At 43.5% G+C, this 72,089-nt stretch overlaps 2 protein-coding genes across 2 annotated transcripts in view; both read left to right on the plus strand.

The window, feature by feature from the left end:
• Positions 1 to 5,494: 5,494 nt before the first annotated feature.
• Positions 5,495 to 59,934, plus strand: LOC142200194 (b(0,+)-type amino acid transporter 1-like). Its single transcript, XM_075270363.1, has 4 exons — positions 5,495 to 6,188; positions 44,493 to 44,624; positions 56,518 to 56,882; positions 59,689 to 59,934. Exons 1-4 carry the CDS (start codon positions 5,495 to 5,497, stop codon positions 59,932 to 59,934), a joined length of 1,437 nt encoding a protein of 478 aa, XP_075126464.1.
• Positions 59,935 to 70,392: 10,458 nt separating this feature from the next.
• LOC142201281 (b(0,+)-type amino acid transporter 1-like) overlaps positions 70,393 to 72,089 on the plus strand; it is a 12,837-nt gene continuing 11,140 nt past the window's right edge. The window contains exon 1 of the mRNA XM_075272114.1: positions 70,393 to 71,107. Within this exon, the coding sequence (XP_075128215.1) occupies positions 70,393 to 71,107 (715 nt within the window). The remainder of the gene's footprint in view (positions 71,108 to 72,089) is intronic.

A 72,089-nucleotide genomic window follows, 5' to 3' on the forward strand; every position in this document is an offset into this window, starting at 1 on the left:
ACCCCCATATATTCTTTGAATTCCCAGTCAGACAATGGCACTATATACCAGTAGCAAAAATTGTGGGTGCACGTAACCCCAATATATTCTTTGAATTCCCAGTCAGACAATGGCACTATATACCAGTAGCAAAAATTGTGGGTGCACGTAACCCCAATATATTCTTTGAATTCCCAGTCAGACAATGGCACTATATACCAGTAGCAAAAATTGTGGGTGTATATAGCCCCAATTCTATTGCTAGGGGACTTGCAGGGTATTTCTGAGGTGAAGGTGGGGGTCACACCGTTGGAACGGGGATTTGGGGTGTATATATGGGGTATACGGGAATACACTGTCAGTGTATTCCATTCAGGATCCGCGGAAAGCTGGGTTGCGGCGATTGAGCCCGTCAGTGCCACGTTACACTGACAAGCTTCTCCCTGGAATTTAGCTCTTATAAGAGCTGTTGGTTGTCTTCTCCTTCCTATCCTAGCCTGTCCCTGCCTACCCAGAATCTAAGCCCTAGCTAACTGGACGGAAACCTCCGTCCCCGGTGAATTGCAAGCTCAGAATGACGCGAAGCTGGGCGTCGCTGTTCTTTTAAATTAGAGGTCACATGTTTTCGGCAGCCAATGGGTTTTGCCTACTTTTTTCAACGTCACCGGTGTCATAGTTCCTGTCCCACCTACCCTGCGCTGTTATTGGAGCAAAAAAGGCGCCAGGGAAGGTGGGAGGGGAATCGAGTAATGGCGCACTTTACCACGCGGTGTTCGATTCGATTCGAACATGCCGAACAGCCTAATATCCGATCGAACATGAGTTCGATAGAACACTGTTCGCTCATCTCTACCAAAAGCGTGATCCATTTCATTCTGATCATAGAGCCAATACATGATGCATAAAAGTCAACTTTTGTCAACGAGTTTGTGACTTTTTATGGTGCTTTTTATTACTGGATGAATTTATTATGTAGCAAAAATCTGCATTATGTTGGTCCACATCTATCTCTAAATTGAACCCCACAAGGCTCCATGGTTCTTGGCCTGGCTCTTACCTGACCACAGTTAGAGATGAGCGAACCTCCCAAAATTTGTTTCATTTTGAGTTCTTCAGGCTCAGGTTCCAGATTTTTTTCGGTCAAACTAAATCGGATAGAACTGGAGGTTTTGGTCTCCTTGGTGATGACATGGGCACGCTGAGCCTCATGACATCATGATGCTCTACGTGCCCATGTGACCTCAGTGGTGACCCCAGGGGCATGATGTCACCAGGAGAGCACCAGGCGCTGCGAGGAGGCCTAAAAGAGATACGGTAAGGTGATTAGAAATGTTTTTTCTTTTTTTTTTTTTCACCTCCCCTAGGCCTCCATTTATTACACTCCATTTATTATACTGGTGGTGTATAATAATTTACCACAATGCATGCCCTGGAAGTTATTTTAGTTCACCTGAGTTGAATTCCCAATTGTTCAATTTCATTGAAAACCAAACGATTTGGGATATTCAGGTTGAACACAGCTCATGACAAAGCAGTTTACTCAATCACAGGCCTCAATAGTGACCCAAGAAGCGTTACGCTACAGGAGAGTTCTGTATGCCATGAGCATAGTTCCCAACCATCCCTCATCTGGTGGGACAGTTCCGATTTTACACTGCTTTCCCGCCGTACCGGACGGCTTACTGTTATGACCTTGAAGTGATTTTCTTGTTAACAAACTTTTCCCTGATCACCACCGGCTCTTATCCCAGTTAAAGCTAAATACTATACTGAGAAGGACCTTTCTGACATCAGATGGTCACATAGTATTCTCTAGTCACGAGACAGGGTAGGTGTGGCTTTGCTCGTAAGAAGAAAAGATGTATCCCATACAGTGGAGGAAGATGGAGAGATGTGAGGCGTAAGGTACTGTGTTTGTGGGGAAGATGTTGAATGCAGGGTGAACTGTGAGTGTGTGGAAGATATGGGGTACAGGGTGGACTCTATGTGTGTGTGTCTGTGTGTGTGGGGGGAGATGTGGGGTACATTGTGGACTCTCTGTGTGTGGAGAGATGTGGGGTGCAGGGTGGACTGTGTCTGGGGTGAAGAGACGTGGGGTGCAGGGTGTACTGTGGGGGAAGGTGTGGGTGCAGGGTGGACTGTGTGTATGTGGGGCGCAGGGTGGACTGTGTGTGTGAGGGAGATGTGGGGTGCAGGGTGGACTCTGTGTATGTGGGAGGGAGATGTGGGGTGCAGGGTGGACTGTGTTTTCGGGGGGAAGAGACGTGGGGTGCAGGGTGTATTGTGGGGGGAGATGTGGGGGTACAGGGTGGACTGTGTGTGTGAGGGAGATGTACAGTGCATGGGGGACTGTGTGGGGGGGAAAGAAATGTTTGGTGCAGGATGTACTCAAGGGGTTGGAGAGATGTGGGGAAGAGGGTGTACCCAAAGAGAAATGGCAGGAATAGAATCAATTTAGAAGTGGCCAAAATACTAAGAAAAATACACACAAAATTAGTATAAAACTAATACATTTTATTAATGCCACGATTAAAAAATGTGATACAAATAACATAAGACACATAAATACGGGGGACATAATAACCAAATACCAAAAATTACCTAACCATAGGTGGCTAAGACTATAACACTGAGGGGTAAATATAATGCATTATAATACAACACACTATAGTCATAGGTGCCTGGATGTAATATATATATCTGCACGGCCAAGAGTATCTCAAGTCATAATGCCAATGGGCAAGTAATAGCACGGCCCATAACAGAATGCCATACAACCAGACACAAATACCAGATATAAGTAGTAGGAAAAAAATCCCCCCTCAGTGATATAACATACCGCCTATGGAGTAGAACCGCCTGACGTGCGTTTCGTCCACAGAGATGGACTTTGTCATGGGACCTTGGTGGCATTAATAAAATGTATGTGTATTTTTCTTAGTATTTTGGTTGGTTTATTGCACACAATAGCATGCTATTTTGGTTTTTTGGCTTGTCAATTTAGAAGTGGGTGGAACTAAGTTTGTAGCGGCCCGCATGGCACGTTCACGTTTTCTCCCTCTTTCTGTCTTTTAAAAGTTGGGAGGTATGGCCATGAGGAGGCATGAACCCGAGCACCAGAAGCCGCGAGGAGGCTAAAAAGAGGTAACAGAAGGTGATTGTAAATGTTTTTTTATTTTTGTCACCTCCCCTGGGCATCCACCTATTATACTCTGGGGTTTGAAGAGACCCCCAGCATATAATAATTTACCGCAAATTAGTTAGTCTGAGATGAATCCCATATTGTTCAGTTTTGTTAACAACCAAACTGGAATATTCGGGTTGAGTCGGGTTCGTTACAAACCAAATCACCCATCTCTAATTATGAACATGCTCCAGATGGTCCAGACAGGCCACCAGTCGAGAAGATTGTCTATTACATGGTCACTCATTTACTAGAAAGGGCACATGTTCTACACTAGCGGTTCCAGCAGCTTGAAAGCCCAAACATCTGCCCTGTACGTCTGTTACCTGAATTCTTCCCTGACTGGGTACATGTAGACAAATGAAAGAGTCCAGCAGTCAGGGTATATGACATACACAACCCCTGTAAATCTGTCTCTTGTAATCCTATAGTCTTGTAGATCGGGTCACGTACAGTGCGGCTACAGTAACATTCTATTAACCTGTTATCACTGGAACTTGACCTGGATTATCAATTGGTAAATACACGAAAAGTTAATTTTTTGTAAATCGTGTCATCATTCTGAGAAAATATTGGCGCAATGGGAGATTTAACAGACGAGTATTGTATGTTTTTTTTATCATGTGGCTACATTCATTTGTAAAACTCATATAACCCCTTTAGAAGGAACTAGCAGTAGACATAGCCATGGCCAGAATACTGACAACCTTCCATATTACAAATAACCATATATTATGAAGACTGGTATAGCATGAAGGGGTGAAATCTTAGAGGCAGGAGTTGTGGGGCATGTAAATATGGCTACTGGTAATGCTAACATGCTGGTAGCCATACTAGTCACCTACTGTATAAGGTGCACTTTTATAAGACCTAAACCCACCTATATCAAAACCTTAGCAGTCACTACATTATCATGGAACAGCTGATCTGCAGGAGTCCTGGCTTTTGAACCCTTGCAGATGTAATATTGTTGGACTATCCTTAGGACAGGCCATCAATATTAGAGAAATGGATAAACCCTTAAATATATCACCCAATGTCCCACACAGTTTAGCGCCCCATCACTGTCCCCATACATTATGTTGTCCTCCATCAATGCCTCCATACAGTATAAAGGCAATATCACCATCCACATACAGTATAATACCCCCAACATTGCCCCCAATACAAAATTATGGACTCCATACAGTGATCCCAAAACAATATAGTGGCCCCTACACAATATAATGCCCCCATTGAATGGCGTCATCATTGTACGTCATAAAATACAATGGCTCACAAATAATATAGTGGCCCCCATACAGTGAATCCATCACTGTCCATCATACAATATAACAACCTCCATTCAGTGGCCACTAAACAAATTAATGGCCCCCATACAGTGGCCCCCATCACCATACCCCATGCAGAGCCCCCACACCGTGGTAGTAGCTGAGAAAAATAAGTAGCCTGTAGTCTAGGTTATGTCTCAAACTGGTGCCACAGTCTCCGCTTTGTGGGTTTCCGTCTTCTGCCAACATGAGACGGTAACCCGGCAGTCAGTGTCCGCCCGTGAGCACCAGTGAGCGTCTTCTGGTCTCCGTGGCGAACCCGTTTTATTTTTTTTTAACCAGACACAAAGTCCGACTTTGTGTCCAGTTAAAAAAAAACGGTCTCACCGCGGAGAGGCAGAAGACGCTCACGGGCGGACAATTTGCAAACCCATTCAAATGAATGGTTTTGTAAACTGACTGCCGGAATTCCGTCTCCTGTCCAGTTTCTCGGGCAGAAGACGGAAACCTGCAAAGCAGAGACTGGTGCGTAGGTGTGAACCCGCCCTAACTGGGACCCCTGCTGTGTGATATTAGTTGGCCAGTGTCTGCAGCTAGATGTCAGTCTCATGTCAGGGTGAGCTGGGCGCTCACCTGTCGCCCGTGGACCAATCCGAGCCTGTGTTCTGTATAGTGCAAGAACGGATGGGCTGATGCAGGTAAGTATAAATGCATATTAATTTTATCGCCCTCCCCTTCTGACTACATGGACAACTCCTTTAACTATTTCATGCTTCCTGTGGTCAGGGCAGCGTCCCTGGGTATATCTTTTATTGTGAATTTTTGAAATTTTTTTGAAATGTAAAAGAATAAAGAACATTTCAGTGAAATATTCTTAAACCTAAAGTAACATTGTGGATGTGAGATATTCACACCTTTCTAGGATGGGAAGAACAAAGTACAAAGTGTATGTTAGTGTTTCTGTCATTCACCGTGCATCATGCCAAAATCAACAAGATAGATAGAGTTATATAAAGGAGAAGACATCGGAGTCAGTTGGAGTCGGGTATTGTGGTCTACGATGGATACACAGCAACGTTCAGAAGGGGACAGGGTTGTTCTAAAAAGGACTATTGGATATTTCAGCGGTGTCAGCTTCATTATTACAGTCATCTTGGGCACGGGCATTTTTATCTCTCCTGGAGCTGTTCTTCTATGTTCACAACTGAATGTCGGAGCGGCACTAGTGATATGGACAGCTTGTGGTATAATATCAATGGCTGGATCTCTCTGTTACGCGGAACTAGGAACTACTTTCCCATCATCTGGAGGGGAATATTTCTACATCAAGAGAGGACTAGGTCCCATCCCTGCATTTGTATTTCTATGGACCTGCGTAGTTTTTATCAGACCGGCCGCGACAACCGTCCAAGCTCTAATGTTTGCCGAATACGTTATCCAACCATTTTTCCCGGGATGCGCTGCCCCCGAGACAATAAAAAAGGCCTCTGCTATTGCCCTCATCGTGACTGTAGGGATTATCAATTGCTTAAGTGTAAAGTGGATTATTTTAGCTCAGAACATGTTTATGGTCCTCAAACTGGCTTTGCTCACCGCTATTATCATAAGTGGCATTGTCCATTTAGCTATGGGGAACACATCCAATTTTGACAAAGCATTTGAGGGCAAAGTTCCGAATGTGTCCCAGATTGCCGAAGCTTTCTACCAAGGCATGTTTGCGTTTGGTGGATGGAATGTTCTCAATTACTTCATCGGTATGTATTGATGTATAATGTAAATGTTTGCAGACAGGCTGGGGAGCGATGAAGGGCCATTTCAGCTACAACATAATTTTAGGATACAGTGAAAGCAAATACATGACAGATGCAATTCATGGCCAGAGAATGCCTGCATTAAAGGAATATTACTGTAATATCCTGACACGTGATAATTGCCAATTGGTTGGTGCCCAGGTTCAAGACCTATGGGCCTAAATACCATGGCAGCAGGCACAGAGCCTCCTATAGGAGCCCAATGGTACATCTCCTCTTAGACATGACATGCATAAATAGTAATGAATAGGGTTGATGGAATAGACCATTATTTTTAACATTATTCCTATGCTGTGATATAACTTTTTTTTCCTGTACTGACATTATGTATTTATTATACCCAAAAAGTGACACCATGATTCTGTTTTTCTTGTGCTATTACATCACATTGCAGATGATTCATAACCTTTTTTTGTGTTTGTTAGACTTTTGCTATGATATCATGATTATAACAGTTCTGTGACATCACTGTGCACAGTGGTGTAACTACCACGGTAGCAGTGGTAGCAGCTGCCACAGGGCCCGACACCTTAGGGGGCCCAGGCCCCCTTACTAGTTAATATGCCAAAAAAGAAATAAACAATGAATTTCACTTTTTGAGGCCTGAGGCCACCTAAGGTGTTGGTTCCGGGTGGTGGAGAGCTTAAGCAGCGTGTGCCCTGACAGTGGGGGAGACAGTGCCGGAGACATCATGCAGGAAGAAGATAGCCATGCCAGGGGATGGAGTGAACAGAGCTGAGTGCGTGCAGCAGACTGGGGAGTTTAACCCTTGTGTGCAGGGCAGGCTGTCAGCACACAGTACTGTGCTGGCAGCTGCCTGCTGCCTGGGGATGAAGGGCAGTGAAATTATTACAGTATTATGTATTACAGTACATAATACTGTGCTACAGGGGCCACTATAGGACATAATATGGTGTACAGAAGCCACTATGGTGCATAATAGTGCCTGCAGGAATGCGGGGGAAAAGGGTCGGTCGGGGTCTTTGGAGGGGGGGCCCCATGTCAAAGGTTCGCCACGGGGCCCCACCATTCCTAGTTACGCCACTGACTGTGCATTATCTGTGTTCTGTGACATCACAGTGTGAACCATCTCACTATTATGACATCACTGTGTGCATTATCCCTATACTGTGATTTCACTGTGTGCATTATCCCTGTGTTGTGACATCACTGTGTGTATTATCCCTGTACTGTGACATCCCTATATTTATTATCCCTGTACTGTGACATCACTGTATGTATTATCTCAGTACTGTGACATCACTGTGTGTATTATCCCTGTACTGTGACATCCCTATATTTATTATCCCTGTACTATGACATCACTGTGTGTATTACCCCTGTACTATGACATCACTGTGTGTATTATCCCTATACTGTGACATCACTGTGTATATTATCCCTGTACTGTGACATCACAGCGTGAGCTATCCCATTGTTGTGATATTGATATTTGCATTATACCTGTGCATTTCGGAAACCAAAATGATAATAACCTTTTCATGGTATGAGCTTGCTGTTGGAAGTGATCATAGTAGACTGGGCTCCGTTCTAAGTTTTTCTAGCCAGCTAATGGTTTCAAGTCACCTATTAAATGATGGAAAGAGCTGGACATGTTGAAGGTGGTAAAAGGTCATCTTTAAAGTTATGTAAGGTAAAAATAGTATCCAAAAATGTAATACAATGTATTAAATAAAAGTGATACATATAGAGAGACTTATATACATTGGCAACCTACTAACTGTAACAATTTGCACAATGATGTTAACATGTTACTTGTAGTACATAATGTTAACAATGATGTAATTGTTGCTAAATCTATCTATCTATCTATCTATCTATCTATCTATCTATCTATCTATCTATAAAGAGAGAGTGAGAGATTCCTATATGGTTTGTATCATCGTAAAATAAACCTAGTAAATTAGACAATTCATTGTGACCTTTTGTTAGACTGGAGGAATACGATATTCGCAGTATATAGTATATATTATCGCTTACACTTGCAGAACTAAGAGAACGATAGTCACTTTGCTATGATTAATGGTTTATACAGAGTAGATTTAGTAGCAGATTTCTTCGATGCTCGCCGTGGAAGAATGGTCATGCTTACTGAAATAATCGTCTGTCAAAATGATTTTTCCACTGTGTTGGTATGGCAATGGTGCGGAAAGTTCTTTTTTCACTCATGAAATGCAACATTTATTGTTTGTCAGTACTTATTGAATATTTCTGTGGTTTTATAAAAAAAAATAACACAGGCGGTTGCCCAGCTTAGTCCCAATGTCGTATTGAGGTTTCATGTTGGTCCAGATTAGTTTATAATGTGCAATGTGCATTGTCTTCTCATTATGTCTTTCCTGTAGCGCCCCTGCTGAGAAAACAAAGTATGACAGAAATGAAATCCCATGAATTGTTTTTAGTGGTTGACCCTGCAGAACTGCTTTGTCAGTTCTTGACTTTACTAGTTTACTATTAACTTCTAACAATGTCCTTGACCTTATGTAAATCATGCTGACAAAATACCGGTATAATAGAAACAGCTCATCTAGTGTAGTAGGTCAGACTGGATAAAAGAGCAGACTAAAGGATGAGTGGATGTGTGCTCACCTTATGGTGGTGTGATCAGATCGCAACACCTCAATATGCAGAGATATAAATCACATGTCCCCTTCAGGGCAGCCGCAGGAACAGCATTACACAAGTGAAGGACAACAAATCTTCTCCATTAGGACCAAAGGAATAAATAGTCCGCGCTCGCACGTCTTTAAGTTCAATTACTTTATTATAAAACCATTTACATAACGCATTTCGGAGCTCATATGCTCCTTTTTCAAATGTATTGTTTGGTGTGAAGAGAGCAAACCTCATACTGACATAAATAAAGGATACAGACCATAGAGTGCACAGCCACAAGGGGTGAGCCCCAATGAACACATATGTCAAACATTAACAACAAATCCCTGGATTTGCAAACCTCATTCCCAAAGAGATCTGAGGTTTGTAAACACTCACACTTGATAATACACAAAAGACGGGCTAAAAATATATACAACATGGTGACTCAGTGGTCAGCACCGGAGTCCCGGGTTTGAACCCTGCAAAGGACAACATCTGCAAGGAGCCTGCACACTCATTTTGGGAAAAAAAAGGCTTTTATATGGCTACTAGCAGGAGGACCCGGCTTCGCATGAGTATATTTAATTTTTTGTTTGTGTAGTGGCCCCATAAGAATTGTCCAATTTTGCACTGGTGTATTTTGTATATCGTTTGTGTGTGCCCATAAGCATCATGTGATCATGTGTATCTCATTTCGAATATCAGTGAAAAACCTGCGATCGGTTGTTATGGAGACCTGGATTAAAGCTGTGTGTATGTGACCTTGTGTAACAGTGTCATTCACAGCACCCTGCCCCTTTAAGGCTGACATAAAATAGTGAAAGTAGTGAAGAAAAATGGCTGAGTTGCTATGGAAACCTGGAGTAAAACTCTAATATGTGGTACTCTATGCAGAGCCGTGTATCTGATCCTCCAGCGTATGGTACTGTGTGCTGACGCATGTATCTATTCCACTGGCATGTGGTACTGTGTGGAGTGGTGCATATCTAATCCTCTAGCATGTGGTACTGTGTGCAGTAACACGTATCTAATCCTCTGGCGTGTGGTACTGTGTGAAGTGGCGTGTATCTAATCCTCCGTTGTGTGGTATTTTGTGCATTGGTGCATATCTAATCCTCTGGTGAGTGGTATTGTGTGCAGTGGTGCGTATCCAATCCTCCAGTGTGTGGTATCGAGTGCAGTGGTGCATATCTAATCCTCTGACGTGTGGATTTTTGTGAAGACGCGTGTATCTAATCCTCTGGTGCTTGGTACTGTGTGCATACACACGTATCTAATACTCCGGCTTGTGGTACTGTGTGCAGACATGCGTATTTAATCCTCTAGTGTGTGGTACTGTGTGCTGACTTGTGTATCTAATCCTCCAGCGTGTGGTACTGTGTGCAGACGCGCATATCTAATCCGCCGGTATTGTGTAAAGATGTGCGTATCTAATCCTCCGTCATGTGTAACTATGCGCAGACATACGTATCTAATGCTGCAGCATGTGTAACTGTGTATAGACGCACGTATCTAATCCTCTGGCGTGTGGAACCGTGTGCTAAGTGTGTATCTAATCCTCTGGCATGTGGTACTGTGTGCTGACTTGTGTATCTAATCCTCCAGCGTGTTGTACTGTGTGCAGATGCGTGTATCTAATCCTCCGGTGTGTGGTACTGTGTGCTGACATGCGTATCTAATCCTCTGGCATATGGAACTGTGTGCAGTCGCGTGTATCTAGTCCTCTGGCTTGTGGAACTGTGTGCAGATGTGCATATTTAATCCTCCGGCGTGTGGAACTGTGTGCAGACAGAGGTGAACCTGCCCCTTTCGCCACCCGAGGCGAAGTGCAGAAAGTCGCCCCCCCTCCCCCGCCGGGGAAGGGGGCAGAGTGGGGGCGGGGCTTAGCGGAGGGGGCGGGGCTTAGCACAATTCGCCAACAGAGAGCAGGCCCGGAGACTGCCTGCGCTCTGCCTGAGCGTGCGGGGAGGCTGCTGGAGCAGCGCTGCTCCAGTGGCCTCCCCAAACCACCGCTCCGTGCTAATCCAGTCCAGGACAGCTTGTCCTGGACTGGCTTACTTTAGCAAAAATGCCGCCCTCCCTGAGGCCCTGGCATAGCGCTCGCTTCAGGTCGCCTCATGGGAGGTGCGGCGCTATGTGCAGACGCGTGTATCTAATCCTCTGACATCTGATACTGTGTGTTGATCTGTGTATCTAATCCTATGATGTGTGTATCTCAGTTTGTATATCAGTGTTGGATCGTACATGTAGAGTAACCGTGTGTATTGCAGGTTTGTTTTGGCTAACGGGGGGTCAGGGTGTTGGGAAAGCTGTATCTCCGTAATGGTACGTACGAGTGAGTTGGATTCTCATCTTAAACCTTCCCGGACACCTGATGTATCTCTGTACCAAATTTGGTGAAGATCAGTCCAGTCGTTTAGTCGCGCATAGAGAACAGACAGACAGACAGACAAGAATTCATTTTTATAATACAGAGAGATAATCATACATATACGGAAAAAAAACAAAACATATACATATAAATAGTTCCGGATAAAACCATACCAAAAAGTTTACATAAACAATCCTCAGAAAAAATATGCATAGCAATCCAATCCCTTCATTAATGTATATGTATGATTATAGACATATCATTTTTTCCACTCTTTGTGGATGTTGTCCTTGGCTTGGTTCAAACCCGGGACTTTGGCGCTGACCACTGAGCCACCATGTTGCCCCTATATGAATATGTTTTTAGCCCGTCTTTTGTGTATGATAAAGTATGAGTGTTTAGTTATGTCAGTATTAGGTTTTCTCTGTTCACACCAAACAATACATTTGAAAAAGGAGCATATGAGCTTCGAAACGCGTTATGCAAATGGTTTTATAATAGAGCAATTGAACTTGAAGACGTCCTGGTGAGCGCGGACTATTTATTCCTTTGGTCTTCTGGAGAAGACTTGACCTTATGCAATTTATCTTAATGGGCTTCTCCATGGAGTCTGTGTACGGTTACTTCTCTTCAGAGGATATACTGTATGTGCTGCACATAGAGGTTCCAAGCTGGTTCCAACCCTAGCTCAAAAGTTTAGAATAAGCGCCCAGTCTTCAAGTCACCCTGCATTTCGCTTTTACCTGGGACTGGCTTTTCCTATAGTCTGACAGCCCCCATAGCACAGGTAATAGCTACCTGTGAATGCTGAGAAGGAGCAAAGAGACCCAGAGGCCAAAAACTCAAGCAGAGAGCTACTCCAGTGCTCTAGTGACAGATGTGAACGAACCCTTACCTGTATAGCGCCAACACATTCCGCACACTTTGTGTTCCATATAGGTCTCACAATCTACATTCCCTATCGGCATGTCTTTGGAGTGTGGGAGGAAACCCACAGAACTTACAATATTCTTAAGCTAGCCTTTTTATACAGAATCTAGTGAATGACTTGATGACATAGAAAATTGCCCCATGAAAGTTTGGCTGACAATTGCCCCAGAAACTGAAGGCAGGAGAAGTTCTGTAGCAGCATCTATCCACGTCATGCGTATTCTAATTTCAATATCCGTCAGTATATTTGATGTATGTTTTGTCAGGATGATTGTAACGCCAGCCGGGTATGTTAGAGCCCTTTAATTATCCCGCATTGTTGTTATTGTGCAGTGATAGGCGCGCACAATTCATTACTCTTTCATAGGTCTGAGTTGTAATTGAGATTATGTTGAGATACATCCTCATGAAGCCAGTCTAATGTTTGCCTCTTGCTTCTAATTGCCTCTAATCACATAAATTGCAGTTAATGTTCCATTATTTGCCTATATTTTATAGAACGCAGGACACTTATCATTCTGAGTGTCATTATGAGTATGATATTAAGGTAGACATTGAATGTTGATGGCACTAGAGAAGTAATTTAGATAGGACAAGCCCTCGAAATGGAGAACTCAATAAGGAAATATGTTGCAGCTGACATCGACTAATAGATATCACGCTGTTCAGACAAAACACTTGATTATAAACATTGTATCCTGCAATTCAGTTGTAACAATGAAACCCTGATATCGAAGGCTGAGAAAAAGCATCCCAAAGAACAATTAAATCCCAAGGTGATGTTTAACTTCTTCTTGACTGGGCTACTATGCGACTTATTAGAATAATACAAATGTGTGATTTTTGGGGGGCTGTATATGTATATTATTATTATCATCATATATGAAAGGCGTATTATGACCCTGTTGTACACTATATCCAGGTAGATAAGAAGAGACCAGTACGATACATGAGGGATGAGGTTATAGATTTTGCATTGAGACTCCTATGTTTTATTCTATGGTTCGGCTACCCCTTTAATTTACAATGCAAACCATACAGCGATAGGAATCCTTAACGTGATGTCTAATGACTCACAGTCTGTTGTTTTTGGTGACTTTTCAGGATAAGCTATTATGTGTGGGCACTTGAGGAGTAACACTATCTCTCATCATTACGCGACTTATATTCGGCACTGTTTAGCAGTTTCCCCCGCTGTATCTGGAATTTGTAGTTCTGTCTGAGCTGGAGATTGGAGACTACACTTCATACTATGTGGCTGGTGAGCAAGGTAGAAACCTGTCCTGGCTCATGTCCACTTGTAATTGTGCATTGTGTTCAAATTACACTTTCTCCTGACCTTGGTTGTGTTCCTGACCTCATCCTTGCCTAGTCATCTTGTCTAGTCTTCCCCGTGTTTGTGGCACTTCCTTGATTCTGCTAGACTATAACAGAAAACTAAAAGAATAAATGCCCCAATAAATAGTATCACAGTAACAGCAACTCCTATCACTAAAACTTACCTTGTAATAATGAAGCATAAAATCAGTGCGTTATATCACCGTAATAAATAGTGTCACTTGGGGGGTAATCACCTTACAAGTAGAGATGAGCGAACAGTGTTCTATCGAACACGTGTTCGATCGGATATCAGGCTGTTCGATGTGTTCGATTCGAATCGAACATCACGTGGCAAACTCCAAAAAAATTTGATTCCCCTCCCACCTTCCCTGGCGCTTTTTTTGCACCAATAACAGCGCAGGGAAGGTGGGACAGGAACTACGACAACGGGGGCATTGAAAAAAATCGGAAAAAGTCATTGGCTGCCGAAATCAGGTGACCTCCATTTTAGACGAATAGTGGATTTCAAATCCGGGTCATATGAGAATGTGAACTTTGTGACTATGAGACAGGGATAGCTGTACAGGCAGGGATAGCTAGGGATAACCTTTATTTAGGTAGGAATGTTATTAAAAATAACTTTTTAGGGCTCTATCGGGTGTGTAATTGTGATTTTTGTGAGATAAACTTTTTCCCATAGGAATGCATTGGACAGCGCTGATTGGCCAGAGTACGGAATTCTACCAATCAGCGCTGGCTCTGCTGGAGGAGGCGGAGTCTAAGATCGCTCCACACCAGTCTCCATTCAGGTCCGACCTTAGACTCCGCCTCCTCTGGCAGAGCCAGCGCTGATTGGCCGAAGGCTGGCCAATGCATTCCTATGGGTATGCAGAGACTCAGCAGTGTTGAGCCAGTTCTGCTCAACTACACCGTGTGCCGGTCAGCCCATCAGATGTAGCAGAGCCGAGGGTGCACTAGAACCCTTATACACACTCGGCTCTGCTACATCAATCTCGACTCCCGATTAATATTTATGGCTGTGGAGAAAAAGTTCAGCAGACAAAGTAAATACTCCCATCCATTGGTGAGATGGATGAATGATAGAAGATACGGGCATCCTACATGACAATGTACTCGTCGTACCACTTGGCGTCCCATATAGAGAGGAAGCGTGCAATGCATCTTATGTATCTTCTATCATTTCATCCACCTCACCAATGGATGAGCCAGTGGCGTAACTAGGAATGGCGGGGCCCCGTGGCGAACCTTTGACATGGGCCCCCCCGGCTGACATCGAAAACCCCGACCAACGCCGAAAACCCCGCACGACCCCACCCCCCGCATTCCTACGCACACTATTACACTCCATAGTGGCCCCTGCACACATTATTATACCCCATAGTGGCCCCTGCACACATTATTATACCCCATAGTGGCCCCTGCACACATTATTATACCCCATAGTGGCCCCTGCACACATTATTATACCCCATAGTGGCCCCTGCACACATTATTATACCCCATAGTGGCCCCTGCACACAGTATTATACCCCATAGTGGCCCCTGCACACAGTATTATACCCCATAGTGGCCCCTGCACACAGTATTATACACCATAGTGGCCCCTGCACACAGTATTATACCCCATAGTGGCCCCTGCACACATTATTATACCCCATAGTGGCCCCTGCACACATTATTATACCCCATAGTGGCCCCTGCACACATTATTATACCCCATAGTGGCCCCTGCACACATTATTATACCCCATAGTGGCCCCTGCACACAGTATTATACCCCATAGTGGCTCCTGCACACAGTATTATGCACCATATTGGCCCTGCACACAGTATTATCCCCCATTGTGGCCTCTTCACCCACTATTATGCCCCGTTGTGGACACCCATTAACAATGATTATACTCTGGGGTCTTTTCAGACCCCAGAGTATAATAATCGGAGACCCGGAGGAAGAACAACATAAAAAAAAAAAACACTGTAACTTACCTGTCTCCCGACTCCCCGCTGGCGGCCATCTTCAATGACGTCAGGGACGTCATGTGACCGGGAGCCTGCGTCGCGACGCATAAGGATGCAGGCCCCGATCATGTGACGTCTGAGACGTCACACAAGTAGGCCGAAGCCTGCGCGGAGCCTGGAGAGGTAAGTAACACAGTTTTTTATGTTCAGTTACCTCTCCTGCACTTCCGATCATTATACTTGGGGGTCTGAAAAGACCCCCGAGTATAATAGTGCTTGTGGGGCCCACAGTGTCACTTACCGATCCCGGCCCCTGCCAGGATCGGTAAGTATATAGGGCCCGTTAGCGGCTGGAGTAACTCCAGCCGGTAACGGCCTATTAAAAAAAAAAAATGCAGCGGTAGCGGCTGCCACCGGGCCCCTAATGTCCCGGGCCCTGTGGCAGCTGCTACTGCTGCTACCACGGTAGTTACACCACTGGGATGAGCACATTTACATTTTCTGCTCAACTTTTTGTCCTCCTCAGCCAAAAATATTAATTGGGACTCGTGAATTGTAATGGTTATTTTACATCACAGCCTATTTTACAGCTTGACTGTAGTAATTGATCAGGGACAATTTTACCCCCAAAAAAGCATATATGAAGTAAGGTGGCACTACTCGAGTAAGCAATAGCCAAAGGTAGGGGCGATGTGGTACGCAATATATGGGTGGTGCTCACAGTGAGAAAAATCAACCAGGCAATATAAAAAAAGTAGAAAAACTAGGCACTCACCCTTAAACTTTGTGTTAAAAAGTCCAAACTTTATTGCAAATCTCCAGGTAAAAACATACACGGGAGGAGGCACGCTCGGTGAGAAAGAGTGACAGCTGTTTCGTGCTGTTAGCACTTTATCAAGCTCTATGTAGCTACATAGAGCTTGATAAAGTGCTAACAGCACAAAACATCCTCATCGAGCGTGCCTCCTCCCATGTATGTTTTTACCTGGACATTTGCAATAAAGTTTGGGCTTTTTAACGCAAAGTTTAAGGGTGAGTGCCTAGTTTTTCTACTTTTTTTTTTAATATTACCCCTGAAAAAGTCCTGCATGCTCAACTTTTTCTTCCATCAAAAAAATTTAAAAGATATGATGGAAGACAAGGTCCATGTTGTTCACTTTCGTGTTAATGGAAATGAACACAGACTCAATCTGTGTCCATTACTCTGCCACAGTTAATGTCCGTTGCAGTCATCCTAGAGTCTTCTTGTTTACAAAGAACATTTGTCTTAGAGTTCTGTTCTATAACCTTGCTCCATGGTTCCTTGGACCATTTCATTTATTAATTCACATTAACCAAGTCCCCAGCTTTCTCAAGTTGCCACCTCTCATATATGTATTGCCCCAAGTGAGAAAAACATTACATAGTCAGCTAATGATCTTTCTACGGATTAGTTCAGGGAGCTGCAAAATCAAAGGACGACTTGTTTGGACAACCCAAAAATGTAGAGGTTCAGACATTGTCATCTCACTCAGACCATGGAGTGACTTGGGTGATACGATGGAAGGCTCTTTGCAATGATTTAATATGGATTCTAGAAATGTATTATAAAATATGAAGCTGACTTTTATAGCTATTTGAGTTACATTTTGACAAACTGGGATGTATTTCTTTACACATTTACTGGCAATTGGTTGGCTTTGGTCACCAGCATGAGGAACCTCGGTAACTTGTGGACACCTAACAAAAATGTTCCTGAATTGATTCCTATATGTTTAATAGGTAATGTACTTTATGACTGCTGTTTAAAGTACAAGCAACATCACTTAGAAATAGATTGCTATGTCCATACTATAAGCATTAGCAAAGAAGGTTAAAATGGAGATTGTATCCCGACCAAAGGAGGAAAAAGAAAATAATGGAAAAGTTCATCTGAAGAGGCGTTTGGGCTTTTTTGACAGTGTGTGCTTTCTTGTTGGTACCATCATAGGTGCTGGAATATTTGTTTCTCCTAAAGGGGTCTTGGAATATTCTCAGCTCAACATTGGGGTGGCATTATGCATATGGGCTGCCTGTGGCATTGTGTGTATAATGTGCTGCCTCTGTTACGCAGAGTTAGGATCGGCACTACCTTTTGCTGGAGGTGAATACTATCATGTTAGGCGAGGACTTGGATCTCTGCCGGCTTTCATTACCATCTGGACGATGACATTATTTATAAGACCTGCATCCAATGCAGCACGAGCCCTGACCTTTGCGGAATACGTCTGCCGACCATTTTACTCAGGTTGCCCATCACCTGATTTAGTCAAAAAAATGTTAGCTATTGGTATTCTATGGGTTCTATGTATCATAAACTCAAAAAGTGTTAAGATGGCCACCTGGGTGCAGAATATATTCACAGTGCTTAAAATGATGTCCTTGACTCTTATCGTTGTCTATGGAATGATTGAGTTTGGAAGTAACACTAAGGCCTTGGAACCATTTCAGGACGCTTTTAATTCCGAAGTCCCTAATGCAGCTCAGACTGCGGAGGCTTTCTATCAAGGCTTGTATGCGTATGGAGGATGGAACTTCCTCAACTACTTGGCTGGTATGTATCTAATGAGTTATGGCAAAAACATTACGTCATACTCTAATTTTTTGGGTATCATAGATATAATTTTTTTTTTTTTTAAATCCCCTAATATCAACTATTCAGTATATTATTTACCAATAATGTACAAGAATCCAGAAAAGCCACATGGAGAGATAACAGTGCCGAAGATTTCATCCCTGATGTGTAAACTTGGTAGATATATAGACTATTGGACACGCAACATAAATATTTAATATTTGAGGGATACAGTGGACACCATTAGCTCTTTACCACATTTCACTGATTCTTCTACTGTTATGGTCTTCGGCACGTGTTATGGCATTGATTTAAAGGGGTTATGCCATGAAAATTATTGGCTAGGGGATATATTGGTGATTGGAGTGAGATGGGAGTCTGACCCCTGGGACCCTCACCAATCCTGAGAACTTCTGTGTTTTAGCCCTGTTCAGAAAGTAATGGTGGACAAATATAAATGCCTCGCCTTTATCCATTTCATTGGTAGCACTCAGCAATCTCTGGCACTGTCACTGAAATGAATGACAGTGGGCCCCTTATGACAGTACTCTTCCATAGACCTCCACCAATTATACAATAATTTCACTTCTGGTTAATACTGAACTTGTTCGACCCATAACGAATCAGGGATCCAAACCACCCAAAGCAAAAAAATCTTTGGAGGTTCGCCTAGCTCTAGCTCCATCAGCTAACGACTAATGTATATATCTTATTGAGCTGGCGCCGTTTGTCTGACCTACACCAATCTAACATTGATGATCTTTTCTAAAGATGTTATCAATATCAAAAGACTGGACACAACCTGTAATTGTGTCCAGTCTTTTGATCGATCGGGATTGGAAAAGATCGGATCCCGATCGGCAATTGAGCAAATTTCACAATTGCGATCGGGATCGGCTGGAAAATGATCGGAAATCGGATTTTGAAATCTCAAGATCAGCTCAACCCTAAAAGTGACTTTTCCCATAGAGAAGCATTGTCTAGGGTTTAGCAATCGGGATCGGGAAAGATCGGATCCCGACTGGCGATCGAGCAAATTTCACGATTGCGATTGGGATCGGCTAGAACATGATCAGAAATCGGATTTTGTAATCTCAAGATCAGCTCAACCCTAAAAGTGACTTTTCCCATAGAGAAGCATTGACTATGGTTGATCGATTGGGATTGGGAAAGATCCGATCCCGATCGTCGATCGATCAAGTTTCACGATCGGGATCAGCTGGAAAATGGTCGGAAATCGGATTTTAAAATCGATCCTGAAATCTCAAGATCGGCTCAAGCCTACCTATAATATATATATTTTTTGGCTTTAATGTTTTGCTGGTGAGGGTAAGACCCTTTTTGCACCTCACTGGACATGGGGGCTAGCTTAGCAGAAAATGGGCATGACTTAGTGGGTAAAAGTCATGCCATGTTAAAAATTGTGCCACGTTTTGGTGCAAAGTAAACCAACTAAATCGCGAGACAAAAATGTTTCAAAATTCACCAAATCTATAATTCAAAAGGATTTATTTAGATACATTTGATGCACTTTTGCAGTATCTTGTCTAAGTTTACTTAAACAGGATCTTATCAGCTCAGCCCAATTCTCTTTAATGCATCCCACCATCTGTAGCTATTTTGATGAAGTCCCATTGGGATTTCCAGTGTTCTCTTCGCTTCAATGAAATGCATCCTTGTATGATCTGTGTCCGAATATCTTTGTGAAAACATAAACTTGCTCCCCAGCATAATGTACTAACATTGTTTTCTCTCTTGTTTCATATGTAATATTTATTACTTGCAGAAAGATCTTAAAGCATTATAGCCATCTAGTTCAGTAACGCCCAAAATTTTTTGGGACTAGTACAAATGAAAAGACGAAAGTAAATGTGAGCAGGTTATGGTCAGTACTAGAATCTGCTGTATTACTGAAATTCCTTTACCTAATAATTAATATTCCTCGCCACCAGAGGGATCTGAGTTTCCATTTAAGAGGGAGACGGGGCCGAGAAAGTTTCCACTACTGAGATAGAAATAGGGACATGATCAGACCATGTTATAGAGTCAATGCCCGTGGAACTTGAATGGAGCAACACTATATTATTGACCAGTGATAGGGCTATTCTAGAGTAATATTAATGAGGGGGCGAGAAGAAAGTATAATCCCACTTAACCTCATGTTGGCAACACCAATCATCACACATGCCGTATTCCAATAGGGTGCCAGAGAGGTCAGGACTATTTCATGACAGAGATATAGGGGGTCTATAGTTGGGTCAAGGACCATATTACAATCTCCTCTGATAACCAGGAGCCCCTTCACCCTCTCAGGGGTGGTGCGTAGATAGCAGGGCTGCTTACTATTTGGAGCATACATATCGAATATGGGATAAAGTACATTATTTATTTCACAAATAATGCCTACATTATTACGCAGTTTAAAGACAACCAAGTCCTTGATCACAACCAAGACCCCGCTCTTTTTGCGTAACAAGAGGAAGAATGAATTTAAAAGAAGTGTGTTAGCGCATGTAGGGAATTTCTCGCTATGAACATGGTTTTCTGCACTTAAAGGACAAGAAAAACTAACCCCCCCTCCCTAAAAAACAAAAAATCCCACTGGAAATGAAGATGTAAAGATGCGATATGGATTAAAGTCACGTAATACATTTAAAGGCGTAGTAAAAACATCACAGCTCATTCAGTAGCCCACATAAATTCACAGAAGTGTACAAAATATGACAATGACTTTTAGTAGGAGAGCCCTTCTTACCCACAGGAGATAGAGATGACCACGCCCTAGGAGAGGGAGATGAGCTAGAATTCACCAGGTTCCAGCCGTGCAGTAGACCAAGACTCTAGTCCACTGTGGAGATCATAGACGTACTATTGTGGCTTCTGATGAGTATAGTAGAACATCCCAAGCGATATTTGATACCATTATCTCTCAGGGGTTTGGTAATGGGGCAAGCTCATGTCTTGTCTGCAACGTTGCAGCTGATAAATCCAGGTAAATCTCAACAGCATTGTGGGGTGCTGGAAGAGAGCCCTGAGCATGTGCCATAGACAATAGACACTAAATGGATGTGAACAAGAGTGTCAATGGAGCCTTTTCAGGATCTGCTCTGGAGTTTGATGAGCTCTGTCGATGTCCAATTCAGACAAGGAGGGGATTATAGCTAGGAATAGTTTACAATATCCGCAGGTGGCACAGATTCTGGTATGCTGCGTATTTTAAGATTATTTCTACAACATCTATTTTTGACATCAGTGGCTTGGAATTAAGCCATTATACTTCCTCCCCAGAGAAGTATGAGCATGCAATAACTCATTGTGAGCGGTAGAAAATTCTGCCATTTTGTTCTTGATTAGAGATGAGCGAACAGTGTTCTATCGAACTCATGTTCGATCGGATATTAGGTTGTTCGGCATGTTCGAATCGAATCGAACACCGCGTGGTAAAGTGCGCCATTACTCGATTCCCCTCCCACCTTCCCTGGCGCCTTTTTTGCTCCAATAACAGCGCAGGGTAGGTGGGACAGGAACTACGACACCGGTGACGTTGAGAAAAGTAGGCAAAACCCATTGGCTGCCGAAAACATGTGACCTCTAATTTAAAAGAACAGCGACGCCCAGCTTCGCGTCATTCTGAGCTTGCAATTCACCGGGGACGGAGGTTTCCGTCCAGTTAGCTAGGGCTTAGATTCTGGGTAGGCAGGGACAGGCTAGGATAGGAAGGAGAAGACAACCAACAGCTCTTGTAAGAGCTAAATTCCAGGGAGAAGCTTGTCAGTGTAACGTGGCACTGACGGGCTCAATCGCCGCAACCCAGCTTTCCCAGGATCCTGAATGGAATACACTGTCAGTGTATTCCCGTATACCCGATATATACCCCCGATACCCGTTCCAACGGTGTGCCCCCCCACCTTCACCCCAGAAATACCCTGCAAGTCCCCTAGCAATAGAATTGGGGCTATATACACCCACTATTTTTGCTACTGCCATATAGTGCCATTGTCTCACTGGGAATTCAAAGAATATATTGGGCTTACATATAACTTCAATTCCAGGGAGAAGCTTGTCAGTGTAACGTGGCACTGACGGGCTCAATCGCCGCAACCCAGCTTTCCCAGGATCCTGAATGGAATACACTGACAGTGTATTCCCGTATACCCGATATATACCCCCGATACTCGTTCCAACGGTGTGCCCCCCCCACCTTCACCCCAGAAATACACTGCAAGTCCCCTAGCAATAGAATTGGGGCTATATACACCCACTATTTTTGCTACTGCCATATAGTGCCATTGTCTGACTGGGAATTCAAAGAATATATTGGAGTTACGTGCACCCACAATTTTTGCTACTGGTATATAGTGCCATTGTCTGACTGGGAATTCAAAGAATATATTGGGGTTATAAATACCCTCATTTCTTGCTACTGGTATATAGTGCCATTGTCTGACTGGGAATTCAAAGAATATATTGGGGCTACAAATACCCTCATTTCTTGCTACTGCCATATAGTGCCAGTTTCTGACTGGTAATTCAAAGAATATATTGGGGTTACGTGCACCCACAATTTTTGCTACTGGTATATAGTGCCATTGTCTGACTGGGAATTCAAAGAATATATTGGGGTTACAAATACCCTCATTTCTTGCTACTGGTATATAGTGCCATTGTCTGACTGGGAATTCAAAGAATATATTGGGGTTACAAATACCCTCATTTCTTGCTACTGCCATATAGTGCCAGTTTCTGACTGGTAATTCAAAGAATATATTGGGGTTACGTGCACCCACAATTTTTGCTACTGGTATATATTGTCTGACTGGGAATTCAAAGAATATATTGGGGTTACAAATACCCTCATTTCTTGCTACTGGTATATAGTGCCATTGTCTGACTGGGAATTCAAAGAATATATTGGGGTTATAAATACCCTCATTTCTTGCTACTGCCATATAGTGCCAGTTTCTCACTGGTAATTCAAAGAATATATTGGGGTTATAAATACCCTCATTTCTTGCTACTGGTATATAGTGCCATTGTCTGACTGGGAATTCAAAGAATATATTGGGGTTACGTGCACCCACAATTTTTGCTACTGGTATATAGTGCCAATTTCTAACTGGGAATTCAAAATGCGCAAGGCTCCCGGAAAGGGACGTGGACGAGGCCATGGGCGAGGTCGGGGGAATGGTTCTGGGGAGCAAGGTAGCAGTGAAGCCACAGGGCGTCCCGTGCCTACTCCTGTGGGGCAGCAAGCATTGTGCCACTCCACAGTGCCAGGGTTGCTTGCCACATTAACTAAACTACAAACCTTAGTAGGCCCGAGAACCAGGAACAGGTCTTGCAATGGCTGTCAGAGAACACTTACAGCACATTGTCCAGCAGCCAGTCAGACTCTGCCTCCTCTCCTCCTATTACCCAACAGTCTTGTCCTCCTTCCTCCCAAAATTCCCAAGCTTCACAGAACAATAACCCCAACTGTCCCTGCTCCCCAGAGCTGTTCTCCGCTCCTTTCATTGTCCCTCAACCTGCCTCTCCACGTCACGATTCCACGAACCTAACAGAGGAGCATCTGTGTCCAGATGCTCAAACACTAGAGTCTCCTCCATCTCCGTTCGATTTGGTGGTGGATGACCAGCAACCCACCCTCATCGACGATGATGTGACGCAGTTGCCGTCAGGGCATCCAGTTGACCGGCGCATTGTGCGGGAGGAGGAGATGAGACAGGAGTTGGAAGAGGAAGTGGTGGATGATGAGGACACTGACCCGACCTGGACAGGGGGGATGTCAAGCGGGGAAAGTAGTGTGGATGTTGAGGCAGGTGCAGCACCAAAAAGGGTAGCTAGAGGCAGAGGCAGAGGTCAGCAGCTTAGGCGAAGCCAGGCCACACCCGGAATCTCCCAAGATGTTCCAGTTCGTACCCAGCCCCGAAAAACTCCCACCTCGAGGGCACGTTTCTCGAAGGTGTGGAGTTTTTTCAAGAAATGCGCCGAGGACAGATATAGTGTTGTCTGCACAATTTGCCTCTCGAAATTGATTAGGGGCTCTGAGAAGAGCAACCTGTCCACCACTTCAATGCGCTGTCATTTGGAATCCAAGCACTGGAATCAGTGGCAGGCAGCAACGGCAGGACAAAGGCCGCCTGCCGTTCACGCCACTGCCACTGCCTCTGCCACTGCCTCTGCCTCTGCCACTGCCACTGCTGACTGTGCTGGCGATGCACTCCAGAGGACGAGCCAGGACACCACTTCATCTGCCTCCGCCACTTTGTTGACTTCTCCCTCATCCTCCCCTGTTCCTGTCTTATCTCCTTCTCCTGCACCATCAAAGGCACCATCAGGCGCTTCTTTACAACAACCCACCATCTCTCAGACATTGGAGCGGCGGCAGAAATACACTGCTAACCACCCACACGCGCAAGCCTTGAACGCCAACATCGCTAAACTGCTGGCCCAGGAGATGTTGGCGTTCCGGCTTGTTGAAACTCCCGCCTTCCTGGACCTGATGGCAACTGCGGCACCTCGCTATGCCGTCCCTAGCCGTCACTACTTCTCCCGGTGTGCCGTCCCCGCCTTGCACCAGCACGTGTCACTCAACATCAGGCGGGCCCTTAGTTCCGCGCTTTGCACAAAGGTCCACTTGACCACCGACGCGTGGACAAGTGCATGCGGACAGGGACGCTACATTTCACTGACGGCACACTGGGTGAATGTAGTTGAGGCTGGGACTGCTTCCCAAACTGGCCCGGTGTACCTCGTCTCCCCGCCTACCATTCCTGGCAGGGACACGAGAAGAACACCCCCCTCCTCCTCCTCCTCTACCGCCTCCTCCTCCGCTGTTAGATTGACCCCAGCTACGAGTTAGAAACGTTGCAGCACTGGCGTTGGTAGACGTCAGCAGGCTGTGCTGAAGCTGATCAGCTTGGGGGACAGACAGCACACTGCCTCCGAGGTGAGGGATTCCCTCCTCGATGAGACGGCAATATGGTTTGAGCCGCTGCACCTGGGCCCAGGCATGGTCGTTTGTGATAACGGCCGGAACCTGGTAGCAGCTCTGGAGCTTGCCGGACTCCAACATGTTCCATGCCTGGCCCACGTCTTCAACCTAGTGGTGCAACGTTTCCTAAAGAGCTACCCCAATGTTCCAGAGCTACTGGTGAAAGTGCGGCGCATGTGCGCCCACTTTCGCAAGTCGACAGTAGCCGCTGCTAGCTTAAAATCTCTCCAGCAACGCCTGCATGTGCCACAACACCGGCTTTTGTGCGACGTCCCCACACGCTGGAACTCAACGTTTCAGATGTTGAATAGAGTGGTTGAGCAGCAGAGACCTTTGATGGAATACCAGCTACAAAACCCTAGGGTGCCACAAAGTCTGCTGCCTCAGTTTCACATCCATGAGTGGCCATGGATGAGAGACCTTTGTGACATCCTACGGGTCTTTGAGGAGTCCACAAGGAGGGTGAGCTCTGAGGATGGTGAGCCTTACAATCCCGCTCTTGTGTGTTCTGAGAGAATCCCTGATTGACATCAGGGATAACTCAGATCACACAGAGGAGTTAGGGATAGCATCCGATCCGTCACAGCTGGAGAGTAGGTCCACACATCTGTCCGCTTCACTGCGTTTAATGGAGGAGGAGGAGGAGGAGGAGGAGGAAGAAGAGTTGTCCGATGATGTGATGGTGATACAGGAGGCTTCCGGGCAACTTCGAATCGTCCCATTGTTGCAGCGCGGATGGGTAGACATGGAGGATGAGGAGGAAATGGAGATTGAACTTTCCGGTGGGGCCAGAGGAGTCATGCCAACTAACACTGTGGCAGACATGGCTGAGTTCATGTTGGGGTGCTTTACAACCGACAAGCGTATTGTCAAAATCATGGAGGACAACCAGTACTGGATCTTTGCTATCCTTGACCCCCGGTATAAAAACAACATCTCGTCTTTTATTCCGGTAGAGGGGAGGGCCAATCGCATCAATGCTTGCCACAGGCAATTGGTGCAGAATATGATGGAGATGTTTCCAGCATGTGACGTTGGCGGCAGGGAGGGCAGTTCCTTCAGTAGGCAACCAAGTTCTCACCGGTCCACACAAACGAGGGGCACACTGTCTAAGGTCTGGGACACCTTGATGGCACCCCCTCGCCAAAGTGCCGCCACGGAGGGTCCTAGTGTCACCAGGCGTGAGAAGTATAGGCGCATGTTGCGGGAATACCTTTCCGACCACAGCCCTGTCCTCTCCGACCCCTCTGCGCCCTACACGTATTGGGTGTCGAAGTTGGACCTGTGGCTTGAACTTGCCCTATATGCCTTGGAGGTGCTGTCCTGTCCTGCCGCCAGCGTCCTATCTGAGAGGGTGTTCAGTGCAGCCGGTGGCATCATCACTGACAAGCGCACCCGTCTGTCAGCTGAGAGTGCCGACCGGCTCACTTTGATAAAAATGAACCACCACTGGATAGAGCCTTCATTTTTGTGCCCACCTGTGTAAAGCACCCCAATATGAAACTCCATGTCTGTACTCAACCTCTCCAATTCCTCCGCATCCTCATACTCATCCACCATAAGCGTTGCACAATTCTGCTAATACTAGGCTCCCTCCACCCTGATTTCCCACAACTCTGCTGGTTAGAGGCTCCCTCCACCCTGATTTCCACCAACTCTGCTGGTTAGAGGCTCCCTCCACCCTGCTTTCCCACAACTCTGCTGGTTAGAGGCTCCCTCCACCCTGCTTTCCCACAACTCTGCTGGTTAGAGGCTCCCTCCACCCTGCTTTCGCACAACTCTGCTGGTTAGAGGCTCCCTCCACCCTGATTTCCACCAACTCTGCTGGTTAGAGGCTCCCTCCACCCTGCTTTCCCACAACTCTGCTGGTTAGAGGCTCCCTCCACCCTGATTTCCACCAACTCTGCTGGTTAGAGGCTCCCTCCACCATGAATTGGTCCAAACTGGGCTGTTTAGCGGCTCCCTCCACCATGAATTGGTCCAAACTGGGGTTTTTAGAGGCTCCCTCCACCATGAATTGGTCCAAACTGGGCTGTTTAGAGGCTCCCTCCACCATGAATTGGTCCAAACTGGGGTTTTTAGAGGCTCCCTCCACCATGAATTGGTCCAAACTGGGCTGGTTAGAGGCTCCCTCCACCATGAATTTGCCCAAACTGGGCTGTTTAGAGGCTCCCTCCACCATGAATTTGCCCAAACTGGCCTGTTTAGAGGCTCCCTCCACCATGAATTGGTCCAAACTGGGGTTTTTAGAGGCTCTCTCCACCATGAATTGGTCCAAACTGGGCTGTTTAGAGGCTCCCTCCATCATGAATTGGTCCAAACTGGGGTTTTTAGAGGCTCCCTCCACCATGAATTGGTCCAAACTGGGCTGGTTAGAGGCTCCCTCCACCATGAATTTGCCCAAACTGGGCTGTTTAGAGGCTCCCTCCACCATGAATTGGTCCAAACTGGGGTTTTTAGAGGCTCCCTCCACCATGAATTGGTCCAAACTGGGCTGTTTAGAGGCTCCCTCCACCATGAATTGGTCCAAACTGGGGTTTTTAGAGGCTCCCTCCACCATGAATTGGTCCAAACTGGGGTTTTTAGAGGCTCCCTCCACCATGAATTTGCCCAAACTGGGCTGTTTAGAGGCTCCCTCCACCATGAATTTGCCCAAACTGAGCTGTTTAGAGGCTCCCTCCACCATGAATTGGTCCAAACTGGGGTTTTTAGAGGCTCCCTCCACCATGAATTGGTCCAAACTGGGGGTTTTTAGAGGCTCCCTCCACCATGAATTTGCCCAAACTGGGCTGTTTAGAGGCTCCCTCCATCATGAATTGGTCCAAACTGGGGTTTTTAGAGGCTCCCTCCACCATGAATTGGTCCAAACTGGGGTGTTTAGAGGCTCCCTCCACCATGAATTGGTCCAAACTGGGGTTTTTAGAGGCTCCCTCCACCATGAATTTGCCCAAACTGGGCTGTTTAGAGGCTCCCTCCACCATGAATTTGCCCAAACTGGGCTGTTTAGAGGCTCCCTCCACCATGAATTGGTCCAAACTGGGGGTTTTAGAGGCTCCCTCCACCATGAATTGGTCCAAACTGGGGGTTTTTAGAGGCTCCCTCCACCATGAATTTGCCCAAACTTGGCTGTTTAGAGGCTCCCTCCACCATGAATTGGTCCAAACTGGGGTTTTTAGAGGCTCCCTCCACCATGAATTTGCCCAAACTGGGCTGTTTAGAGGCTCCCTCCACCATGAATTTGCCCAAACTGGGCTGTTTAGAGGCTCCCTCCACCATGAATTGGTCCAAACTGGGGTTTTTAGAGGCTCCCTCCACCATGAATTGGTCCAAACTGGGGGTTTTTAGAGGCTCCCTCCACCATGAATTTGCCCAAACTGGGCTGTTTAGAGGCTCCCTCCATCATGAATTGGTCCAAACTGGGGTTTTTAGAGGCTCCCTCCACCATGAATTGGTCCAAACTGGGGTTTTTAGAGGCTCCCTCCACCATGAATTGGTCCAAACTGGGGTTTTTAGAGGCTCCCTCCACCATGAATTGGTCCAAACTGGGGGTTTTTAGAGGCTCCCTCCACCATGAATTTGCCCAAACTGGGCTGTTTAGAGGCTCCCTCCACCATGAATTGGTCCAAACTTGGGTTTTTAGAGGCTCCCTCCACCATGAATTTGCCCAAACTGGGCTGTTTAGAGGCTCCCTCCACCATGAATTTGCCCAAACTGGGCTGTTTAGAGGCTCCCTCCACCATGAATTGGTCCAAACTGGGGTTTTTAGAGGCTCCCTCCACCATGAATTGGTCCAAACTGGGGGTTTTTAGAGGCTCCCTCCACCATGAATTTGCCCAAACTGGGCTGTTTAGAGGCTCCCTCCATCATGAATTGGTCCAAACTGGGGTTTTTAGAGGCTCCCTCCACCATGAATTGGTCCAAACTGGGGTTTTTAGAGGCTCCCTCCACCTTGAATTGGTCCAAACTGGGGTTTTTAGAGGCTCCCTCCACCATGAATTTGCCCAAACTCTGCTGGTTAGAGGCTCAATCCACCCTGATTTTCAAAACAAATGTTGGTGCCAACCTCAACTTACTACAAGGGCCAAATTCACTGCTGGTGACAAGCTCTCCTCACTGCAAGTGCCAAATACACATGTTTCAAGGTGTTTTCCTACTGTCAGAGAGGTGGTATTGAGTGTGTAAAGTGTGTAGTTGTTAGGCTGTGATGTTGGGGTAATAGAGGGTCTTTGGTGTGTTAGATGCCCCCAGACATGCTTCCCCTGCTGTCCCAGTGTCATTCCAGAGGTGTTGGCATCATTTCCTGTGGTGTCATAGTGGACTTGGTGACCCTCCAGACACGGATTTGGGTTTCCCCCTTAACGAGTATCTGTTCCCCATAGACTATAATGGGGTTCGAAACCCGTTCGAACACACGAACATTGAGCGGCTGTTCGAATCGAATTTCGAACCTCGAACATTTTAGTGTTCGCTCATCTCTATTCTTGATATGATCAGGTCTTCAATGGCATTAATGTTTCCTTGCAGTTTTCTTATCAGAGAGGTGTTGATGCTATTTTGCAATAGGACAAGCATGTCCTTCATAGTGCCACTTGTAAGTAATTCACCCGATCCTGGGAGGTTTTCAATATGACAATCAGGGTTGGGGACAGTTGGCTGGATTAAGACATCGCTGCTATTTTTCTTGGTTGCTGGACCCTTTCTAGAATGTAGGAGACAGCAGTGCCCGCTTTTTATGGCCATCTTTGTCAATAGTAGAAGACTGATGAGACTCGATAGGGGATGGTGGATTATCCAACAATAGGTCTGGAAGAGAAGAGGTGGTAAACTCTGTCAATGTTATTGAGGCAGGTCCTCAGCGTCCTCTTTAGAGGATAATGGTTGGCCAAAGAAATCCATAAGCTTTTTTGGAGTTTTACTTCTGATCTGGTTTACTGATTTTGGCAGGTTTTCTTGGAAAACCCTCTTTTGTTGATTTAGCTTTATCTGATGCCTCCTGAACTTGACTGTCACCTTTACTTCTGAAGCTCATCTGCTTTCATGTTGACTTTTCCCGTACTCTCCTAGGATTTTTGATTCCATTCTTAGTATTCAAGTACACCTGTTTTCTGATACATTGGAGGTAAATATGGTACATTTGACTCTTTTTTTTGCACCAAGAATGCAGCACATTGTTAATTTTGTGTCCTGTGGGCCACTTTGTCTGACATATGGGTCTAGCAAAGTGGAGCCTTCTCAACCCTATGAATGTACTAAAACTAACACCAGAAAACTGTTGAGAGAAATAGTAAAAATCTACACTTACAAAATGCCAGTCTTCAATAAATTCCCCCATTATTTCAGGATTGCAACATGGATTCCAAGCTGCCAAGTCCATCCTGTCTTGCGGCAGGCTCTGGTGATTGCCTTGGAGTAGCTTTAAACCTGAGCCATGAATTATAGGCAGTTTATTTTACTTGAGGTCTGTTTATATGCTGCACATCAGGGAATTGCTTAGATAGCAACTTCATAACTTTTTTTTTTTTTTTTGGGGGGGGGAGTACTTAAAGGGATCCTATCATTAAAAGTCAATTTTTTTGTCTCTAACATGTAGGAATAGCCTTAAGAAAGGCTATTCATCTCTTACCTTTAGATGTCTTCTCCGGGCCGCTGTTCGGTATATAATCCGGTGGCCGCTTAAAATAGTGTGTAAGCGGCCATTTTCTTGTGGCCGGCGGGCATGCACTGTCGGCTTTGCCCTAGGCCCGAGGCCTAGAAGTTTGAAGCCAACCCCAAAGACGTGAAGAAGACCCGTTCCTGAAGAAGATGAAGATGGTGCTGGAGAGTTCTCTCGCAGCATTGGGTACGCCCTCAGTGCTGTTTGAGTGCTGGGGCACGCCCCCAGTGCTGCAAGAGAACTCATTTGCATACCAGAAACCAGATTATATACCGAATGGTGGCTAGGGAGAAGACATCTAAAGGTAGGAGATGAATAGCCTTTCTTAAGGCTATTCCTATGTGTTAGGAACAAAAAAATAACTTTTAATTATAGGATCCCTTTAAGCATTCCATAACACTAAGGTCATTCTAGAAGGTGAAGCCATGTATTATTTTGATAAGTAGCTCAGTGATGAGGAAAAAGGTTTCCTTTAGGGAAATCCCAAGTGTATAACAATAGCGTTTGCAGAGGTTGAACCGGTGTTTGAGTTGAACCAAATATCATATGAAGAGACCACTGTAAATAACACATGATTGTTGGGTACCCAATTGCACATTTTGTAAGGGCACAGGCATTTCAGTTTATGTCTTTGGGGCTGCCCCATCAATCTAGTACACAAAAGCTATATTTAATGATGCAATTCATTGCCAACTTTTGCAACTTCAGTTCGGGAAGGTGACCTTTGCCCATGTTTGCCATTACACCTTTCAACAATTTCGGAAGTGGCTGTAAATCATTAACCATCTAGTCGACAGTCTGGATTATCTGGTGGAATATTTCTTTATCATTCTAAGAGAAAATTAACAAATTAGATTATTATATCATTTTTAGATTTAGAGCTAGAAATTCAATGAAATTTATTTATTGTATTGACTTAAAATTTTTTCTTATATACAGTAATATAAGTAATAATATAAATCAGGCTTTCATGGCTATTTGAGCATGTTACACTTTGACAGACTGAGGTGTAAATCTTCACAAATTTACTAGTTATTGGTTGACTTTAGTCGCCAGTAAGACGAACCCCGGTAACTTATAAAAACCTAACAAGATGTTTCTGAATTCATTCCTATCTACTTAATAGTTTAATAGCTGATGAACTTTTTAGAACTACTGTCTCACAAACAAGGAACATCTTCAAGGTGAATTTCCAAGTTCATACATAGAGTATTAGCAACTACTGAAGGTAATGAGCTAAAAATGGCGATTTCTTCCCAGCGAAAGAAGGTAAAAGAGGACAACGGGAAAGTTTGTTTGAAGAGGAGTTTGGGCTTTTTCGACAGTGTGTGCTTCCTTGTTGGTAGCATCATAGGTGCTGGAATATTCATTTCTCCTAAAGGGGTCTTGGAATATTCTCAGCTCAACATTGGGGTGGCACTATGCATATGGGCTGCCTGTGGTGTGCTGTGTATACTGTGCTCCCTGTGTTACGCAGAGCTGGGCACATCGCTGCCATTTGCTGGAGGTGAATACTATCATGTTAAGCGAGGACTTGGATCTCTGCCGGCTTTTATTACCATCTGGACTTTAACGCTGTTTATAAGACCTGCATCCAATGCAGCGCGAGCCCTGACCTTTGCCGAATATATCAGTCGCCCGTTTTACTCTGACTGTCCTCCGCCTGATCTACTCAAAAAAATATTAGCTATTGGAATTCTGTTGGTTCTCGGTGTCATAAATACAAAAAGTGTTAAGCTGGCCACCTGGGTGCAGAATGTATTCACAGTGCTTAAATTGCTGTCCTTGACTCTTATCGTTGTCTATGGAATGATTGAGTTTGGAAGTAACACTAAGGCCTTGGAACCATTTCGGGATGCTTTTAATTCTGAAGTCCCTAATGCAGCTCAGACTGCGGAGTCTTTCTTTCAAGGCTTGTATGCATATGGAGGATGGAGCTACCTCAACTACATGGCTGGTATGTGTCTCTAGCTATTGGATATATTAGGTAAAATATGCTTTAGTATGTAGTATGTACAGTATTTATGTCACTCTTTTTGTAATTTCAACACAGTAGAACCACTTTCAAAACCTTTCCCTCCTTGCTAAGTCCCTACAACAAGAGCCCTAGTTGGGAAACGCTGTATTATATAAGTACTTATTGTATATTTTTGGTTTTACCCAATACCCGTTCATCATATAGTAATTGCTCTTGATAATTCATATATTAGTGATTAACAACAGGATAAAGTATGGTGGATAAAATGTCAGTTTTTAATACGGATGAGTTAGAATGTTTCCAAAAATAGAAGTGTTAATAGTTTATTTTTGTCAATTAACAAAGTCAGGACGGGTTCACACCTGCGCCCGGTCTCCGCTGTCAGGTTTCCGTCTTCTGCCCGGGTTTGCAAAGTGTCCGTCCGTGAGTGTCTTCTGCGCTCCGCGGCGAAACCATTTTTTTTTAACTGGACACAAAGTCGGATATGCAGGACTTTGTGTCCGGTTAAAAAAAAACCCGGTTTCGCCACGGAGACCAGAAGACACTCACAAGCGCTCATGGGCTGACACTGAATGCCGGTTTTTCCGTCTCCTGTCGGCAGAAGATGAAAACCCACAAAGCGGAGACCGGGTGCAGTTGTAAACCCGCCCTCAAGTGAATGGAAAAAAGAGAAATCTAAATCCTTTCAATATTTGGCGTGACCGTCCTTCACCTTCAAAACAGATCAATTCTTCTAGGTTCACTTGCAGACAGGGTTTGAAGGAACTTGGGAAGTGGACAGATAGGTTGTCCCAAGCACAGATCTTCTGGGTATGTAGATTTGATCAAACCCTTATGTATCTTCATGTAATCCCAAATAGACAGGCAGACTCTGAGGGGGCTGTATCATCACTTCCAGGACTCCTGCTTCAAACAAGGGGTGCAAAGGTTAAAAACTAGACCAGTGGGGGAAAAAAAGCTGATTTCAGGTGGTTTTTTTTCCCCATACCTGCTATGTGTGAATTATCTATAAATGGTCACTAACTTTTCAGACAGCTTTGTGTAAGGGAATAGGCCACTTGTGCAATTCCCCAGGCTGCTGCTGAAACCTGGGAGGAAGGGAAAGACAGGGACAGTGAGTCCTAAACTTGACCCAGCCCCTGTCCCTATCTACTTGTCTCAACTGTCCTAATGACAAGGACAACAGGGCAACAGTGCCTTCTCTAAATAAAGTGTAAATACAGAACGTGGACAAGGCAACACAGAAGAGGAGTCAGCAAGCCAAGGGTCAAAACCAGACCGACAAAGCAGTACAAAATCACAATCCAAAAGAGTAGTCACAAAAAAAAGCCAAAGGTTAGAAGTCAGTAAATACAATACAATAGAAAAGAGAACAGCTTAGTGATGATAGAGTCATAATAGCCAGCAAATACATGTGGGCTGATGACCTGTTTATAGGAAGTCCAGAACTATAAATTCAGTATTTTCAGTATTTCCCAGATTTACAGTGTACGAGTCCTTTCACACTAAATATTTTTCTGCCTGTGCTGACAACCCCTTTAAGCCTCCATTGGCAACCAGCTATATCATTGACTCGTAAGGCCAGAAGTATCGCTATCATCTAATTAGCCCCGAGAGATAATTAGGTTATATTTTACACTTTCAGGAGCAGAGGTTCACCCCATAAAACAACATCTGCTTGAGATCTAAGATGTAGCCCTGCTAGATCTGCTCCATAAATATAAATGAGATGTTGGCTCTATAACCACAGCCATGTAAGACACAAGTATAATGAAAATACAAGCCAGCCGTGTTCTCTATCAATACTGCACATTAATCTTGGAGAAACTATCATGGAAGAAATCATAGAAGGTTTCCCGTGACCATTTATATCTAGGAAATATAAAAACTGACAACCCAATTAAAATGATCAATCTGCGGTTGGGGCCCGTGCCTTTAATTTAATGGAAAGCAAGCGCTCAAGTTAATGTAGTTTCATCTATTTGGGAGAAAGCAATTGCAGATTGTGTCACATAAGTTTATAACTAATCTTTTTATGTTTCTAACAGACTGACCTATGACTCCGGCAATAGGTCACGTATTAATGTTATGCAGCACAATTACTATTTATGTCATGTAGATATATGTTGTATGGCTTAAGCTCCAGTAGGAGAACATCAAGTTTTCTATTAATGTCGCCCTTTCATTTTAGAACTAGATTTCTGTTAATCATATGTGGGAATCGTGAATCTTAGCGAGAGTGAAAGGAACCTGTTGACTTTGTTCTCTCTCAATAACCAGGATATACATGTGAAGCTCTAGAGATGGCCCTTCGGGGTATATCGGTATTGAACCAGTGCTTAGACCAAGAAACGGTGTCACTTTAGCTAAAGAGTCGGGGGGGTGGGGGGGGGGGTGTGGGATCATCACTCCATAGGGAGAGACCACCATATAGGTGTGTGGATTCTTATTAAGCCTTTAGCTCTCCACTGTGTAAGGGATCATGGGAAGAATATGCAACTCTGTCTTTCATGATGTAATTAGGAAGCCAGTGCCTCAGTATGTGCACACCAATAGAGGGCGCTAGCTGAGGATGTGCAAGTCTGTCTTCCATGATGTAATTAGGAAGACAGAACCTCAGCCATGCACCCCTATAGGGGGTGCTCCCTTTAACATCATGCCTGACCTTCCAGAGGCCTTGTGTTTGCAATGATGCTGGGATTTTACCAGGTTCAGTATCTCAACTGAGGACGGCCGTTTCGATGTGTTTGCATCTCTTCAACATCTCTTAGCTAAAGAAGCATGGATGGAGAATCCAGAAGATCATTATCCAGCTGAAATTCTTGTAAATAAACCAGTAGTTTAACCCCTTCCCGCCGATGGCATTTTTTGATTTTCATTTTTCATTTTTGACTCCCCTCCTTCTAAACCCCATAACTTTTTTATTTCTCCGCTCCCAGAGCCATATGAGGTCTTAATTTTTGCGGGACAAATTTTTCTTCATGATGCCACCATTAATTATTCTATATAATGTACTGGGAAGCAGGGAAAAAAAACAGAATGGGGTGGATTTGAAGAAAAAATGCATTTCTGCGAATTTCTTACGGGCTTTGGTTTTACGGCGTTCACTGTGCAGCCAAAATGACATGTCCCCTGTATTCTGTGTTTCGGTACGGTTCCAGGGATACCAAATTTATATGGTTTTATTTACATTTTGACCCCTTAAAAAAATCCAAAACTGTGTTAAAATATTTTTTTTCTAAAAGTCGCCATATTCTGACGGCCGTAACTTTTTTATACGTAAGTGTACGGGGATGCATATGGCGTCTTTTTTACGGGGCTGGGTATACTTTTTAGTTCTACCATTTTCGGGAAATGCTTTTGCTTTGATCACTTTTTATTGAAATTTTTATCAGAATCAAAACAGTGAAAAAACGTCGGTTTGGCACTTTTGACTATTTTTCCCGCTACGGCTTTTACCGAACAGGAAAAATATTTTTATAGATTTGTAGAGCGGGCAATTTCATACGCGGGGATACCTAACATGTATATGTTTCACAGTTTTTAACTATTTTTATATGTGTTCTAGGGAAAGGGGGGTGATTTGAACTTTTAATACTTTTTATATACTGTATTTTTTATATTTTTTTTAACTCTTTTTTATTTTTTATTTTGCATTTATTAGACCCCCTAGGGGTGTTGAACCCCAGGGGGTCTGATCACTAATGCAATGCATTACAATGCAGACAAGCCTGGGAGCCTTGTAAAGGCTCCCGGCTGTCATGGCAACATGACGTCAGCCCTGGAGCATGCTCCAGGAGCCGGCGATCCCGGGCAAAATGGCGGCACCCATGCACCGCCGGGAAAATGGTGCCTCCGGCGCCTTTGACCGTGGCGCCGGAGGGGTTAATGCCTCCGATCGGTCTGGGGACCGATTGGAGGCATTAGAGCCGGTTGTCTACTGCTTAAAGCAGTAGACACCCCGCGGCTATGGCCCGGGCGGTCGCCATAGTTACAGACCCGACATGCGCCGTACCATTACAGCGCATGTCGGGAAGGGTTTAAAAGATGATTATTTGCCAGAATTTTGCAGAAGAATACTGTAGCTATAGACAAGAGCAAGACAATACCGGTACTAGGGATGTGAGGAAGAGTGGGCCTGATAGGGATGAGTGACATGGTTTGTAATGGGCCAGATTCTTTAGGAATTTTCCAAAAATTTCAAGTTCGGCTGAACCACAGATTTGTGAGGTTTACCACTTGTGAACAACTATTATACTCTGGGGTCACTTAAAGAGGACCTTTCAACATTTCCTACAAACATTTTACCTTTTATAAGTGCTGCTCCACTGATTCTGACTCAGTTGGAATTCTTTCTCTAGCCCCACCATTCCTGAGCAATCAGTGTTGTCCGTTTTGGTCCCTGATATGCTACTTAGGATCTGTACTGTCAGGAGGGGGCTGTTAGGCAGGAGTAGACAAGGGGTGTGATTCTGATGTCTGACACTGGCTGCCTCTAATTGGAACTGTGAATCACGCCCCCTGCCTGACACTGCCCTTCTGACATAACAGAGCTTAAAGGGGTTGACCACTTTCAGATGAAAATTGAGAGACCAAAGTTATTGTTTGTATAATAAAAAGTTGTACAATTTTCCAATATACTTTCTGTATCAATTCCTCACAGTTTTCTAGATCTCTCCTTGCTGTTATTCATTCTTCTTACGTCCTGTGGATAAAAAAATCAGTCCATGTTCATGTGATATACAGTCCATGGTCATGTGATGTACAGTCCATGGTCATGTGATGTACAGTCCATGGTCATGTGATGTACAGTCCATGGTCATGTGATGTACAGTCCATGGTAATGTGATATACAGTCTATGGTCATGAGATATACAGTTCATGGTCATGTAACATACAGTCCATGGTAATGTATAGAGTCCATGGTCATGTGATATACAGTTCAAGGTCATGTGATGGACACACAGATGAACAGCAAACAAACCAAGAAATTGTTATCCTCTAGCCCACCAAATTGTAGTCATAAGATAATACTGACTCACTGATCACAGTGCAAGGAAACAGTTCTTGGACTCGGCAGAGTAGTATGTATCAAAACCACAAAAAAAATAAAAAAGGTTCCATCATCCAATGACAGACCAATCCAAGATATGGTGTCTTAAAAATTAACTTTTAATGTCCATTAATTAAAAAGAGTAACATGGAGTTACAAAACCCTCCAGATTCATTTCCCTACACGTCTCAGGGCTTAGCATAACAGGAATCAGGTACAAACTGAATTTAAAACCAGAGGAAACAATGGAACCCAGCCCTCCACAAGTGTAACCCTAATGTGTTTGAATAAAAAAAATAACAATCAAAATGACATATAGCAAACAAAAAGTAAGAATACCGCTGAAAAATCTAAATATTTATACATGACACCAAAGTATGCAAAGGATACCATACATAATATAAAAACTATGATGTATATGTATAACATATCCAAAGCTAATCAAACCAAAATGATGAATCTAACAAAACAATATAAAAAAATACAATAAAAATATATTTGTATGTATTTAAATAGCACATCAGGCATAAAAAATAACTGCGCTTGTTGCTCAGGAATGGTGGGGGCTAGAGAAAAAAATTCCAAATTTTGCTGGAATCAGCGGAGCAGCACATATTCACAGATGTTAAGAATGGAAATTAATATTCTTTAAAACCCCAGAGTATAATAAACAGGTTGTATGTTTCATTGATTGGTATGTATTAAATGATAACACCCTCAGAGCATTTAAGAGGAAGTGCTTATAGAAGTGTTAATGGTTTAGTCTTATGAATTATAAAAATTAATGAATGAACAGAGAGAAATAATTCAGACCAATATTTGGTGTGATCCCCTTTGTCCTGGAAGTTGATTTGGCTCCCACAGAGCCCTGATCTCAACGTCATCCAGTCTGGATAGGGAAATGTAAATGCTTCTAAGGGTGAATTCACACTGAGTAAACGCTAGCTTATTCTGAACGTAAAACACGTTCAGAATAAGCGGCGTCTAAAGCAGCTCCATTCATTTCTATGGGAGCGGGGATACGAGCGCTCCCCATAGAAATGAATGGGCTGCTTCTTTCACTCCGTGCAGTCCCATTGAAGTGAATGGGGAGTGCCGGCGTGTACGCTCCGGCATGAGCAGAGCTTGCCGTATACGCCGGCACTCCCCATTCACTTCAATGGGACTGCACGGAGTGAAAGAAGCAGCCCATTCATTTCTATGGGGAGCGCTCGTATCCCCGCTCCCATAGAAATGAATGGAGCTGCTTTAGACGCCGCTTATTCTGAACGTGTTTTACGTTCAGAATAAGCTAGCGTTTACTCAGTGTGAATGCACCCTAAGGGTACATTCACACTGAGTAAACGCTAGCTTATTTTGTAGAGTAAAATTACACTTGTAAATTTTGCTATCCCATTGACTTTAATGATATTTTTTTACAAGTGTAAAAATACGCCTGTAAAAAATACGCCTGTAAAAATACGCCTGTAAAAATACGCCTGTAAAATGTAATTGAAGTCAATGGGATAGCAAAATTTACAAGTGTAATTTTACTCTACAAAATAAGCTAGCGTTTACTCAGTGTGAATGCACCCTAAGGCTGCATTCACACTGAGTAACGCTGGCGTTTTTTGTGCTTATTTTTGCACATAGCGCCGCGTTAACGCCGCGTATACGCCGCGTTTGCGCCGCGCTATTTTGCGGTGGCGTTGCCCGGCGTTAACGCGGCGTATACGCCGCGTTAACGCGGCGCTATGTGCAAAAATAAGCACAAAAAACGCCAGCGTTACACAGTGTGAATGCAGCCTAATATGTACAGAATGGGACTCTGCTTCTGAGTGTAGGAGAAATTGTACAGGGTGGCCCAATGAATACTTTTACACCCGGGCCTGTGATCCTTAAATGGTCATTAACATGTCAGACAACTTAGTCTCATTTCATAGTGTGTGTGATTCTGGAGCAACATGTAATGCACGTTAATTAATAATGTTGCTGTTTTTTGTCTGAAAATCTCTCTAAAGTTCCTTCCACTAGGTGTCTCCCTGCTAGCTAATTTACACTTGACTGCTTAGTTATCAGGGAAGTACGTCCCTAGCAACAAGTCTGAAAGACAGTGAAGTGATGGGGAGGGTTTTCTCTCTTTGCAGTGAGTGCAGAGGGGAGGGGTTGATTTTCTTCACAGCCTTACACATGTCTGCAAACTGCAAGGTCTGATGATTCTGCACATGTCACAGCTTATAATGTAAGAAAAAAGTCTTTTATGTATTTTTGGATGGAATATTAAAGGGGTTGTTCAGGATAACCTAAAATCCCTACACTAATGTAAACACCCTCCCCCTCCTTCTTTCTAAATAACATTGATTTTCAAAAATGTATAGTTACCCATATCCCGGTTATGTCACCACCTCAGGGACATATTCTGATTATTTGGTGACAATCCGTTTTCCCATTTATGGATCGTCACTACTACTCTTCCCCCCCATCCACTGCACTCATACTTACCCATCCATGGCTTCTCCTCCTGCTGTCTATGTGGTGCGTGCTCTTCTTCACTGTGCATGGCGCTTCCTCCTGTAATTTGCCTCTACTGCGCTTCCACACATCTGCAGTAGAGTTGTCTTGTTGCCGCTGCTGAGGAGAACTACAGAAGCAGGGGCTGGCTTGCCGGAAGCATGGAGGGGTAAGTATATACTATGGATCAGGGGTTGGGCTGAGTAGGTACCGTGTTTCCTCGAAAATAAGACAGTGTCTTATATTAAATTTTGGTCCTAAAGATATGCTATGTCTTATTTTCAGGGGGTGTCTTATTTTTTTTTTGTGTGCTGCTGCCGCCACCACTGCGCTACACTGAGATGCGCTTGCTGTGCAAAGATTGTGTAAAGAAAAACATTGCAGCCGGCTGAACGCAGTGTGTGGTGCTCCGTGTGCACAGGAAAGCCGGCTGCTGCCGCGATATTGTACGTTGTATCCAGTGTTCCTGCTGCTGAGGGATGAGCTGGGAGAGTGGACCCCTGCCGCATACGATGCTTAGTATATGCACAATGGGCAACTCCCAGCTCATCCTACAACAGCAGGAACAGTGTATACAACGTATCGCAGCGGCGTCAGCAGCCGGCATACCTGTGCACACAGAACATCGCGCACAGTGTTCAGGCTGCAATGTTTTTCTTCATACAATCTTTGCGCAGAAAGATTATTATTGGGGGATGTCTTACTTTCGGGAGGTGCCTTATATTAGGCAATTCATCAAAACTTCTGTTATGTCTTACTTTCGGGGGATGACTTATTTTCGGGGAAACAGGGTAGGAAGGGTGGGATAGTTAGAGAGACAGGGAGGAGAGTAAGGAAGGAGGGGGGAGAAAGGTAAGAGTTTTAGTGAGAACATTAGAGAGCAAGAAGCAGCAGCATGTAAACAAAAACAGAGATACCTGGAGCCGCCAGAGACACCCAGAAATCACTCATAATGCTGATCTAGGTATATGGGTGCATTTATTAACCCCTTAGTAGCCCTAACAGACTTTTATCTGTTATGATCTCAACATCATCCAGTCTGTCTGGGCTCACATGAAGTGACAGAAGGATTGGAGCAAGCCTACACCCACAGACGATCTGTGCTTGGTTCTCCAAGATGGCGGGAACAATCTTCCTGCCGAGTTCCTTCCAAAACTGACTGGTGTATCTAGAAGAACTGATGGAAATCAAAGGGCATTCACTTCATTCACTTCATTTTGTTAATTGACAAGCATAAACTATTAATATTTCTATTTTTGGAAGCTTTCTTACTCCACAGTACTTTTTCCACAGCTGGCTGAAATTTTTCCACAGCTCTATAAGTCATTCACGATCCAATCCTCCAGTCATTGTACTCTACGGTTCCCATTATTTCGGGATTGTAGCTTCTTCACAGCACGTCCATGATTAAGCAGGATGTTGACGATTGTCTGCACCTCGGTAAAACCATCGGCCTACAATGCCTTGTGCTTGTTATTGCTTGAAGTGTTTTTCTCAAACTTTTCCAATCATTTCTTTCCCCGGCGTTTAATTTATGGAGACAGTATGTTCCACTATGGGGTTTGATGTATTTAACTAGTAAACTATCTGAGGCATTTATTCACAGATCGGAAATTCCCTAATGATATTGTAAATGAGACTCATTGCTTTTAGGAGCCTTTTATAGCAAAGTAAAATCTGCTGTAGTTTAATTGCACAACCGAAACCCAGACTGTTTACCCCCTAGGAGGAAAAAGAATTGGTTTTCCAACTGAGCGGTTTCTTACTAAATGTACATATGTTCGTCTTTAACACTGTATACATACCAATAACCGCCTTCTATTGTGTTGCGGCTTCTGTAAAGCTATAATTAGATGTAATCACAACCACTAAAATCTTCTTGCGTCGAGATGTTAATACATCAGAGCGCCCAGGTATATAGAGGCTTAGCTACACTAATGGCTTTTATAGCCCGTGGCTCATTATTGTTTTTGTTTTGTTGAGGTTGGCGTGGTAGGTTATAATGGGAAATTCTGGGTCAATGTTATTTTATTCTGAAGTTTTTGCTGTGCAAAGTTTTACTATTTTTCTTTCTAGAACTAATCTTATTTATTCCTAATGAATAATTCATTTCATATTTCATAAAATAAGAACTAATAATAAGAACTATGGCTAATGGCATTTATAGATGCACATACACCTGTAGGCATTACGCTGACGTGACTCCTGAGACCCAATCAGCGGTCATTGACTTCAGGCAGAAGCGCAGAAGAGAATGGAGCGGCTCTGGAGCGCAGGGAAGGTGAGTATCATTATTTTTTAGGTTTGTCTCTTGGACCTCCACTTATTATACTCTGGGGTCTGAAGAGACCCCACAGTATAATAATGGCTAGTAGTAAGTGGTGCAAAGTTAAAATATACTGTGTGGAGGGTCCATCATGGGACATAATACTGTGTGCAGGGGCCATTATGGGGCAATAATACTGTGTGGAGGGTTCACTATGGGACATATTACTGTGTGCAGGGGCCTCTATGGAGCATAATACTGTGTGCAGGGGCCACTATGTGACATAATATTTTGTGGAGGGGCCACTATGGGACATAATACTGTGTACAGGGGCAACTATGGGACATAATACTGTGTACAGGGGCCACTATGGGACATATTACTGTGTACAGGGGCCACTATGGGACATAATACTGTGTAGGGGCTGCTGTAGGACACAATACTATGTGCAGGGGCCACTATGTGGCATAATAGTGTGTGTAGGGGCCACTGTGGGGCAAAATAGTGTGTACAGTGGCCACTATGGGGCATAATACTGTGTACAGTGGCCAGTATGGGGTATAATACCATGTGCAGGGGCTGCTGTAGGACATAATTCCGTGTGCAGTGGCCGCTGTGCGATATAACACCATTTGCAGTGGCCGCTGTGGGACAGTATACTGTATAAAGGTGTGGTTTTTGCCCAAAAAAACAGGCATTTTTTTTTGTGTAAAACGCACTAGCTTTACGTTGAAGTAAAAGTTCCAGTGACCTAAGAATATAGCTGCATCCATATACATTTATCACTAATTGGGGGCTGAACTTTCATTGCTTCTAATGTAAAAGTACTGATACTTTCCAGGAAATAGCAGTAAACGCATGCATCCTAAAGCATCTGGTGGCAGCACTTCTGTGTTATGGTTTGTGGGGTATAATTTTATTATCGGGGTTGTCAGCCTTACAAGTATTGACCAGCACACTGAGGACCGCACCTGTTTTTTTTTTATTTAAATTGGCACGCCGAACAAAAAAGGTTACCTACCCCTGGTATAGGTCATCAGTATGTGATCTGTGGGGGTCTGAGACCCAAGCTCCAAACAGATCAGCTGTGGATTTTTTTCAAGGCTGGGGTCCCTAGTGTCGTAAATACCACAGTTTGTCCTCTGTGTGAATCTAGCGAATCCAATCCACACAGTACAGGAAAATATGTGCTGTAAACACAATGCGATTTCCAAAATGTGTTGGTGCCTCACTTTTACCCATATTGCTTTTTGCTATGGGATTCTACGAAGGGTCTTTACCTCAAAGGGTTAAAGCAAAAGAGTAATGGAGACAGACAGTTCATTTACCATATGGACCCTGTGAGAAATGGGGCATAGTTCTGGTTGGTACTGTCCTCTTTGCTACTAGAGCTTTCCCTCTGCAATGGCGCTGCATTGTTCACAGGCACGAGGGTAGGGAGCCCAAGGGTTGTGGAGGTAAAAGCTCCAGTGGTAAAAACCAAAACTGTAATGTCAACCCAGTTTAATTTTTGCTGTAGATCTTTCTCCTCTGGGTGTATGTTTAAAGCCTCATATACGAGGTCATATTTTGAATCTATATTGAATGGATATATAATATGGCACCTATAGCTTAACATGGACTCATACTGTACAGTCCCATAAGTAATCTGATCATTGTGTGTACCATATACTGATTGACAAGATCACCATTTGTTGGCCCATGGATAACCCACCAGTCTAAGTATACAGTATAACCCTGGCTGCCGTAACACGATGTCCTACATTATATTATTACTCCTATCCAGAACTTTTTGTAGACATCACCATGGCAAAGTATCACATTATTCCATTATGATATCCGAGTTGGTATTTTAATTCCATCTTCTGTTAACAATTTCATTCACAGTAATGATGGACGATAATCCTTGTTCTATCTATCATAGAGTCTTTTTGGAATAGTTTTCTATGCAAAGATTTTCGCTACATTGTTATTGATTACTTTTCATTCTTATTTTTCAGAGGAGATAAAGAACCCGAGAAAAAACATCCCTCGCAGTATAATAACAGCCATGTGTGCCGTGATTGTCTTCTATTTGCTGGTGAACATCTCATACCTCACCGTTCTGACACCCAAGGAGATTGTATCATCAGGTACGGGCCTTTTCATTTTGTTAATGAATCCAGAAACTCTAGTACGTCCACAGTTGAGTTCATTTGTTATATGAGGAAGAACTTACCAAATCAGCTTTTATATCAGTTGTATTTTTTTCACAATCCTCTTCAAGGGATCCTACCATTTAAACACAATTTTTTTTTCATTAACACATCGGAATAGCCTTAAGAAAGGCTATTCTTCTCCTACCTTTCGTTGTCTTCTCCGCGCTGCCGTTGGCTTGAAATCCCGGTTTTTGTCGGTATACAAATGAGTTCTCTCGCAGCACTGGGGGCATCCTCAATGCTGCGAAAGAACTCTCTAGCGCTGCTTCCATCTTATTCTGGAACGGGGTCTTCACGCGTCTTCTTCCGGCGCAGGCTTCAGACTTCTAGGCCTCGGGCCTTGGGCAGAGCAGACTACGCATGTCCATAGGCCACAAGAAAATGGCCGCTTACACAGTATTGTAAGTGGCCATTTTCTCGTGGCCGGCAGGCATGCGCAGTGGACTTTGCCCTAAACCTAGAAGTCTGAAACCTGCGCCGGAAGAAGACGCGTGAAGAGGATGTTGCTGAAGAAGATGGAGGCAGCGCTGGAGAGAGTTCTCTCGCAGCATTAGGGAAGCCCCCAGTGCTGTTTGAGCGCTGGGGCCCACCCCCAGTGCTACGAGAGAACTTATTTGCATACCAACAAGAACCCGGGACTTCAAGCCAACAGCGGCGCAGAGAAGACAAGGTAAGGTAGGAGAAGAATAGCCTTTCTTAAGGCTATTCCGACATGTTAATGAGAACAAATTGTGTTTGAATGGTAGGATCCCTTTAAGGTTAGTCTTATTTTAGATTTTAGACTTCTTGTACATTATATAAGGAGGAACTGGTGGAGACAATGAGGTCAGTATAGCTTTTCACGTTGCATTAGACACACCATGTACATACTTGATCCATCACTCTTCATGTATTTCAGGGTCTCTTTCACAAACATCTACCTCATATAAACTAATTAAGGCTAGATTCACACTGGCGTTCGAGTCTCTGCCTCAGAATCCACTTAAAATTGACAGAGAGGATTTTTCTCTCCACTAGTTTAATTATAAAAATGGTGGAAATCCGATGGACCCCATTATAATCTATGAGGTCTGCGGGTTTCCGTGTGTATCCCTTTTTAACAGGACAGGGTCTCCATTTTTCAGGTTTCCATGCAGATCTAAATACTAGTGTGACCCTAGCGTAAGGTGCTAAGAAGTTATGCTCTTTGTGGTCTTCAATTTAGCCTATAGTCCTCAGATATTAAAGGGATATACTAGGCAACCCTCAAAACCTGAGTTTTGTCTACTCCCACGGTGCTCTTTTGAGGTTTGGACAAATCAGTTTTTTAAATTTTGCCTGGAAGACACGTTTAACAGGACTATGATACTGAATACCGCTTCCTCTTCTCGGAAAGTGACGTCACTTCTGTTGGTCACAATGCTATGTTTCATCTCAGTCCCATACAAATAACTGATACTAAACTATAGCACGGCCTGTAATATGATGTCACATCCTGAGATGAGGAGGTGGTGCTTAGTATCATAGTTCTGGATAATCCCTTTAATGGTCTTAAATAACCCCTTTTATGGTCCTTTTCACAATGTAAGTTTTGGAGACCTCATGCATTCCTTGATGAAGCTCCAACACGTCACCAAGATTATTTCACGGAAGACAATTGGTTGATCTTGCCTTGTCAAGGGGCTGTCTATCATACTGTCATATTAAAACAGAAGTAGTACATATTTTAATGGTAGCTGTAAAATTTTGCAAGCAATGAGTTCCCCTTTATGGTGTCTCCAGGCAAACAGTTCTTCATTGCTTTAAAGATTAGAATGACAGAAAAAAAAAGAAACAAAAGAAGTTATACTCACCTCATACATCCCCTGCCATTCGATGCCGCCCAGATTCCTCCTGGTTCCTCATGACTAGTTCCTAGTTCCTCAGGATTTGACCATCCAGCCAATCACTGACTACATCTGAGGTCATTTCTTAAGGAATTTGTGCGGGACTTCGAAAACTTGGCTGCTTTCTTCTACTCAGGAATTGACCTCACATCACTTGGTCACATGGCAATACCACATCTCCATCCAATAAAAAGGAAAGGGACTGATATGCAGCATGGCCGTGTGACCAATGGACATGATGTCACTTCCTGAGAAGTGACATCATGACATGTTTTCAAAGTTCTCCACAATTTCTTTTAGAGAGGACCTTTCACCGATTTGGGCACAGGCAGTTCTATATACTGCTGGAAAGCTGACAGTGCGCTGAATTCAGCGCACTTTCGGCTTTCCCGATCTGTGCCCCGGGTAAAGAACTATCAGTCCCGGTACCGTAGCTCTGTACAGTCAGAAGGGCGTTCCTGACAGTCAGTCAAGTACGTCCTTCTCCACAGCAGCACCTATCGCTTTATACTGTGAGATCGGAGAGGAACGCCCCCTCCCTCTGCTCACAGTGCTCGTCCATAGACGAGTATTATCAGGAGGGGAGGGTGCTTTCCTCCCCGCTCACACTGTACAGAGCGATAGGCGCTGCTGTGGAGAAGGACGACCTGACTGACTGTCAGGAACACCCTTCTGACTGTAAAACGCTACGGTACCGGGACCGCTAGCTATTTACCCAGGGCACAGATCGGGAAAGCCGACAGTGCGCTGAATTCAGCGCACTGTCGGCTTTCCAGCAGTATATAGAACTGCCTGTGCCCAAATCGGTGAAAGGTCCTCTTTAAATAGGACTAGGATGTAGAGAGCAAGGGAAATCAGGGAGCCATTATAATGGGAGCAGTGGGGGATCAGAGAGGTAACTATCACTTGTTTTATGCCATTCTGAAAAAACAAAGAAACCCAAAATCCCCCAAAACAACTGGTCAATACACACAGACAGGGGCATAACTATTGGGGTAGAAGCAGTAGTGGCTGCCACAGGGCCCAGGACATTAGGGAGCCCGGCGGGCCCCTTATGTCTTTTTTGTTTAATAGGCTGGTAAGGGGTCCTATTTACTAACCGATCCTCGCTTCTGCTCGTGGCTGCCTGAGTTTCCCCTTCCAGCGTCATTATGCTTCGCAACGCCAGCCGGAGTCAGTTGAAGTCTGGATCAAGAGATCTGCGGGGAGTGCGCTGGAGCCCAGGAGAGGTAAGTGAGATAGTTTTTTATGTTTGCATCCTCCCTTCGGTCTCTGATCATTATACTCTGGGGGCCCCGCCATTCGTAGTTACGCCACTGCACACAGAAAAATATTTCCATCTACACAACCCCCACAGAAAGTGACCACCAAGCAGCTGAGAGTTCATTTCTTACATATTAAAAGAGAAAAGGAAGTAGAGACCAGCAGGGAATCGGAAAACCTGAGACTGGGAGCAATGTGGGACTGGAGACATGCGTGTAATCTTCTTTGATTTATTATGCTATTCTGACCTCATGATATCAATCAGCATAGAATATTGGGCAAAGATAGAATCATGTCTAAAGTTAGAGGTAAATATATGTAACGCTTTGTGTAGCGATGGTTGTGGGCTGAATGATTCTGGATCCCCTGCTGAGACTGTGCAGCTGTGATCTGATCCAGCTTGTTGCTTGATTTTAACTGTGTAGAATTTTGCAATAGCTGGAGAAGAATATTAATATTAATGTCTCTCATGCTGATGGAGGATCAGCATGGGAGAGCCTAGAAGTAGTACCAGGTGGAATAGCTTTACTTCCTTTGGACTTAAAATGTGTTAAAAAATAGTAGACGTAAATATATTATCAGGAGACTGTATATATTGTCATATTGTCATGTAACAACTTGTCTTGTAGTTTGCAAACATCTGTTTTAGTAATGTACAACGATCCCAATGCTTAAGAAAATATTGTATAAAATGTCATTTAGCAAATTAGTGTCAACAGATGTAAAGGTAAATTATCACAAAATACAGACTAAGTCTTGGGTGGTTGCAAAGGTTGGTTGTTTTTGGGTAAACAGTAGCCGGACTTTAGTAGTAATTGCAAGGTCACTAGTAGGGTTGAACCAATCTTGAGATTTCAGGATCGACTTTAAAATCCAATTTCCGATCGTTTTCCAACGGATCCCGATCTTGAAATTTGCTCGATCGCCGATCGGGATCTGATCTTTCCCGATCCCCATCGCTCAACCCTAGTCAATGCTTCTCTATGGGAAAAGTCACTTTTAGGGTTGAACCGATCTTGAGATTTCAAAATCTGATTTCCGATCATTTTCCAGCCGATCCCGATCATGATTGTGAAATTTGCTCGATCTCCGATCAGGATCCGATCTTTTCCGAACCCGATCACTCAACCCTAAAGATCACTTGTGACTTAAAGGGAATCTCCACTTTATATTATTACATATTTTTTGATTAATTTCTAAACATATCTTTACAGTGGTCAGAGAAGCATTTTCTTGATACAGATAGAGTTAGGCTAAGGCCCCACGTAGCGGCTGGACACGGGCGCAAGGGTGGACACCCCCTTACTTTGTTGAGACTGTGTGTGTTTCCACTGTGTTCCCCCCTTCCCGACCCTCATGGATATCTTCATTCTCCTCCAGCCTTTTTAAGGGATCCTGACACCTCTAAAATTTCTTTTAAACCACTTATATGCAGTTGTAAGGGTTGTTAGTTTTGCTAGGTTCACACGAGTGTTCAAGTCACGGTCGTTTGGGTCCGCATGGGGACCCCAAATGACAGAAAGCCTGTTCACTTAAATAGCGGTTACCCATGGAACCTGCGGACCCCATAGACTATAATGGGGTCCACCTGCAAGGTGGACTTTTCTTTCCACTGATTTTAGGCAGGATCTGCGGCAAAGTCTTCTATGGAGACTCCAACACAGATGGGAACCTAACGTGACATAGTGAACATAACTTGTTTGTGTCAAAGGGCAATCTTGTTCCCTGTGAATTGAGGCAAATGTGGGTGAAATAGGATATTCTGGTAAACATGGCCCTGCCCTGGGTATACAGAACTCCTTATTGGTATATGGATGGATTAAAAGTTGATTTTCTGAGCAGAAAGATTACTCTTTGACTCAAAAATGTCACTATGCCATATGGTCACTCCCCATATAGCGGTCACCAAGTAAGAGGAAGTTGAGACTCCATGGACTGTTATACCCCAAATCAGCCACCCCACCCCCACCCCCTTGCCCCATACTCTCCCCCTCGATTCCAACTCCCCCCCCCCCACTTTACTAGCTTTGGCAATGCAAAATATCCATTTGGACGTGCCAATAAAGCCGATTTGATTTGATTTGATCTATGCCATTGTGACATTACTGGTAACGCTGGGTTCACACCTGCGTTTGGGGTCTCCGTTCTATGGTTTCCGTCTTCTGCATGCCAGAAGACGGAAACCATAGACCGGGTCCGGCCGTGCGCGGCGGTGAGCGTTTTAGGCTCTCCGCCGCGAAACCGTATTTTTTTATCCGGACACAGAGTACTGCATGTCCGACTCTGTGTCCGGATTAAAAAACCCGGTTTTGCGGCGGAGAGCCTAAAACGCTCACCGCCGCGCACGGCCGGACATCTCTCTCACCCATTCAAATGAATGGGTGAGAGAGACTCCTGCAGGTTTCCGTATCCTGCCTGTGTTTTAGGCAGGAAACGGAAACCTAAGTACGGAGTGCCGGGCCGCAGATGTGAACGAGCCCTAAGTAGTGTGAGGATAGGTCCTGTAAGGACTGTGTAGGAGACAATACAGATTGAATAATTCAGATGTAGGTTAAAAATGTGTTGATCCAGGGACTAATAAAATAAAATGTGGGGGACATATGTGTGTAGTGGCACAGTTACCTATGTGTGTGGGGGAGCTGTTACCTATGTGTGTGGGGGAGCTATTACCTATGTGTGTAGGGGCACTATTACCTATGTGTGTGGGGGAGCTGTTACCTATGTGTGTAGGGGCACTATTACCTATGTGTGTAGGGGCACTGTTACCTATGTGTGCAGGGGCACTATTACCTATGTGTGTACGGGCACTGTTACCTATGTGTGCAGGGGCACTATTACCTATGTGTGTACGGGCACTGTTACCTATGTGTGTAGGGGCACTATTACCTATGTGTGTAGGGGCACTATTACCTATGTGTGTAGGGGCACTATTACCTATGCGTGTAGGGGCACTGTTACCTATGTGTGCAGGGGCACTATTACCTATGTGTGTGGGGGAGCTGTTACCTATGTGTGTAGGGGCACTATTACCTATGTGTATAGGGGCACTGTTACCTATGTGTGCAGGGGCACTATTACCTATGTGTGTACGGGCACTGTTACCTATGTGTGTAGGGGCACTATTACCTATGTGTGTAGGGGCACTATTACCTATGTGTGTAGGGGCACTATTACCTATGTGTGTAGGGGCACTGTTACCTATGCGTGTAGGGGCACTGTTACCTATGTGTGCGGGGGCACTATTACCTATGTGTGTGGGGGCGCTGTTACCTATGTGTGTAGGGGCACTATTACCTATGTGTGTAGGGGCACTATTACCTATGTGTGTAGGGGCACTATTACCTATGTGTGTGGGGGAGCTGTTACCTATGTGTGTAGGGGCACTATTACCTATGTGTGTAGGGGCACTATTACCTATGTGTGTAGGGGCACTATTACCTATGTGTATAGGGGCACTGTTACCTATGTGTGCAGGGGCACTATTACCTATGTGTGTACGGGCACTGTTACCTATGTGTGTAGGGGCACTATTACCTATGTGTGTAGGGGCACTATTACCTATGTGTGTAGGGGCACTATTACCTATGTGTGTAGGGGCACTATTACCTATGCGTGTAGGGGCACTGTTACCTATGTGTGCAGGGGCACTATTACCTATGTGTGTGGGGGCGCTGTTACCTATGTGTGTAGGGGCACTATTACCTATGTGTGTAGGGGCACTATTACCTATGTGTGTAGGGGCACTATTACCTATGTGTGTGGGGGAGCTGTTACCTATGTGTGTAGGGGCACTATTACCTATGTGTTTAGGGGCACTATTACCTATGTGTGTGGGGGCACTGTTACCTATGTGTGTAGGGGCACTATTACCTATGTGTGTGGGGGTACTATTACCTATGTGTGTAGGGGCACTATTACCTATGTGTGTGGGGGAGCTGTTACCTATGTGTGTAGGGGCACTATTACCTATGTGTGTAGGGGCACTGTTACCTATGTGTGCAGGGGCACTATTACCTATGTGTGTACGGGCACTGTTACCTATGTGTGCAGGGGCACTATTACCTATGTGTGTGGGGGCGCTGTTACCTATGTGTGTAGGGGCACTATTACCTATGTGTGTAGGGGCACTATTACCTATGTGTGTAGGGGCACTATTACCTATGTGTGTGGGGGAGCTGTTACCTATGTGTGTAGGGGCACTATTACCTATGTGTGTAGGGGCACTGTTACCTATGTGTGTAGGGGCACTATTACCTATGTGTGTACGGGCACTGTTACCTATGTGTGCAGGGGCACTATTACCTATGTGTGTACGGGCACTGTTACCTATGTGTGTAGGGGCACTATTACCTATGTGTGTGGGGGTACTGTTACCTATGTGTGTAGGGGCACTATTACATATGTGTGTGGGGGTACTGTTACCTATGTGTGTAGGGGCACTATTACATATGTGTGTAGGGGCACTGTTACCTATGTGTGTAGGGGCACTATTACCTATGTGTGTAGGGGCACTGTTACCTATGTGTGTAGGGGCACTATTACCTATGCGTGTAGGGGCACTGTTACCTATGTGTGCAGGGGCACTATTACCTATGTGTGTACGGGCACTGTTACCTATGTGTGCAGGGGCACTATTACCTATGTGTGTAGGGGCACTATTACCTATGTGTGTGGGGGAGCTGTTACCTATGTGTTTAGGGGCACTATTACCTATGTGTGTAGGGGCACTATTACCTATGTGTGTAGGGGCACTATTACCTATGTGTGTAGGGGCACTATTACCTATGTGTATAGGGGCACTATTACCTATGTGTGTAGGGGCACTATTACCTATGTGTGTAGGGGCACTATTACCTATGTGTGTAGGGGCACTATTACCTATGTGTGTAGGGGCACTATTACCTATGTGTGTAGGGGCACTATTACCTATGTGTGTAGGGGCACTATTACCTATGTGTATAGGGGCACTATTAACTATGTGTGTAGGGGCACTATTACCTATGTGTGTGGGGGTACTGTTACCTATGTGTGTAGGGGCACTATTACATATGTGTGTAGGGGCACTATTACCTATGTGTGTAGGGGCACTATTACCTATGTGTGTGGGGGCACTATTACCTATGTGTGTAGGGGCACTATTACCTATGTGTGTGGGGGCACTGTTACCTATGTGTGTGGGGGCACTGTTACCTATGTGTGTAGGGGCACTATTACCGATGTGGGTGGGGGCACTATTACCTATGTGTGTAGGGGCACTATTACCTATGTGTGTGGGGGCACTGTTACCTATGTGTGTAGGGGCACTATTACCTATGTGTGTAGGGGCACTATTACCTATGTGTGTAGGGGCACTATTACCTATGTGTGTGGGGGCACTGTTACCTATGTGTGTAGGGGCACTATTACCTATGTGTGTGGGGGCACTGTTACCTATGTGTGTAGGGGCACTATTACCTATGTGTGTAGGCGCACTATTACCTATGTGTGTAGGCGCACTATTACCTATGTGTGTGGGGGCACTGTTACCTATGTGTGTAGGGGCACTATTACCTATGTGTGTGGGGGCACTGTTACCTATGTGTAGGGGCACTGTTACCTATGTGTAGGGGCACTATTACCGATGTGGGTGGGGGCACTATTACCTATGTGTATAGGGGCACTATTACATATGTGTGTGGGGGCACTGTTACCTATGTGTGTAGGGGCACTATTACATATGTGTGTGGGGGCACTATTACCTATGTGTATAGGGGCACTATTACATATGCGTGTGGGGGCACTGTTACCTATGTGTGTAGGGGCACTATTACCTATGTGTGTGGGGGCGCTGTTACCTATGTGTGTGGGGGCACTGTTACCTGTGGGGGGACCATTACCTGTAGGGGAGAGGAATAATTAGGACACTGTTACCTATGTGCTATGACCATGCTATGACTAAGGATTTTTTCCTCGAAACGCATAAGCATTTGTTCCCCTTGCATGATGTCATATTTTATGAGGATCATTAAAAGTAAAATTTTATGGATTTTCACTTAGAGCTGGAATTTTTGTTTATTGTTTAATAGCTACATTCATGCAGTCACAGAATTACTAACGGCCCTTTGAAGACAACCATAAGGATGATGTGGCCCTCTGTGTAAATGAGTTTGACACCCATGCCCTATAGTATAGTCACTATACCTTCAAGAATCTGGATTGTCATTGGTTCTTTACTGTACATGGAGCCGCAGTTAACCCCTAGTAGTATACATCTGATACTTCTAACTAAAGTTTTATTATAATAGTTTTGGTTAATGTAAGATAAAATTAGAAATACATGGCTGCTTTCTTCTGTTGGCATCCATGTGTCCAGGGGCGTAACTATCGTAGATGCAGCGGAGGCGGCTGCCACAGGGCCCGGGCCATTAGGGGGCCCGGTGACAGCCGCTACCGCTGCATTTTTTTTTAAATAGTCCGTTACGGGCCCTATTCACTTGCCGATCCTGGCTGGGCCGGGATCGGCAAGTGAAACCGCGGGCCCCACAAAGACTATCATTATACTCGGGGGTCTTTGCAGACCCCTGAGTATAATGATCGGCGGATCGGAAGGTAAGAAACATAAAAAACTGTTACTTACCTCTCCACGATCCTGCCAGGCCTCCGTCCTACGGGGTTAATACTATGTGTGCAGGGGCCACTATAGGGGATAATACTGTGTGCAGGGGACACTATTGGGGTTAATACTGTGTGCAGGGGACACTATTGGGGATAATACTGTTTGCAGGGGACACTATTGGGGATAATACTGTGTGCAGGGGCCAGTAAGGGACATAATACTGTATGCAGGAGCCACTATGGGGGATAATACTGTGTGCAGGGGCCACTATGGGGGATAATATTGTGTGCAGGGGCCACTATGGGGGATAATACTGTGTGCAGGGGCCACTATGGGGGATAATACTGTGTGCAGGGGCCAGTAAGGGACATAATACTGTATGCAGGAGCCACTATGGGGGATAATACTGTGTGCAGGGGCCACTATGGGGGATAATATTGTGTGCAGGGGCCACTATGGGGGATAATACTGTGTGCAGGGGCCACTATGGGGGATAATACTGTGTGCAGGGGTCACTATGGGGGATAATACTGTGTGCAGGGGCCAGTAAGGGACATAATACTGTATGCAGGGGCCACTATGGGGGATAATACTGTGTGCAGGGGCCACTATGGGGGATAATACTGTGTGCAGGGGTCACTATGGGGGATAATACTGTGTGCAGGGGCCAGTAAGGGACATAATACTGTATGCAGGGGCCACTATGGGGGATAATACTTTGTGCAGGGGCCACTATGGGGGATAATACTGTGTGCAGGGGTCACTATGGGACATAATACTGTGTGCAGGGGCCACTATGGGGGATAATACTGTGTGTGCAGGGGTCACTATGGGGGATAATACTGTGTGCAGGGGCCACTATGGGGGATAATACTGTGTGCAGGGCTTACTAAGGGACATAATAGAGTGCGGAGGAAGGGATCAGTCGAGGTTTTCGGCGTCAGTTGGGATGGAGGGGGGGCCCATGTCAAAAGTTTGCCACGGGGCCCCGCCATTCCTAGTTACGCCACTGCATGTGTCATCCATTTTCCACAGAACTAGAGACATGGAAAATGTAGGAAGTGAAATAAAAGAAATTGATCTGTTTTTCCCAGATGTGGACCAACCACGGACGGCACATCATTCATAACTAACAAGTCTGGAAAATGTGGATATTTCCATTCAGCCTTGGGCCTCCTGCACATGAGCAGAGTTTTTATCCGTAAATGCAGACAAAAGTACAGACCTATGCATTTCTAAGGGTTCACATACATGTCTGTAGTTTTTGTGTCCGTGTGTCCATGCCATATACAAGGACCACAAATTATGAAGCATGTCCTACTTTTGGCCACATTTATGCACAGACAAGTGTAGGGGATCATACAAGTCTACATATATACGGATCTGTGATTGTGAATGGCATACTGACATGTTTTTGTGGGACCCCAATACTGAAATATTGTACAGACGCTTTGATGAAATAGAATGCATAAATAAATAGAAATAATAAGACGTCTGCGCCGAGTGTCGCTTCTTACACAAAGCTGGGATCAATAAATGAAATTGAAGCCAAGAAGCAGTCAATCTACTTGTCCATTATACAGAGATCAGAGCTGTTTACCCCCCCCCCATTCATATTGATCACTCCAGATAGTTTTTAATTGAGCTTCTTATTTTTATCATTATGATATATCACAGTATATAACAGACGGTGATGTCTTCTCTTCTACACACATCCATACATGGTTATCTACCATCATGGACCCTGCTTTAGTGGCTCTGTATCTCTAAAAACCATCAAAGGTGGCCATGATAAATAATGCAGTCTCGTAAGGATTTGCTCCAAAGTATGGGTTGCAAATGATAAGGCATGCAGCACATATACACGCATATACATATAACACAATACAATGAGTGCAATGAAGAGGAGACAGGAAGAAGGACGGTACGGTATAAAAGCCTTATACAGACCACAGATGGCGGACTCACCCCAATGTGAATGTAATGATTTTTGCTCACATACAAAGCATATTTTACTACACATTTTGACTACACAGAATGCAGATTATGTACTTATTTCTATTTTAAGTTGTATATCATTATAACTATCCATATATCATTTCAGCTGCAGTATCGGTGACCTGGGCAGACAGAACGATTCCATCGGTGGCTTGGATTATCCCAGTATCAGTGGCTATCTCAATATTCGGTTCTCTAAATGGTGGGATGTTTATGTTGGGACGACTAAACTATGCTGGAAGCAAAGAAGGACATTTGCCGGCCATCATATCAATGCTCCATGTACGATACCTGACACCAGCCCCGGCCATGATCGTTTCCACAATCATTGCATCCATTTTTGTCATTCCTACTGACCTTATTTCCCTAACAAACTATTTTAGCTTTTCCACCTGGCTACTGGTTGGACTAACTTGCATTAGCCTGGTTGTGCTGCGTTACCGAGAACCCGATCTAGAGCGTCCATACAAGGTGAGTTGAACATCAAAATAATACTAGTAATAGTTAAAGAACTAACACGACTTGGATGTTCATTCAAAATGGGCCTGGAAACCTTTTTTGCATGGAAAAATATTACAGGTTATGGGTTTTGGATTTTGGTACAGACAAGATGGTCAATGGTTTTATACCAATTGCTGGATTTGGAGTCAGGATGGATTTTTTTCCCCAGATATAGAAATTGGCATTAGCTTCATTGTTGATTTTTTTTTTTTTTTTTTTGCATTCCTCTGGACCAACACCATAGGGTTATTATATAACTATGTAATTTTAAATAAAATATTCACCATATCATTAAAATTCGCCATGTTTCCTTAACTGTGGGTTCCTATGATATAGAGCTCTTTGGATCAGAGTGTCCTGAAATTGAGTGGTATAAAGTACATAGGCACTGGACTTTCGAGTAGTGGCTTCACTATCTAGCAGTCTGATGTACTAAGCTGGTTTGGGGGTGTCCAGAGGAATGAATAGTGTTCAGATTTTATGCTTCTAACTTTATGGCAACAATTTGTAGAAGGCCCCTTCCTATTCCAGCCTGACTGTGACCAAGTGACAACACCCAAGTGACAGGCCCATGAAGACAAGCTGGAGGATCTTGAGTGGCTAACACGGAGTCTAACCTCAGCTCCACTGGCTTTGGAATTTTTATTGCAAGTCAGATCTTTACATTAGGGTTTGGCCTTACAAATGCTCTTTTGGCTGAATGGACACACACCCTTTCCTTATCTTCTGATACTCCCATAGTATTATATCTCCCTTCTGATGCCCCCAAAGTATTATGTCTCTCTTCTGATGCCCCCCACAGTATTATGTCATTCTCTGGTGCCCGCATAGTATTATTTCTCTTTTCTGATACTTCCCCCAGTATTATGTCTCTCTTCTGGTGCCCCCACAGTATTATTTCGCTCTCTGGTGCCCCCACAGTATTATGTCTCAATTCTGATGCCCCCCATAGTATTATGTCATTCTCTGGTGCCCGCAGAGTATTATGTCTCTTTTCTGATACCCCCATAGTATTATGTCTCTCTTCTGATGTCCCCACAGTATTATGTCGCTCTCTGGTGCCCACATAGTATTATGTCTCTCTTCTGATGCCCCCACGATATTATATAGCTCTTCTGGTGCCCCCGTAGTATTATGTCTCTCTTCTGGTGTCCCCACAATATTATGTTGCTCTCTGGTGCCCGCATAGTATTATGCCTCTCTTCTGGTGCCCTTACAGTATTATACCTCTCTTCTGGTGCCGGCAGCGCCACACCTCCCATGAGGTGACCTGAAGCGACCGCTTCAGGCGGCGCTATGCCAGGGCCCCGGGGAGGGCGGCATTTTTGCTTACCTAAGCCAGTCCAGGACAAGCTGTCCTGGACTGGCTTAGCGTCACCGAGCGGTGGATTGGGGAGGTCGCTGGAGCAGCACTGCCTATGACACTGACTATGTGTCTCTTCTGATGCCCCCACAGTATTATGTCCCTTATCTGGTGCCCTCATGTTATTATGTCTCTCTTCTGGTGCCCCCACAGTATTATGTCACTCTTCTTGTGCCACCATGATATTATGTTGTTTAACACCACACCCATTGTTTTAAAATGGGAAGGTTAACACAACTCTGTATAAAGTATTGTAAATGTTCATTGAAAAAAAATCTCATTTTGTTGAAAATGTAAATCAGTGTATTGTACCTAAAATAAAGCTAATAATAATAATAATAATAATAATAATAATAGGCAGATGGAATTTGTATAAAATGAAGTGTAGTTCATACAGTTACTACAAAGTAAGAATGCTTTCAGAAAAATAAGTGTTAATAGTTTATTTTGTCAATTAACAAAATAAAAAAATAAAAACTTGAGTCTTCAGTAGTTGATACCTTTTTCAATGGCTAACTAATAATGATGACAGATTACAAGCTCTCGGCCTCTTCCTCAGGTATAATATAAAAACAATTTCTGAAGGATGGATATTTATATACAAAGAGGCACATGAGAATAGAATAGAAACTGATGGTCATTGGTACATACAAGTAAACGATTATCAGTGCACAAGGTCCTTATCAGCTCAAAGAGTGGTCTTTTATGCCTTTGATCAGTGAGGATTCCTGTAAGAGGCCATAAACCCATGTGACAGATTCAACCCCTCCTGGAGTGTATTGAACTGGGTCATCAACTTGTACTCCTAAATCCTTCTGTCTTTCTTGGATTTGAAGTTTCCCCTTAAAACCAAAATGTTCATGTCATTGGTGATATTATGATCTTGGTTGGGAAGGTCCATTCTTTTCTTTCTCATTTTTATTAGTTAGCCAATAAAAAGGGTATCAACTACTGATGACTCTCAAGTTTTTGTTTTTTATATTTCATACCAAACACGGTACAAAATCATACTTTTTCATTTTCATTTCAATGAACAAAAGACAAATCTAAGTCCCATCAATATTTGTGGTGCCTTTGCCCTTTGCCTTCCATCAGTTCTTCTAGGTACCCTTGCAAACATTTTTTGGCCGAACTCGGCAGGGAGTTTGGTTCCACCATCTTGGAGAAGTAAGCACATATCTTCTATGGATGTAAATGTTTACTGAAATCCTTCTGACTCTGCATATAGTCCCAGACAGACTGGATGATGTTGACATCAGGGTTTTGTGGGGGCCATATCATCACTTGCAGAACTTGATGTGACTCCTCCACTGGGCATTCACACCTAGTATTAATGGGATTTTGAATGCTGATACTGGAATGAAGTGTCCATTGTCTTTGTACAATAACCAGTTTTATGGTTTTACATTTCAGGTCTTCCTTCCCATCGCCTTCGCAGTTATCGCGGTTTCAATCTTCCTGGTTCTTGCACCTATAATCCAGTCCCCTAAAGTTCAGTATTTTTATGCTTTGCTGTTCATGTTAAGCAGTATACTTGTCTATATCCCCTTTGTACATTTCAAGTTACAGATCCCATACTTTGACAAAATCACCTGTCATCTGCAACTCTTACTTGAGGTTTCACCAACGGATATTTTTGAGGATTCTAAAACCGAGTAGCCCTGTTATTTCTATCCTATAAAATCAGTCATGTTTATCGAGGACACTTGTGGAAGAATAAAGGTTTTTGAAGCGCTTGCTGTATATAAAGGCCGGGCCTTAATGTCAAGTAAATATCTAGTGTAAAAGTGCTATAAATCTATTTTGTGACCTACGGGTTAGAAGTCATTTTGTTCTGCTTTATAGCAGGCATTTTGTCTGGAGACTCCGTTCTATAGTACAAGAAAAAATGCAAGAAAAGAGAAAAATCTTAATAGAATAGGAGCATAGAGTTTCTAGTATATTGTGTTCAGCAGTTTTTAGAAATAGGTTTCAAGTATTGCATTATGTATGTGATAAGTATAGTGCACAGAATTGGGATTTGTTCTTTGAATTAAAAATTCAATCATTTTATTTTATATTTAGTGGTTTATATGAAAAAATTAAGGGGTATTCTCATCTTAGACATTGACGGCATATCCATGGGTCCCATGTGCTTGTTCATCTGTTTCTACTATAGACTGAAAAGGATGTGCAACCACGTTCCATTCATTCTTGACTTGAATCTGGAGAAAGTGGTGGGATTGCTGAGTGATGGGATATGGGTGTAGATATGCCATAAACGTCTGGTATGGGAATGCCCTATATAAGTGAACTCATAATATGGTGTAACATGGTATCCAATGGTGTCTTATAATATAATACAGGATATCTCATTGACTTGTCATGGTGAGGACAACGTAGAAGCTATAAAAATGATGATATCAGAGTAGCTGCAAAAGTTTGGGAATGATATGTATTTAAATATTGGGTTTTGCTTTTCTAAAATTGATAACCAAATTTTATTCTGTCAATCTTTTCTATCAATGACAAAATCGCCATCAGTGACTGAGAAGATCATTAAACGTCACAAACATTATCACCTTCGCAAAACTGGACACCACAACAAAACAGAACAATATCGAAACATTATTACTAAATATTGTTTATCGCTGTTACATTCATGTTTAGTCTGGGGGATCTAAAACATTCCAATTCTTGAACATTGTGGTCCAGGATTGTTGACTGCTTTGTCAGACATATTGGAGCAGATTAAAATTAATATATCCCTACTGAAAAAATGACTGGTTGGATCACTAAGTAGTAAATACACTTCACAGGGGTGTAATTATGAAAGACTGGGTACCATAGCAAAGTTTTGACATGGGTCCCAGTCTGTGACAGCAGGGAGTTGCGCCGGAGCCCAGGAGAGGTGAGTAACACTTGTTTCTATGTTTTATCACCTTCCCTTGGCCTCTGTTCATTATAGTTTGGGGTCTGAAGAGACCTCAGAGTATAATAATAGCAGTTTTTTGTATTTTTTAGTGTGCGTCTTATTACATTGTGTGTTTTGTTTATGTTGTCTGAATATTCCTGGTAAGCCCAATAGGGGCCCCGTACTTCATTGGCACTGCCCATCCTTTTTCATTGTATTTACCCACCATGAAATGCCGGCAAGTACAATATTTTGTAACATCTCCCAAGCCGCAGCAGAAGGAGCAATGTTTGTCTCATATTCTGGTCGATGAACTTTAGATATGTCCACAGGGATCCATGAATGCTTCTTATACCCATAAAGACTGTTTCTATCTGCAGGCACAGCGCTTGGCGTTTTCTACGGGTTGTGAGCTTTTCTGCTGGGTAAATGTACTGTAAGCCGAGAGGCCTCAACCAAAAAGCATATTCCAATATAACAATTCTACACGATGAATCTTGTACATTGGAGTAAGTTTAGTCTGTCCATTGCGATACAGTAGGAGATACAATATTGTTGCTCCAGTAGGGGGTTAATAGCAGAAAGCGAGCCTCAATATTCTCTAAAAATAGCACCTAGTTTTCTTCTTTTGTAACATTGTCCTCGGGATATGTACGGAGCAAAGCGGTTCAGCAATGTCTGCCGTTCTGATAAAAGAGAAACATTATTTTGATCTCCAAGATAATGGGATCCCAAGTAATCTGTCGAATATACTGTAGAAGTGAGAGAAAGTGAGATTAGTTGGTACGTTCAATGTTATAGAAGAAGGAACAACATAAAAGACATTTTTCTGTGACGCAATATCTTTCAGGTAGCGACAATTACAAAGGAAGTCGATACAATATCTATGGTGACATTTATTCGCTCCTTACGTCGACCTTCATGTACTCTATAACAGTATTCAGTAATGTATTGACTTGTAAGATGTCACAGCAACAACCGTTCATAAAATGAAGGTTTTTTCTTACTTTTTTCAGATTTACATGTAAGTTACCTTCCATGGAAGCGCAGTAAAGTAAGGTCATAAGTAATACAGACTGCTTGGATTATCACAGACTTGGCTTCTGTTAAAGGGCTTGTCTGCTGACAAAAAAGATTTGCAAAAGTTCCTATTAGGGTTGAGCTGATCTTGAGACTTCAGGATCGATTTTAAAATCTGATTTCCGATCATTTTCCAACCGATCCGATTGTGAAATTTGCTCAATTGCCGATTGGGATCCAATCTGTCCCGATCCCGATCGCTCAACCCTAGTCAATGCTTCTCTATGGGGAAAAGTCACTTTTGGGATTGAGCTGATCTTGAGATTTCAAAATTCGATTTCCGATCATTTTCTAGCCAATCCAATCGTGAAATTTGCTCGATCGCCTATCGGGATCCGATCTTTTCCAATCCTGATTGCTCAACCCTAGTTCCTATAGGTAACATTTTGGCTCTAAACTCTGCTTTATTCCCTTGTCATGTCACAGGAACAAGGGAAAGCGTTTCGTGATGGCATGATGTCCCTTCTGCTGATCAAATGGGTTGTTTTGTTTCAAGCCCTTTAACTAAAATGGCCCATAAGGGTTGTGGGACTAACCATCAGAGGGGGTGGGACTAGCTAGAGAGTAACAATGATGACCATGAGGGGACGTGATCTCCTGTCAAAGTTGCAGGACTACGTGACGGGTAGAAGGCAGTGCTTTCTATTATACTCCTTCTAGCCCTTCCTTCTTATGTAGTTAGACTTGCATGGAAGCAACCCATGTGGCTGGCAAGTAGGATATTATTCTTTCACAAGAAGTGCTACATTTTTTGTTTCAAGTAGGGTTGAGCGATCAGGATCAGGAAAGATCGGATCCCGATCTGCGATCGAGTAAATTTCACGATCCCGATCAGGATCAGGATCGGCTGGAAAATGATCGAAAATCAGATTTTGAAATCTCAAGATCGGTTCAACCCTAAAAGTGACTTTTCCCATAGAGAAGATTGACTAGGGTTGAGCGATCGGGATCAGGAAAGATCAGATCCTGATCGGCGGTCGAGGGAATTCAAGATCGCAATCGGGATTGGCTGGAAAATGATCGGAAATCGGATTTTAAAATCGATCCTGAAATCTCAAGATCAGCTCAACCCTAGTTTAAAATGATAGGGGAGTAAATCACAGTTTAGAACCAAAAAGTGAAATAGACATGTATGGGTAGGATCCTTCTATCCCATCTATAGGGCGTCTTCTTTGACTTTTGCTACTTGTACTATTGATTTTGCACATCTGTAACCCAAAGATGTCTCCTAGACAGCTGCTTACCTGTACATAGTAAAGAGAAAGTGCCATTAGCCTATTCCGCAGCAGTCTTATCTGTAAATCTGCTGATAGTATTTGTCCCAGGGACACCTGAAATAACCACCATGATGAACACTTGGGAATACAGAACATTGGTGACTATTACATCCCATCATGAAAACAGTGACTGACAATATATAAACTGTATGACGAAAATCAATTGTAACAGTGACCATCCATCAGCCTACATATATTGCAATAAGTTTTAGTTATTCCCATACCCCCAAAAATGTAATACTAGAAACGCAAAACAGTTTGTTATATATAGGGTAAAAGGCACAAAATAACACATTAGGTTAAAAAACATTCCCCATGGGTGTCGCAAGATTAAAGATAAATCAGTAGCCCTATTGTAAAAGGGTAGTTGCTGGGGGACGGTAGAGAAAAACCTTGTGCTTTGTCTTCCTCAAGGCTATATGCTCAAGCCCTTTAGGTTAATAATATCCATAATTACATTACACAGTAACATATCTATATTGTAGAACAGTGACATATTTACATGACATAATATCACATAATAATGTTACATAATAAGTTCCTGTACAAGCAGTTATAAAAGGCTCCACAATACGAGGCAGGTAAGTGTGTCAAATGAAATACATTAAGTATCCATTGATATAATAATAAGTACAGTATATAATACCTATGATATAAGAATAAAACTGGTGTTAGTTATGGAAAGAAAATCTGACCGGGTAAAAAAAACCTTTATGTTGATGCATACAGCTATGCCTTCCAGGCCAAAGCCAATACCTCTGTCTATTCAGCCACAGAAGCCACCTCACAAGTTACCACTGTTATCTTAATGCCACCGGCGCTGTCGTAGCTCTGGCATCTCTACTGTCCCTCCTGGGCTCTGCGTGGATGGTGATGTTCACTGCTAATGCATGTCTCCATGAACCAACATGCTCCCTTATCTTTCCCTGGCTAATCCCCTCAGTATTTTGGGCATGTTTACCTGACTTTGCACCTGTTCTGTCTCTCCTGACCTCTACTTCATTACTGTACTGATTCTGTGCCACCTGCCCAGACCCTAGCCCGAATACCATTATGCATGAACTCCACCTGCCCTGACCTTGGGTTGTCCATTGACTATGCTTCTGTCTGTCCTTTTAGTACTTTGAACTGATATTTCTTTTGATCTGCTTTGGTCAGCAACCACTAAACTGAAACTGCTTGTAGAGGTATTGACTTGATGGGTCCCTGCACAAAAATCAGATCCTCACAGGGGAAGGGTAAAAACCAAAGGACCACTTAAACAATGTCTCCAGGGGTAGCAACAAGTAAAATCAGTTCTGTGGTACAGTGTGTCTCCAGATGCATTACACAAATCATCAGGTTTGGTCTCCATCACAGATACTTTTCACAGCATTCTAACCTTTTTATGGTTAAAACAGAGGATTTCTGATCAATTTGTACAATTACATGTCTAGCAATGTCTGTTACATTGATGATTTTCTTATAACCAGGACAGGCTCTAAAGAAGATCTGTAGACTATCCATAAATACTGAATATCCCCATAGTGGGATCATTAAATGGATATCTTATCTTATCTTAACAAGTTCCATCCAACTATTGGACTCAATATTCACAATGTCAGATATATAGATAGTATTCAGTATCTCAGATATATATTAGATACATTACTAGGCACAGCCATGAACATCATAAACACTACGACCCCTCAAGCGTCAGCGTTATATGAAGCAGCCTCTTGATGTAATAACATGAAAGATAACAGAAGGGTGCCCCTAGTGGTCTTTTTGGCATTTTTTTCACAAAGACAAAAGAAAGAAAGAAACAATCTCAGATTTACTGCTCAGTTCATATGAACACCGTGACACGGCTAACATCCTCCTGTTATGGCTGTTAGTACCGAAAACGCTGTTTGCATCTGTTTGACCCCTTAGATTTCACTATCAATAATGATTGAGGCATCTAAGGTGTCTATTTATGTTTGGCCCCCCTCACGTAATCTCGGCGACTGGGGATCCAATGAAGGACAATACGTTACCCTCTTTATTATAGTTATAAGCCTTTGCCTGATACAGAAGCTTATAGGTTTAGTTTCATGTTTAACCTCCGTATAATAATACATTGGCCGTCATAGTTTAATAGCCATATTTCGGCATTATTTATCCTGCACAGTGAACGCCTTAAAATTAACAATAAAAAACATCAAACTTGCTGAGAATGAAAGTTTCCATCATGTTCTTACATTGGGGTGAATGTAGACAGACACTCAATGTGATTTCATTCATCACAGGATGACAGTAAAGGACAATAACTAACCATAGTGTGAACCTAGCCTTATTCATATCCGCTGAAACGATTCACTTTTAATTATCTACAAATGTAAAGCTTTTTATTTCTTTTGCCACATCTTACTCCAGTAAGACTAGTGTAGAACATACTGCAGCAACTCATTGAGAGAAGTATTAGTTGTCAGAGGAGGTCAGTAGACTCCAGAGGTGGGGCATCGCTGATGGCGCCTTCATGGTACTGGATAGTGGTGGTTTTCCTGTGAAGCACTTCTGGTGGTCTTCAGCTCATTGAGCCTGGTGGTGGTTGGAAGGGCCCTTGGTGGTGAATGGAAGAAAAGACTTTGGAGACACAGGATTCTGGTACAAAGTGTTTGAACGTTACTGTAGTTAACCTTAACCTGCACACAGCTTTCAGTATGCCATGGAGGAACAGGTCATAATAGCTGTTACACAGATTGTGAGAATGAGCCAAATAGTGGCTTTCTAGCAGTATGAACCCAGATATGATGACACTGTAATAAACTATGTTTCTGTGTGTCACTTTGTTTCTTCTACTGTATAAACTTCCAAGATCATCCTGCCTTAGGGTGCAACATGGACTATACTCTGAGGCTAATGATGACCTCAGACTCTCCCCAGTAATGGCACTTGTCTACTCCGATAGATAGATAGATAGATAGATAGATAGATAGATAGATAGATAGATGGATGGATGAATTGATGGATAGATAGATAGATAGATAGATAGATAGATAGATAGATAGATAGATAGATAGATAGATAGATAGATAGATAGAGGCTGACAGCAAATATTGTCTCCAATAGTACCATAATGAACATGTGGTATGCCCAAAAAAATAAGTGCAGGATAACAGGATAAATTAGTTGTGTCTTATTGTGTATTGTACACTTGTATGCTGTTGTTTGTGTGAAGAGTTAATAATTTTGTTATGCAAAAGTGTGTGTCCTCCTCATCTCTAAGAGAAGGTTCTAGAATTCTAACACAACTACATATCCTCAGCTGAATAGTAGTGGTGGGGCTGCCATCAGGAATTGTGGGGCCTGTACAGACACATTTTGTGGGCCCCTCCATACAGAAGAGACGTCAACCCGAGGGATCCCTTCATAGGGTGATTTGAAAAACAGCAGAAAGTGGGAGTGATCTTTATAAAGGAACAAAACTAAATATATTCAGACCCCATATAATGATATCGGACCTCAGATTGTCACTGGTTAAGAATGATCTCTATTATTATTATTATGTTCATTTCATTTTATGGGTGAGGATGGTTATGGTGATACAAAATATGGTTATAATAACAAATGTGTAATATACTCTGTTTTGTGAAGTTCACCTAATAAAGTGTATTACTAAACTGGGTAATTTCATAAATCTATCTATCTATCTATCTATCTATCTATCTATCTATCTATCTGTCTGTCAATCTATCCTCTATCTATCTATCTATCTATCTATCTGTCTATCTATCATCTATCTATCTATCTATCTATCTATCTATCTCCTATCTATCTATCTATCTATCTATCTCCTATCTATCTATCTATCTATCTATCTATCTATCTATCTCCTATCTATCTATCTATCTATCTATCTATCTATCTATCTATCATCTATCTCCTATCTATCTATCTATCTATCTATCTATCTATCTATCTCCTATCTATCTATCTATCTATCTATCTATCTATCTCCTATCTATCTATCTATCTATCTATCTATCTATCTATCTATCTATCTATCTCCTATCTATCTATCTATCTATCTATCTATCTCCTATCTATCTATCTTCTATCTATCTCTCTATCTATCTCCTATCTATCTATCTATCTATCTATCTATCTATCTTCTATCTATCTCCTATCTATCTATCTATCTATCTATCTATCTATCTATCTATCTATCATCTATCTATCTATCTATCTATCTATCTATCTATCTATCTTCTATCTATCTATCTTCTATCTATCTCCTATCTATCTATCTATCTATCTATCTATCTATCTATCTATCTCCTATCTATCTATCTATCTATCTATCTATCTATCTCCTATCTATCTATCTATCTATCTATCTATCTATCTATCTCCTATCTATCTATCTATCTATCTATCTATCGTTCAAAGGTTTTAGGCAGGTGTGGAAAAAATGCCACAAAAAATTATTTCAAAACAGAAGCGTAAATAGTTTATTCTTGTCAATTAACAAAATGTCTGACTCATCCCTTCTTCTGAATATGTATATGGTGTTAATCATGCTAATAAAGTGATTTTTTATTCTATATGCATGTACACAGTCTTTTTCCTGGGAGGTCTCCAGCCCTCTGTAGTGATTTTGGTAATACATCAGGACACAAGGAGCCTCCTATAGCACTAAGGCCCCAAATGTCCAAAGGGCTGCTCATAAATAAAAACACAAGTATAATACCAGTGTGTCTATGGATTAAAGGGATTGTCTAAGAATAGAAAAGCACTAAATGAAGCAAACTGTATAAAGTAAAAATAGCTGTTACCCATGCAAAGAACATACAAATATTACATTAGTTACAGAAGTTGTCCTTGGCAGGATTCAAACAATAGACTCCAGCATCATAATAGAAGTACATGCAGCAGGGATAAAGGATTATTATATTTAATTCAGTTCATGCAAGTACTTAAAGTACTCTTCTTGGCATACTGTTCTCCATCTATAGCAGTGTGGCAGCGAGGAGTGAGCCTCCCTCTCCTCCTCCTCTTGACACCATTGTGAAGGTCACTTGCCTGCCAGCCAATAACATCAGCCATGCCATGGAGGCATCATCATCTGTAGATCACCCACCCGCAGGTGTACTCCAATAGCTAATAACATCAATCTCCATATAACACATTTACAGTCTCCAAATCCAAGTATGCACCACTACACTGACACTACTGGCCAAAGGTTCTACTCCATAACTGTATAACTAAGGAGAACTGTATACAAACATCACAACATCAAAAGATAACAGTGACAGCCACTTGTTTGTGCCACGGGGCACATAACACCTAGTCACACTAAGACGACATCTCCATCCATAGAAGAAGGCTCAACAAAACTATTCATAGGGTCCAAGACGTACAATGCCCAAGTTACATACAGAAACCAAGAGTCACATGGCCCAAATTATCCACGGCACCTAGGACACACAAAGTCCAAACTACTTACAGGTTTGCAACTATTTTTTATCTCACAAGCCTGGACCATTAGTCAACCACTCAGCGAAATCCCATGGTAATGGCATCTGTCCTCAGTCACAATTACACGTGATGGCCATCAAACTAACAACATAAAAACCACTAAACATTTCAATACTACCGTCCCCTTATAACATGGCATTAGTTTCTGCTCACAGGACACCAGTCCTAGTCCACAACCAATCACTATACAAACATATCAAACAACCGAGGCCAGCAAGCTGAGCCCACTGGAAGACAAGCACATGGAGGGTTTCCACTTCCACCTCCTCCACACGTTGTTCTTATTAGGCTCTATTGACAAGGGACTAAAGATTCGCCTTGACAAATATTCATGAGGATTGACCCTTTCAGGCCTAACTTGAAGTGCTATTATTTTACTTTGGGGTATCCTCAGGAAGGTGATTAGAAATGACAAACAGTTATACTCACCTTGCCTCACCTCTTACGGTGTCCAGCAGTTCCCCGGCATCATGATGTTGTCGCACCCTACGTGACCACTGAGATCCAATCACAGGCCGCAGTAGTGACCCCTGGATATGTAATGTCAGCCAGAGACCAGAAGAGGATGCTGGGGACCATTAAATGCCCGAGAAAGGAGAGACAAGAGGGGTACGACTGTGTGTTATTTTTATTCATTTCCCTTGTGCCTCCACTTATTATACTCCAGGGTCCGAGGAGATGTTTCATGGGTGACAAACTGTGATAGTTTTGGGTTTGGGTTGAACACAAAACTTTTGGAAAATTCTGCTGGAATCTGACTCTCATTGTACAAGGGACCAAACACACATGAACAGCAGATTTCGCCAATACCTTCCTCCTTCTCCAAGCTTTGGGAGCCCTGGCAACCAACTCCCATCTGGGGCATATTTGTGACCAGTGGCATTAGCCTGTTTCCGGCTGGTATATTCCTCTTTCTTGCTCTTTGTCCTGCAACAGACGACAACGCTTTTTCCAGCATGACGGGAGCACCATGTCAAAATGCACAAGTGATAACCAAGTGACTTTGATGTCACAAAAACTGCCAGAAAATCAAAAATTCTTCGAAAGCTTAGGTATGGCTTATCAATGTCAGAAATGTATTACAAATCTTGAGGTTGGTTTTTGCCCAGTAGCTATAAGGACATGGTTAATTTAACAGATTGAGGGTATTTTGTTACTTATTCACTGATAGTTGACTTTGTTCGCCAGGGATCAGGACCTCGGTAACCTATAAACAGTTAACAAAATATTATTGCAATCATTCCTATATGTTACAGTTTAAGAGATGATGAATTGTTAGGATTGCTGTTTAATGAACAAGCAGCACTGATATAAGATGGATTTCTTTGCTAATACCTTGAATATTGGCCAAGGCTTTGCCGAAAAATGGAGATTTCTTCCCAGCAAAAGGAGGGAAAAGAAGACGATGGAAGAGTTTGTCTGAAGAGGTGTTTGGGCTTTTTCGACAGTGTGTGCTTTCTTGTTGGTAGCATCATAGGTGCTGGAATATTCATTTCTCCTAAAGGGGTCTTGGAATATTCCCAGCTTAACATTGGGGTGGCACTATGCATATGGGCTGCCTGTGGCGTGCTGTGTATACTGTGCTCCCTGTGTTACGCAGAGCTGGGCACATCGCTGCCATTTGCTGGAGGTGAATACTATCATGTTAAGCGAGGACTTGGATCTCTGCCGGCTTTTATTACCATCTGGACTTTAACGCTGTTTATAAGACCTGCATCCAATGCAGCGCGAGCCCTGGCTTTTGCCGAATATATCAGTCGCCCGTTTTACTCTGACTGTCCTCCGCCTGATCTACTCAAAAAAATATTAGCTATTGGAATTCTGTTGGTTCTCGGTGTCATAAATACAAAAAGTGTTAAGCTGGCCACCTGGGTGCAGAATGTATTCACAGTGCTTAAATTGCTGTCCTTGACTCTTATCGTTGTCTATGGAATGATTGAGTTTGGAAGTAACACTAAGGCCTTGGAACCATTTCAGGATGCTTTTAATTCTGAAGTCCCTAATGCAGCTCAGACTGCGGAGTCTTTCTATCAAGGCTTGTATGCATATGGAGGATGGAGCTACCTCAACTACATGGCTGGTATGTATTGAGTGGTGAACTCAAAATGGAAGCAGAGCATGCAATTGCTAATGGGTCTGTAGGGTAGGGTGTCTGGGGCTGTATAGTTTTCTTCACCACCTGACCAATTGTAGAAAAACCCCATAATTGCTTCCAAGCACTGTCTGACCCAACAGGAAGTGGAGAGAACTAGAGGGGAGAAGCAATCATGTGCATGGCATATTACTTTCTTTCATCCCCTGCCATTTCTATGAAGATCCTAGAAACTTCTGGCAGATGGTAAGAATTGGCGCTTGTTTATGTTTACCTATGTGCCGTGGAGAAAATTGGTGACTATATTGGGTGTATGTAATAGGAGATGGGCTTATAGATAGATTGCACGGGAAAGGGGAAGATATGTATATGCATGGTTACATATGTTATGTGCGGTTGATGTGGGGGGAGGACCGAAAACAGAAAAATGGAATGCAAACTATATATAAAACATAGTGTATAACACTGTCAGGGCTGTTAGAAACCTCACTATAAAACATAGTGTAGAACACTGTCAGGGCTCCTAGGAAATTTCCAATTTCTAGCTCTCTAAGGCAAACACAGTTATGCCAAATGTATGTCTAATGCCCGGTTCACATCTGTGTTCGGGCCATTCTGTTCCCCTATATGCATGAAGTACGCACTTTTCTCTCCGCATTTTTGTGCGGAAACTAAACGGAACCAATTATAATCTATGGGGTCTGCGGGTTTCCTTAGGTAACCGCTTTTTATGTGGCTAGGTTTCCATACAAGTGGGAAGGGGGTTTTCAAAGCAGACTCCCCGAATAGAAACCCGCGTGCAGGGGTGAACCTGGGCTTTCTGCCACCTGAAGCGGCGTCAGAAAGCCGCGCCCCCCCCGAGGAGGGGCGGGGCGCAAGAAAGGGGCGGGCCAAGTGAAAGGGGGCAGGGTTGAGTGTAAATGGGGCGTGGCCAAGCGGAGCGAGCGGCGTTCGCAGGCAGAGAGCAGGC

The sequence above is a fragment of the Leptodactylus fuscus genome, chromosome 4, assembly GCF_031893055.1.
Source record: "Leptodactylus fuscus isolate aLepFus1 chromosome 4, aLepFus1.hap2, whole genome shotgun sequence".
Classification (NCBI taxonomy): domain Eukaryota; kingdom Metazoa; phylum Chordata; class Amphibia; order Anura; family Leptodactylidae; genus Leptodactylus; species Leptodactylus fuscus.

Coding starts and splice junctions, on each gene's coding strand:
- LOC142200194 (XM_075270363.1), top strand. CDS start 5,495: ATGGATACACAGCAACGTTCAGAAGGGGACAGGGTTGTTCTAAAAAGG. Junction 6,189..44,492: donor TGTTCTCAATTACTTCATCG/GTATGTATTGAT, acceptor CTTATTTTTCAG/AGGAGATAAAGAACCCGAGA. Junction 56,883..59,688: donor ATCTAGAGCGTCCATACAAG/GTGAGTTGAACA, acceptor TTTACATTTCAG/GTCTTCCTTCCCATCGCCTT.